Source organism: Petromyzon marinus, chromosome 60 (assembly GCF_048934315.1).
Source record: "Petromyzon marinus isolate PM22_M1 ecotype Great Lakes invasive population chromosome 60, UKy_Petmar_22M1.pri1.0, whole genome shotgun sequence".
In the NCBI taxonomy this organism is placed as follows: Eukaryota; Metazoa; Chordata; class Hyperoartia; order Petromyzontiformes; family Petromyzontidae; genus Petromyzon; species Petromyzon marinus.
In genome coordinates this window covers 8,841,285-8,900,635 of record NC_133726.1, presented here as the reverse complement: position 1 = coordinate 8,900,635, position 59,351 = coordinate 8,841,285, and the positions used below count along the sequence as shown (strand labels likewise).

General features: G+C 52.2%; 1 protein-coding gene across 3 annotated transcripts; it reads left to right on the top strand.

The window, feature by feature from the left end:
* The first annotated feature begins 2,002 nt into the window (after positions 1-2,002).
* Positions 2,003-59,104, top strand: ZZEF1 (zinc finger ZZ-type and EF-hand domain containing 1). Of its 3 annotated transcripts, none has more exons than XM_076053349.1 (53): positions 2,003-2,509; positions 4,895-5,039; positions 5,943-6,164; positions 6,549-6,741; positions 7,446-7,642; positions 8,124-8,334; positions 10,026-10,142; positions 10,796-10,974; positions 11,735-11,833; positions 12,983-13,074; positions 13,227-13,390; positions 16,998-17,106; positions 17,787-17,984; positions 19,465-19,559; positions 20,383-20,531; positions 20,680-20,852; positions 21,465-21,541; positions 22,822-22,933; positions 24,040-24,187; positions 25,139-25,266; positions 26,032-26,151; positions 26,346-26,494; positions 27,439-27,520; positions 30,158-30,356; positions 30,625-30,725; positions 31,534-31,756; positions 32,287-32,366; positions 33,064-33,295; positions 33,476-33,610; positions 34,251-34,350; positions 34,826-34,990; positions 35,413-35,535; positions 35,650-35,799; positions 35,960-36,089; positions 36,373-36,505; positions 37,355-37,520; positions 37,818-38,124; positions 38,736-39,004; positions 40,612-40,786; positions 41,148-41,286; positions 42,291-42,547; positions 43,355-43,486; positions 45,664-45,930; positions 46,210-46,310; positions 46,677-46,806; positions 47,443-47,582; positions 48,382-48,619; positions 49,397-49,540; positions 50,274-50,442; positions 51,192-51,287; positions 51,940-52,099; positions 52,659-52,848; positions 53,407-59,104. In XM_076053349.1, exons 1-53 carry the CDS (start codon positions 2,117-2,119, stop codon positions 53,512-53,514), a joined length of 8,511 nt encoding a protein of 2,836 aa, XP_075909464.1. In that variant the 5' UTR covers positions 2,003-2,116; the 3' UTR covers positions 53,515-59,104. The 3 variants fall into 3 exon arrangements, with proteins under 3 accessions (XP_075909464.1, XP_032832532.1, XP_075909463.1); XM_032976641.2 differs by having other exon boundaries at positions 2,004-2,509; positions 30,628-30,725; positions 32,284-32,366; XM_076053348.1 differs by having other exon boundaries at positions 2,004-2,509; positions 32,284-32,366.
* The last annotated feature ends 247 nt before the right edge of the window (positions 59,105-59,351 follow it).

The following is a 59,351-nucleotide window of genomic DNA, read 5'->3' as shown; positions in this document are numbered from 1 at the left end:
GCACGGTGGAAACACCGCTGTTCAAATGTGTTCGGAGTCGTGTTGGAAGATGGGTCGTAAATGACGTCTCTGTGTCGTAAATCGATCGTGGGCTTACAGGGACTGCTCTACTTAGGAATCAATAGTACATTTGTTCCTAAGTCCAACTTTACTCCTGCCAATTCCAAACACGTACACGAAACAGGGGAAATGGCTTTAAAGGTTGTGTAATCTCCCGTATGTGTAGATGGCACTGGTTCTTCATCTTCTGCAGATGTGGATGTCACCAATGCCATCTATTGCGCGGGCGGTTGAACTTACCACTCTCGGTCCGAACAGGCAACTGGACATACGGACAGGTTTGTTCGTATCTCTGAAAGTTCGTAAATCGAATGTTCGTAAGTAGAGGAGTCACTCTATATTGGCGTCATGAATGTACTGTACAGTATATGGTAAATCTGACAGTCATAAAACTGATGTAATGTTTCTCAAACTTTAAAATCAACATTTTTACTGACATTTAAAAATACCAAAAAATCAATGCTTAATTGAACGTGTTTCGCAAATATTCTTGGTTCTTAAAAACCAGGCTACAGTCTGCATTATAGACTGCCAGTACACTCACTCAGCTTAATAACCAGGCTACAGTCTACATTATAGACTGCCAGTACACTCACTCCGACTAAGAACCAGGCTACAGTCTACATTATAGACTATCAGTACACTCACTCCGACTAATAACCAGGCTACAGTCTACATTATAAACTGTCAGTACACTCACCCAGTTTAATAACCAGGCTACAGTCTATATTATAGACTGCCAGTACACTCACTCCGACTAAGAACCAGGCTACAGTCTACATTATAGACTGTCAATACACTCACTCCGACTAAGAACCAGGCTACAGTCTACATTATAGACTGCCAGTACACTAACTCAGCTTAATAACCAGGCTACAGTCTACATTATAGACTGCCAGTACACTCAGTCCGACTAAGAACCAGGCTACAGTCTACATTATAGACTGCCAGTACACTCACCCAGCTTAATAACCAGGCTACAGTCTACATTATAGACTGTCCATACACTCACTCCGACTAAGAACCAGGCTACATTTTGACTTAAAACTTTCGTGGCTGCAGGAATCCACACTCTTTGGTTCTTTCGGTAAAGTCACGTAGCATGAGAATAAAATAATAAAATAACACAATAAAATTCTCACGACGTTTCGGCCACAACGCAAGCGGCCGTCTTCAGGTGAAAGGTACAGAACTGTCGGGACAACCGCTTCAAATTGAAGCCGAAACGTCGTGAGAATTTTACTGTGTTATTTTATTCTCATTCTACGTGACTTTACCGAAAGAACCAACGAAGATGAACCGTCATCAGGCGGGATTGCTTGTGTTGCGATCGCAACGTCGTGATCTATTACAGTTTATAATAAAGGTTTAGAGGTGGGCGGGGCAGCTCATGTGAATGTGGGAGGAGGCTCCGACACCCGGCAGGAGGTCTACACCAATCAAAGCATTGCACCTCGCTCCACACACCCCACACTGCTGCTGACGGTGGAGGTGGACAATACAACCAGGCGACAGTCTACATTCGTGCTTTTTTATTACTTATTTATTTTTGTATTCACTTTATTTTTATTTTTCGATCTACGTGACTTTTACCGAAATAACCAAATAATCGATATTTAAAACGTTTTCAATACATGTTCAATTATCGACGTCATTAAATACCTTAATGCCCTTAAATACCGGAGACATCGAACATTAATTTTATGAACTAACAAAGGCAACAAATTATGCCACAGACTGCTTATCCTGCAACTCCCGTGCGCATGCGCGCGGCCCCCCCTACTCAACATGGCCGCCACGGCTTCACTGCCTTCTCATTGGCTGATCTCTCCTTACCCAATATGGCCACCACAGCTTCACCGCCGCCGCATTGGCTGACCGCAACCCCCACCCAACATGTCCACCGTGACGTCAGGCCCCACACCAAACAAGACCCCCCCACCCCGCCCATCCCCGTGGGTTGGTCGCCGCCCGTCCGCCTCTGTCACTAAAACACCGCGGCCGCCTTCGTCTCGCTCTGTCCCTCCTCTGTCTGCTCGCTCGTTCCCGTCCCATCATGGGCTCCTCGGAGAGCGCGCTTACCGCCCGCGCAGACAGCCGCCGTCCCCGCTGCCGCCGCAGCAGCCGCCGCTGCGTGTGGCAGCGCGGACCGGGGCAATGGGGCGACGCCGCGAAAGGTGAAGACGACGAGGCCGCCTCGCCCGCCGCTTTCCCGGCACTGGACACGAACTTGGCCCGCCGAGCTCTGCGGCTGAAGGACGCGAGCGGCCTGCGAGGCGGGCGGCCCGTGTCGCAGCAGCTGCTCTTCGCGATGGGCCGTGAGTACGGCGTCCGCAACTTGCTGGACGAGGCCCTGGGACGTGGCCGCGTTTCCCTGCCGCTCCGGGAGATCCTCGGCCGGTGCAGGAGCGTGGAGCTTGACCGAGTGCAGCTGAGGGACGTGGAAGAGGTGCGTGGTGAGAGAGTGGGAGCAAGAGGGAGAGAGAGAGAGACGCTTGCTATCACCGCCACGGTGTGCGTGGAGACGTTCATTCTCTCGCGTGGTCTGCCAGAGGAGTTTTGCGTGTTGCCTTATTCGCCGTGGCCCTTCCACTGTTTGCCCCTTGTTGACAAACGTGCCTTTTAGAGTGTGTGGCAGCTGTAAAGTTGCACGTGATAAGCCACTTTGTTGGGCTGTCATGTAACATTAAAATAGTTTAGTTTACCTCAAAATTCATCGTTCTTTCGGTAAAGTCACGTAGAAGGGAAATAAAGTAATACAAATTAAACATAATAAAATAATAATGCATTGAGGTTATTTAGATGTTTTTTGCCGCTATTATCTTTAGGCCACTTTAATGGGCTATCACTTATGACCAGGTCGCTTCTGAAAAACAAGTTGATACCTCGGTGGGCTTAGAGAGGGCACTCGCAGGGGCACTGAAGGGACACACGGGGTGGTGGGGAAAGGCCACTTGTCACTTAGGATGACCTTTCACCTCCTGAAGATCGAGGGATTGATTTGGGAGGCTTGTCACTTCCAGGGCACTAAGAGGACCAAGGGTGGGAGTGAGGGGACCTGGCAGGGGACTAAGCAAGCTAAGGGGGGCACCCCAGGGTGATGTGAGGGGGACACACGTGGATGAGAGGGATCGTGGCACCATTGATTTCAGAAGAATGCGATTCAGTTTCGCGAGCAAGCTGGCCCCCGGCACGTCGAACTAAACGTCAGCAGGCATCGTGCTGACCATCAACTTGCGGTACTAGATCAACAACAACAACTACACGTAAGCACGTCTGAGAGCTACACAGGAGCGCAACTGTGAATGCCTACGCAGCAGGCTCAAACAAATTGTCGGTGTCGTTTCCTTCGATGGTTATTTCAGTCGGCGCAAGTCAAACGAGTTCATTAAATGTTACCCAAGGCCCTCGGGTTGTGTGGGCGAGGAGGCTGTGACCTGCCGAGACCGGGGAAGCACGCCCTGCTGCCTGCCACCTTTGGCCATGCGCTTGGCGCATGCTGCAGATGTTTCGAATCGACCTGGAAATCCTTGCTCCAGACTCGGTCAGGTCGCGGGAACCCATCAGGATTTTTGAGCCTCGTTGGTATTGAGACGAGATTCGGGCACGTGCATGGTGATTTATCAGATATTTATTAATATGAAGTTAATATTTAAGAAAAGTTTTAACGAAAATTAGGTGGTGACTGTGTGGCCCCACTGGTCTGAGAAGCTGAGCCGGCTTTGCTGAGCAGCTGGATTTGAATCTGGGTTTACGCCACCCTTGACTACCAGGTTCTCAAGATGTTATCAGCCTGATCACCAATAACTCTTATGGAGACCCATAGTTGTGATTAAACTTGTTTCTCATTAGGTGTAAGGGGGGGGGGGGTAGGCATGGGAGAGGACAGTGCAATATGATAATGTAGCAAGAGAGCAACACCGCCATACAGCCCGAGGCAAAGCAACTGGGGCCCTGCATCAACAAAAACCACAACGACCCCAATGACCCCGAGTGCAGCACCAGTGACCCCGAGTGCAGCACCAGTGACCCCGAGGGCAGCACCAGTGACCCCGAGGGCAGCACCAGTGACCCCGAGGGCAGCACCAGTGACCCCGAGGGCAGCACCAGTGAGCCCTGAGGGCAGCACCAGTGAGCCCGAGGGCAGCACCAGTGAGCCCGAGGGCAGCACCAGTGACCCCGAGGGCAGCACCAGTGACCCCGAGGGCAGCACCAGTGACCCCGAGGGCAGCACCAGTGACCCCGAGGGCAGCACCAGTGACCCCGAGGGCAGCATGAGTGACCCCCAGGGCAGTCTTTGGGGCACTGGGGCCTCATTCACCAAGTAGTCCCAAGGCATCTTAATCTCATGAAGGGTTGGGGCCTAAATTTTGATTTAAAGCTTTCGTGACTGCAGGGATTCATATTCTTGGTTCTTTTGGTAAAGTCACGTAGAAGGGAAACAATAAAATAATACAAATATGAAACAATAAAATTCTCAAGACGTTTCGACTGCAACACAAGCAATCATCATCAGGTGCGAAAACCACAACCAGAACGTTTGAAAAAAGTGGGGTGTTATTTTTAACGTTAGCACCACGGAGAGCGATTTTACAGTTTGTTCAGATGGACGAGTCCATCTATGTTCGGAAAAGAGGAGGGGGGAGACGAAAAATAATGGATGCGGTCTGAAAGCCACCTTAAGCGTAACCACCAATGATTACCAGGCCATCCATGTGGGGAGAGGACACTTCACCAATGAGGCCCAGGTCTGTGTTAGAGAGGGGGGGTAGTTTCTGCGTCTTGGGTGTGAGCGCTGTGGGTATCGGAGCCATGTCTCTCTGTGCCCACGCAGGCGTTGAGCAGCTTTGACCTGGAGCTGGAGGGACGCGTGGACATACAGGCCCTGTACGGGGCCATGATGATGGCGTACGAGACGACGTCGCTGGGGGAGAAGGAGCGCGCCATTGCCATGCTGAGCCGCGCCAGCTTCTCCACCGGTGGGCGCTGCGGCCAGGGACGACGGCCGTTAAAGAGTTGTTGACAAGTCGATACTGTAATTGGTTTCGGACTCGAATATCGATTGCTAAGGCACCGGATGGATTATCAAATCAGAGTGCACAAGGAAGTAATGCACCGATAGGCACGCACAGTCTCTTACAGGGATGGATTTTTATAATTAGACATTTTCAGCATTGTAATCGTCAGCCATGATCAAACGACTTAGAGTCCTGCGAAAATCAAAATCCATCTCCCTTCTCTACAGGAGCATTTCTCATTGCTCCATCTGTGCTGTGGATGTCATCTTGGGCACGGACCATCGTTACTTTTAGGCATGGCACGTCCTGCCCTAGCACACTCACTTTTGATTACGCACGGATTCTGTAACACACCCCAACATGTGTTAGTCCTCGGAAGTGTTTTATTAGGATGACTGAAGCTGACGGGTGGCTGTCAGCACAAAGTATGTTTGCATATTATCCAAAAGTATGTCAACCCGCGTTTACAATTTTTTTAGACAACCTTTTGATCAATTTGTCCAGTTTTCTATTGGGTAAGCTCTAAATAGAAATATAATTTTTGTTTTACGAAAATTTTATTGATGTTGGATCATCTTTTAAGAGAATTCTCATGAGCCCGCCCGCAACGTGGTGGTGCAGTCCTTCCCGTACACATCTTCAGGATGGCAGACAGATGGACAGAGCGAATGCAATGACACTTTCAATCTTCTTTGGAATGCGTTAAAAACAAAGACCATTTGTTTGACGGTGGCGTGTTGTGGCGTGGCAAGGGTGTGTGACGTGCTCTGTCGCCGGCGCAGAGTGACACGGTGCGGGTTCGTCCGGCGCGGTGCGAGTGCATCTGACGTCGTGTGACGCCTGCCATTATTATGCCACCCTCAGGCCTAGTGGACGTGTACGGGAAGGACTGCACCACCACGTTCCGGGAGGAGCTGGTGGGGCGCATGGCGCAGGCCCTGTGGCAGCACCGTGTACCCGGCGACCACGTGGCTCCCCGTGGCCCTGGCTCGCAGTGGGCCCCGGCCACGGCCGCCGAGACGCTGTGGCTCGTGCGCTCCACGCTGGTGCAGGAGACCTTGGCGCAGGCCGAACTCGACCAGGCCGGTAGGAGACCGAGTTGTCGTGGCGGTGGCTAGGGTACCCGGGACACCGCCACTGAACTCCTGCCACACCGTACAACATGTGTAGGCGGTGTCAGCCACGCTATATGTGTACATGGCCCCAAGCCACATCACACTACTGATCGCCAACCGCACGGCACGTTTGGGTGAAATATTTTCTTACCACAACGACGGCCACGCCGCTGAACATTGGCCACACCACAGCGTTGGGGGACATTTGTCACACCACACTTACTGAAACACCCACCACATCACACTTTGAGGTGGCCCCAGCCAGAGCACCTTACTGTACAACTAAAGCTGCGACCACACTTTTAGACGAATCAAGACACACCTCTGCACACTCCCCACTGCGCGTGCCCTACAGAGGTCGATGCTTGGGCCAAGTTAATGGAAGGGGACGGTGATGATGCTTCCACCGCTGGCGCTGGGAGGAGGAGAAGGCTGCTGACCCAGTGCTTCAGCCGCCTGGAGGCATCGTGCAACAACTTGACACTGGAGAACCTCACGGATGGGACACTGCAGACCTTCTGGCAGACTGAGCATAGCTTATCCATCGGGTGCGTGATGGCGATGCTGGTTACGTATGTTTTAGTTTTTGCATTCCTGGTAAACCGCCTGAATGAAAAAACAGTTTGTCGCACGTACAGAACTGTTTCGAGCACCAAATGTGATGTGTTCACCTCGTTAACTGAGGAATAAAGGCGGCTGCCACCACCTCTGTCCATCCGGCAGCGTAAATGAGTCTCCCACAGTTGATCGGCAGATCGAGCGTGGTGGGGTAAAGTGTGGGTGCGCCCACCTCGTTTCAACACGTCCGGCCAGCGTGTGAGAGTGGGGAACTTGAACAAGCAATTGCAGGGCTGCACTTTAAACTTTACGGAGTCGACTTGAACAGCTAATTGTTTCAACTTAAGTAGCTTTAGTGTTCATTGTGTGTGTGTGTGGAGCAGTGGCATAGTGGTTAGCGTGCTGTGTTACCAACCCAGCTTACAGAGTTCCTTTCCCTGCCACGGCTGGTGATTTATCTAAACTGGTCCTGAGCCTCAAACTTAAATGAGTACCTGGTGCGATGTGCCAACGTCAGAATTGGGGAAACAAAGGCGGTGGGGCATGGGGGGGGGGAGGTGGCCACACCGTTTCCTCGTTCGCCATCCGGGCCTTCGTAGGTGCTCGCCAGCAGCACTTGCCCCACCAGTCTGTGTAGGCCAAGCGGGAGATCTTTGTCTCTCACCTTTTGTACCTGTACACAATCACTCGGCAGGATGTGGCCGTGGCCCGGTGTGGTGATCACGCGCCTGGCCCTCGGCGTGTTGGCAGGAGACGGCTCCAGCATACCGGCCAAAGTGGAGGTGCTGGCGGGAAGACCGGGGCGCCTGGAGCCCATCATCTCCACGCTCGTCCCCTTTGCCAGCACGGGCTACGTGGAGTTACTGCAGGGGAAGGAGATCAGCGCAGAGGGTGGGTTGCGTGCAGCGGTGGTGCAGGCGGGCGGGGGCGGTAGTGCAGAGCAAGAAGGGCGACGGGAGTGCGGGATGATTTTACGGTTGCGGAAGTGGGCGGGAGCACAGGGAGACTGGTTCAGTCGTGCAGAGCAGAGTGGAGGTGGTAGTGCAGAGCAGAAGAGTGGAGGTGGTAGTGCAGAGCAGAAGAGTGGTTGTAGTGGAGGGGGGAGTAGGAGAGAGGGGGAGGGAGTGCAAGGGAGAGGGGGAGGGAGTGCCGGGCACTTATTTTTTTGGCAGAATGTCAGCAGAGCAGTGTGACCTTTCATGGTAGAAATGAAGAAATGACCCAAGGAAGAGGATATCATGGAGCTACCTCTCCTCCCCCATGTCGCTTCCCCGTGTTTCCCCCCCCCCCCCCCCGTCTGCCACCCGTGTTTCTCCCCCATGTGTCCGCCCGTGTCTCTCCCCCTCCGTGCGTCTCCCCCTTGTCTCAGCAGTGGTGAAGCTGGAGATGGTGCAGAACTCATTCCCGGAGGGCCGCATGAGGGTTCGAGGGCTGCTGGTGGGGGGCCACGTAAGGGGCCCGGGCCCCCTCTCCACGGCCATCGAGGCTGTGACGGCACACTGTGTGGTCACGCTGGCCCTTCAGGCGTCGCAGAGCGCCGAACAGAGCGTCGACGCTGCCCACGCACTCGCCACACAGCTCAGGTGAAGGTGATGGGTGTGGTGGGTGTCACGTCTGTAGTTAAGGCACTCGGTACTGCCCATGTTCAGTCACTACTTTAAAGTCAGTGTGATGTCTTGAGCCTTTCTTACGTTCTCTCATCTACGTGTTGCCATTTTTTTGTGCCTCAGTGTAATTTGTACCTGAATTCTGTGTAAATATATTTATTTACCTCCGTTTAATATCTACTTTGCTAAATATTAATGGCTGCGGAAATAACTATTGATCAGTATGTACAAGGCAACACTGCCAAGGTTGCCATCAGCTCAGGCATTCTGGCTGCTAATTCCTTTGGCAGACACGAGCCTAGAAACCAAAGCAGAGAGCACGTGTGTGTGTGTGTGCATATACACACACACACACACGTGGTTAGCGCTACGCTGCACTACGAACCCGGCGTGCGTGCCGAGTTCGATTCTCGCTCATGGCCAACACCAGTGACGATTATCTGAACCGGTCCTGGGCCTCCCCTAGGTCGACTCAGCCTTAAATGAGTACCTGGTGCATTGTGTAAACATCGCCACTGGGGAGACAAAGGCGGCCGGGCGTGTTGTTGGCCACCCACCCCCTCGTGTGCCGTTGCTGGCCTTTATAGGTGCTCGCTAACACCACTTGCCCCAACAGTCTGTTCAGGCTATAGGGGGGACCTTTGTCTTTTTATGTGCACCTAGGGCACTTATTTCATGTGGACCGGGATCAGAACCGTGACATCGAGGTGTACAAGCAGGGGGTGGAAGAGCACTTTTTTGGCAAACTGAACTTAGTAATGAAAACAAGTTGTTTGGTGATGCTGCTGTTGCTGCATTGGCAGTGGGGCACAAACGCAGTTGACAAAAACGCTCAACGCATCTGTCAATAACACAGTTTGTGGCCTCAAAAGGAAAAATAAATATATGTACACAAAAACCTTGCTCATTGCAGGGGTTACGTTCTTGAGAATGGCTCAATCGGAAAATCTGCGATCTGCAATGTCAAAGGAATGTGGGGGAAATCATGGTTCATAATAGGAATACCGCCTCCTTAATTGGCGAGTCTGTGGGTCTCTTTGTAAGTCTGTGGGTCTCTAAGTATATGAGACTGTGCAAGTCATTGTATCTATGTGTAAGTCTATGAATCTCAGTGTAAGGTGATGGGTCTCTACGTACGTCTAATGGCATCTTGAGTCGGAGTTTATTTGAGTTTTAGTTTATTTAATTTGTTACATGGATGATGGTGCCGTTTATGCAGTTGTCCAGCTATTACGATGGAGATGCGTGGAGCGTGAGCACAGCAGCAGCAACAAAAACAAAATAGAATAGCGTCGACATTGCGGATAACGAGTACCGGGTCCTTTGTTGCACAACAAACATAATAAGCTGTTTTAACGGTCGTAAATGAAACACTCGTGAATGGGGAAAAAAAGCAGTGCTAGTGTAATGAGAGCAAGAGGCACCAGAAAAACAAGTTAGGTACAGGTGCATGCAAGCTCTGTGTGGGTTATTCAGGGACCAATAAAAGGAATAGTGACATTACATGTTTACTAAATAATAAGTCACAAACAAATGGATTATTATTTTTTTATATGAATAAAGGAGGCACTTCTCAGTGCTACTTTGGATAATTGCTGGATTTGTTTAAGAGGACGTTCAGGATGAAGGCAGCCCCAGCGATGGTTCACCTTGCGTGTGTCATGCAGCTCGGCGCTGCGGCAGCTGCCTCCGCTCGCGCTGCTGCCGGCCATGGACCTTGCGCCAAACGACGCCGTGGCTTCCGCTCTGCACCGACTGGGCGAGCTGCTCGGCACGTTGCACAGGTGACCCTGGTGCTGGTGGTGCCGGTCGTCGTGGCGGTGGGCGTGCTGCTGCTGCTGGTGATGATGATGATGTTGATGGTGGTGGTGATGTTTCTGCTGCTGCTGGTACTGATGGGGGGCTGGTCATTGTGGCGCTGGTTGTGCTGGTGATGGTAGTGATGCTGCTGATGGTGGTGATTGTTGTGCACAAACGTGGCAGAACCCTCGTGAGAGAGAGTCACGAGACTCGGTGAAGCTATCCTGGGTAAGCGCACGTAATATATATAATAAAATGGTGCTGCACATTCAGTTGCTGATTATGATGATGATGACGACGATGATGATGAGACTGCCCTTGCTGCCGCTGATGGCGACGCTGAATCTGCTTCTACTGCTGCTGCTGCTGTTGGTGATGAAGACGATGAGACCACTTGTACTGCTGCTCGTTCAGCTGCTGTTGATGACGATAAGACTGCCCTTGCTGATGATGATGACGATGACGATGATGAATCTGCTTCTGCTGCTGTTGCTCTTCTGCCGATGGCAATGATGAGGACAACAATGAACCTGCTTCGACTGCTGCCAGCGACGATGATGATGACGATGACGAGGGCATCGCCGCCGCTGGTGCTGCCGGCACCGCTGACTGGGGTTCCGCCGCGGTGTCCCCGCAGGCGCCGTCCCGACGGGGAGGTGAAGCTGGATGTGCTGGCGCTGGCGCTGGCGCGTGGCAACGTGGCCCATGCGCTGCAGGCACTGGCGCTTGTGGTGCAGAGCGAGCGCCAGGAGTACGACGCGGGGTGGGCGCTCACGGCGCTGCGCTCCTCGTTGGCCGGGCACGCCCGTCGCGTCTGTGGGTGCTTCACATCATCACCGTCATCGTCATCACCATTATCATCATCTTTGTGATTATCGTCATCGTGATCATTATCATCGTGATCATTGTCATCACCGTCGTCATCACCATCCTTATCACCAATATCTTCATGATCATTACCTACCACCATCAGCAGTCATCAGTATCACCGGCATTGTCATCATTTTCACAAGCATTTTGATTAACAACATCGTGGTCATTGTTGTCATTACCATCCTTATGACAGCATTGTTATCATCGTTATAATTATCACTGTGGCTGTTATACATTTTACAGCATTTTCAGGTTTCATTTGCCTGTGATGCCGTTTTGAAACACAACATTCTTAGTATTATTGTTATGTGTGTGCTGGTGAGTATATAGTATATTTGTGTGGTGTATGCTAGTCGTGTGACGATGGTTGTTGTTGTTTTAGTTGTTACAGGGGAGCGGCAGTGTTGTGATTAGCGCACTGCGCCGCAAACCCAGCAAACTAAGTTCGATTCCCGCTCATGGCCAACATCGGTTATCAATTATCCGTTCCTGAACCGGTCTTGTGCCTCCCCTAGATCGACTCAGCCTTAAATTAGTACCTGATTTGGTGTGTAAACATCGCCCGCTGGGGAGACAAAGGCGGCCGTACGTGGTGCTGGCCACACCTCCCCCTCATTGGCCGTACCCGACCGCCATCGGTGCCTGCTGACAGCCTGTTGAGGCTCTAGGGGTGAACTTTGTCTGTGTTTGTTGTGTGTTACAGGCAATCCCATGCCTCTACAGCTGCTTTGCTGGTCATTTGGGGACAGTGGCCCTATCTCGGACACCGACGACCTCCTCATCGGACCTCTGAACGTCGGAGGTGTCACACTGACGCACACAACGATCAATTATCAGAATCGTCTTTTGAGTTCTCACCTGCTTGACATAAATAAATGCGACTCGATCATCATCGTCATTATCATCATGATCATTGTCTGTAACAATACATGATTCATCATTGATTTTTTTTGCATTAGGCCAATTAATGATCTGGCCAAATTCTGCCGTTAAGAACCCTTCAACCCCTGACACTGCCTAATCAATTAAATTTCCACCTTGTGTACAAGCGTTTAAATGACGCGCCAATTATTATCGTTTTGGCACGCTCACTGGTGGAGTTGAAGCACGATTCTCACGACCAAATTTAGCAGCATTTAGATACATGACATTTAGTTTGAAACTATGTCAAACAGAATCCGGACGAGATCCAGGAAGTCAGAATAGCAAACCAGGAAGTTGGAATAACAGTGTCACCTGACCTGGCTTCTTGCATAAAAAAAAATTGGAACAAAATAAATTGACATCACCAGGACAGCCAATCCTATTTAAACTAGATCTTAACCTTTACACATTAATTCTGATTTATCTCGGCAAATGATACGTGGACATGAATCGTAATAGTGGCTGCTGAACGCCTACTATATGTGTAATAATACATTCACTGTGCAGCTCCAGAAGGTTTCGGGCGGCTGCAATTGTCCAATCTCCTCTCTGTGGGATCGTAACGACATTCAGCACCTGGGGCACACGATCATTATAACACTGACCTCTGGTGATGGTCATTCTGATGATGCTGCTGGTCCTGATGATGATGGCGATGATGTTGCTGGTCATGCTACTGCTGCTGGTGCTTCTGCTGGTACTGCTGCACCCCCCATTAACATGTTTGACTACGTACGGTGCGAAAAAAGTGCAGCACATATCCATGCTGCTGGTGCTACTGCTGCTGGTACTAATGATGATGCTTCTACTGCTCGCGATGATGTTGCGGATATGCTAGCGCTGTTTCTACTATTGCTGGTGATGTTTCTGTTGGTGCTGGTTCTGGAGGTCGAACTGTGATAATGATGCTGGTGATGTTTGATGCTCCCGACAATCCTGCTGCTGTGCTGCTGCTTGTGGTAATGACACAAGCAACAGCGGTGCTTCTGCTGGTGCTGACACCTCGTGTGCCGTCCTGCCTGTGCAGCGCTGCAGGCGGGCGAGCAGGACATGGCAGCCACGGTGCTGCTCGCCGCTCCTCAGGGCTTCAGGGCGCAGGCCGTGCGCCTGCACGTCCAGGTGAGAGCAGCGAATCATCATCCGCCGTGATCTATCAATTGCTGTACGAAGGCTTGGCACTGTGGTGTGACGCGTTGCGTGGTGTGTTGCGTGGCACGGCACCGTGTCCGGTGCGTTGTGGCGCGGTGTGGCGGTGCGCTGCTGTGCGTCAGATAACGGCCAACGATTACGGCTACCCGGGGCTGTGCCTGGTGTTTGCGCTCGACGGTGCGGACGGCCCCGACGGCCGCCCGCTCTCGGACGCGGAGCTGCTGCAGCGCTACTCGGAGTGCGACACGTGGAAGCCCGCCGCCGTGACGGACGCCCCCAGCAAGAGGTGCGACGCTGGGAATTGTGTGGCTTTTTTAGTATGGGTGTTGCTACCCACAATCCGCCTGTGTGGGTCGATTGTAGATTTGCTGCGTCGTGGCGATTCTTCGATGTATCTTTTGATGTAAAGTCCGTAAAAAAGCTCATCATCTATTTATTTACCCCCTACTACTTGTGTGCCCCGATAGCAGACATGAGCAAAGTACGGCCCCCGGGCCGTATACGGCCCGTTGGGCTTTTTAATCCGGCCTGCCGAACTTGTCCAAATATTATTAAATAAAATTTTACATTTCTCCTGTAATGCCCCCATTTCCCCATTAGATGGCGAACTTTGACCGGGAGTGTGGTGTATAGGGCTCGAAAGGGCACATGATCTCGCAATGCATTGTGGGCCGTCAGCGCCATTTTCAGGGTTTGTTTACATTGCTGAGTTAGATACGGTGCTCCCTTCACTTTTTCGCTTTGCCCTGTGAGCCCTTCTGTAAAATGAGCGGATCAAGGAAACGAAAAGTGAACAATGAGTGCCGAGTGTTTAACACGGAGTGGACAACAAAATACTTTTTCACTGAAGTCCAATCGAAGGGTGTATGCCTGATATGCCGAGAAACTGTCGCAGTTTTCAAGGAGTATAACATCAGCCGTCACTTTGCTACGATGCACGCTAACTACGCTAGCAAGCAGTCAACGCAAGAACGGGCGGCTACGGCTCGGAGGTTGGCGGCTAATTTACAGACTCGGCAACATTTTTTTCACTGAAAAAACTGCGATTCAAGAGTCAACTACCAGGCAAGTTTTTTGGTGGCAGTCGAAATACCAAAGGCTAGCAAGCCTTTCTCCGGAGGCGAGTTTGTAAAAGAATGCATGGTACAGACAGCAGACATCTTGTGTCAGGGTATCAAAAGCAAATTTGAAAAAGTCAGTTTATCACGCAGGACTGTGACTCGCCTTGTGGAACTGATTGATGAAAATATAGCCAGCCAATGAAACAAAAAGTCTGATTCCTTTGAGTTATATTCACTAGCACTGGATGAAAGTACGGACGTAAAAGACACTGCTCAGCTCCTCATTTTTATCCGAGGCATTGACGACAGTTTTGCGATAACAGAGGAGTTTTTGACCATGGAGTACCTGAAAGGAACAACGCGGGGAGAGGACTTGTATAACCAGGTGTCTGCTGTCATCAAAAGAATGAAGCTACCTTGGAGTAAACTTGTCAATGTCACAACGGATGGATCGGCAAATTTCACTGGAAAAAATGTTGGGCTGCTAAAAAGAATCCAGAATAAAGTGAAAGAGGAAAACCCTGACCAGGATCTTATTTTCCTTCACTGCATCATCCATCAAGAATCCCTGTGTAAGTCTGTAATGCAGCTTAATCATGTCGTGAATCCAGCCGTAAAACTTGTTAACTTTATACGAGCAAGAGGACTTCAGCACTGTCAGTTTATAACGTTCCTGGAGGAAACTGATGCGGATCATCAAGACTTGCTGTACCACTCTCGTGTCCGCTGGTTAAGTTTGGGGAAAGTGTTACAACGAGTGTGGGAGCTGAAAGAGGACATCATCGCATTTTTGGAGTTGATGGGGAAATCTGACGAATTCCCTGAGCTAAGCGACAAGAACTGGCTTAGTGACTTTGCTTTTGCTGTGGACATATTTTCACACATGAATGAGCTGAATGTGAAACTGCAGGGGAAAGATCATTTTGTTCACGACATGTACAAACATGTGAAAGCCTTCAAATCCAAGCTCACTTTGTTCTCCAGACAAATTGCGAACAAATATTTTGCTCATTTCCCCCACACATGCCATGCAGGAAGACGCACCGCGAAACGCAAAAAAATAATAAAGCGAATCACTTGAGGACCTGCACAGAGAATTTTGCCATAGGTTCTCTGATTTCGAAAACATTGAACAGTCACTTAAGCTGGTGTCCTGTCCCCTGTCACAAGACTCTGAAACAGCACCACAGGAGCTGCAGTTGGAACTGATGGATCTTCAGTCTGACTCCATCCTAAAGGAGAACTTCAACTCTGTTAAACTGAATGACTTTTATGCTTCACTTAACAAAGCCACGTTTCCAAACCTCCGGAGGACTGCACAGAAAATGCTGACTTTGTTTGGCTCGACTTATGTGTGTGAGTAGACATTCAGCGTCATGAACGCCAACAAAGCCCGTCACAGATCAAAGTTAACGGATCAGCACCTCAGATCTATCCTGAGAATTTCCACAACCAACCTAACTCCAGACTTGGATGCACTGGCAACAATGGGAGATCAACAACACTGTTCCCACTGAAACTGAAAGTGATGATGTGTTGCTGCAGCGAGGTTGGAGCCAAATCTCCGACACACAGCCTGCGTGGCTGCTCTAACCTGTTAATGTAGATAATAAAGAAGTTCAAGTGAGGTAATTCGTTTGGGTGCAGGCCTCAGATGTTTTCATGATGTTTGATCAGTCACGTTACGACATGTTTTTGTAGTGTTCATGTTCGTGCAATTTGTTCAATTGCCTTGCAAATAAATGCTTTGCTACCTGTTTAAAGGCCAGATCCTTTCATGTAATGATTTTTACATGTCATTTATATTAGTTCACACAAACACTCCATCCATCTGTTCCTGGCCCGGCCCCTCTGTCAAATTTTAGAACCCATTGTGGCCCGCCAGTCAAAAAATGTGCCCACCCCTGCCCTATAGTCATGCCACCTGTCTACGTTCCCCTAGCAGCTGCGTGTGGAGCCCTATATCCCTATCGTGTGAACACTGGTTGAGACAAAACGAAACTGCTTCGTAACCCCACGTGACCACTGCCATGAAGTGAATTTTCTCACCCGTCGAGCTGCCACGTGTAGTATTAATAATTTAGTACAGTTGGTGTTCATGCCATTCTTATATCGGACGACTCTCATGAAGGCAGCCGCTGTGTTTTCACAGACAAAAGCTGTAGTAAATTTTGATTTAAAGCTTTCGTGACTGCAGTGAGTCATATTCTTGGTTCTTTCGGTAAAGTCACGTTGAAGGGAAACAATAAAATAATAAAAAATATATAAAACAATAAAATTCTCACGACGGCAAGAAGCTTCTTGCCGTTGTTTTTTTCACACCTGATGATGACTGTGTTACAGTCGAAACGTCGTGAGAATTTTATTGTTTTATATATTTTATTATTTTATTGTTTCCCTTCAACGTGACTTTACCGAAAGAACCAAGAATATAAAAAGCTGTAGTAGTTTGCGGGGCGATTTTTTTAAATTTGGCAAATTTGGACCATGATGCCGGCACAACGGGCGACTTTCCGAACGACGTCACGGACATGATTAACGTCCACCAAGAAGCGGACGGCGTGTTGAAATTTTACAATTGGTGTGCCTGCAGTATTAACCAAGGCGGATTTCCAGTTCCGAATGGCGAACCTCTGCAACGAGCGGCAAGCACCTCCGTTAGTACGGTTGACTGCGTACGGTGCGAAAGAAGTTTAACATGCATACGTACTCGGAACGCGCCAATGCTGGGCCATGGAGGGTATGAGTACCTCAGGCTGGGAACCGCCAGTCCGCACGGCTACACGGGGGCGATCATTGTCTATTGGTGTGTGTGCGCGTGCCATGTTTCAGGGATCAAGGCGTGTGGCCGCACAGTGATTTGATTGGCTGGACCGTGGTGCGAGATTCTTTCACCGACTCTGACATATACGTGGAGCTGGAGATGACCCTACCCAAGAAGGTGCAATCATTGTCATCGTCATCGGCCGTGCTCAGCCCCACCGTTGGGTGAAGGCCTCCCCAAGCCTTGTCAGAATCTTAATCTAGCAGCTGCACACGAGCTGATTTCGTTGCTCCATCTCCGTAATGGACACCCTCTCGGGCCCCTTCCACCCCCACCCCCCTTTGGCTGCCACTCCCATGTTAGTCTCACCCCCACCGGTCATCATCCAGGCTATCCATCGCATGTTCTGCCAAAGCCTCGAATTAGGGCTCACATATAAGCCTCTGGGAGTTCTCACAAGGGTTAGTTCAAGCAAGCCTGCCTCTGCTGATAAGACACTGAATGTTAAAACTGGTCCAGAGTGTTTGCTGTTGAAAAAATGGACTCGGAAGGCCGTGCGGCCTATGGGTTGTGTAAGTAAAAAAAAAAACCTTAATCTATTACATGGATAGACAAATAAGGAGAGGAGGCGTGTATTGTCTGTGTAGTCATTGTGTAGGTCAGAGGTCACTCGAGCTCTCAGAGGTAGCTCTGTGGTATCCGCTTACGTGGACTTCTTCACAGAATCTTATAAATATGCGGCACCGCTGTGAGATTTCAGAACGGATTCTTCATCTTGCAATTCCACGTGAATAGCAGGAGCCATCCTTTGACCCTTATCCATGCTACCTACTCCCCCCTGCCCTCCCTTTCCACAGTTTATCCTCATCAAGTACCTGTGCCCGCACGGTGGCACGGGGATCAAAGTTCAGGGGTCACGGCTCCACGGCTCCCTGAGGTCGGAGAGTGAGTGCTGGCCGCTGGGACCGCCAGGCTGGGTGGACGGGAGGCCCCTACGGAGTGCTGAGCTTGTGGAGGCCACGCTGAGGTTCCTGCTGCTGGTTCAGGACGACCTGGTACCCGACGCAGGCTCCGTTCCCCGCGATATTTCCAAAAAGGGATTCTTTGTTTTGTGACGCGACGCCGATGCCACAAACAACTACTAGTTTTACGCAGTAATTGCACGTCGAACTCGGTCCTGAAAAATGCCACGTTAAGCGAAAACATTTTACCGATAAATAACGTTAAAAGTGGGGGGTTGCCTTCTGGGCCAGAATTTCACATGAGTGACTTTTTAAGAATATGCTACGTGTGTGTGAGAGAGAGATGGGGAAGAAAATAAATATATCACATAACGATTATTTTTATACATATATAAAAATGAGAAATGCAACAAAATGTCACTTGAGATGGTGGTGGTGGTTGCTTGTTGTGTTTCTGAGTGGATTCTAGATTTAAAGCTTTCGTGACTGCTAGGATCCATACTCTTTGGTTCTATTGGGTAAAGTCACGTAGGTGAATGATGAGGCTACGCCACCGCGTACTGTACCCACTCCGTGCGTAAACCCTGAATTCCTGTATCGCTCAGTCACACAGATCACCAAGTAGTTCGTTGTCGACCGCCCAGAAACCACGGTGTGTGTTACGTGTTATAACGGTGTGTGTTACGTGTTATAATGGCGTGTGTCACGCGTTATAACGGTGTGTGTTACTTGTTATAACGGTGTGTGTCACGTGTTATAATGGCGTGTGTCACGCGTTATAACGGCGTGTGTCACGCGTTATAACGGTGTGTGTTACGTGTTATAACGGCGTGTGTTACGTGTTATAACGGTGTGTGTTACGTGTTATAACGGCGTGTGCCTCGCGTTATAACGGTGTGTGTTACGTGTTATAACGGCGTGTGTCACGTGTTATAACGGCGTTTGTCACGCGTTATAATGGCGTGTGTCACGCGTTATAATGGCGTGTGTCACGCGTTATAACGGTGTGTGTCACGCGTTATAACGGTGTGTCACGCGTTATAACGGTGTGTCACGCGTTATAACGGTGTGTGTTACGTGTTATAACGGTGTGTCACGTGTTATAACGGTGTGTCACGTGTTATAACGGTGTGTGTCACGTGTTATAACGGCGTGTGTCACGCGTTATAACGGCGTGTGTCACGCGTTATAACGGTGTGTCACGCGTTATAACGGCGTGTGTCACGCGTTATAACGGCGCGTGTCTCGCGTTATAACGGCGCGTGTCACGCGTTATAACGGTGTGTGTCTCGCGTTATAGCGGGGCGTGTCACGCGTTATAACGGGGCATGCTCCGCGCCTTAACAGTGGTGCGTTTCATGTTCATAACACCACGTATTCCGTTTTATAATGGTGTGCGTTCCACGTGCAAAAAGTATTCCCGAATCGAAGAACCAAAAACTTTTGTATGAAAACACGTTAAGCGAGGACTTAATTTGGTTATCCTCTCCCCGCGTCTTTCATCCCTACGTCCTCCCTCCACGCGTCTCCCTGCCCGTGTCCTCCTTCTTCCACGTGTCTCGTCACTGTGCAGGGCGCCATTAGTGAGCGTGATCCCTGCCCCTTCCTGGACGTGTCTGACCTCACGATTGAGCCCTTCTGGCTGCTCTACAGCAAACTGCTGCCCAGGTGAGAACATTCACAGGTGATGTTCATCACAGGTGAGCTGTTATCAATGTCAGAAGCTGCGCAGCTGAGTTGATGCCACCGCCCAAGCCTCGAACTTTGGCCCACATTTACCATAGAAGGTCTCTCCCTGTAAACATTTGTCGAGTTTTAATATCACGCTTTAGAGATTTACATTGCACCCAAATGCACATAAAAGATGTGACTCTACCGGGAGCACGGTTACGCATCCACACAGTGCATGTGCGTAATACTGCTACTAACGATAAAACGTTTAAAAAATAATTAAGATCCTTTATCAACCTGTGTATTTAAGAACTATGGGTCGCTGCAAATTGCCTATCGCTCTCGAGCTGCAGACAAAGCAAAGCAAAGAGGAGAGCCGCACCATTCTGGCAAATCGCCCGATGAAGCTGGATGTAATTACCAGCGAAACGTTGTACAACTCAAATTTTAAATGACGTTGATTCTCTCTTCAACACACCGGTGGGCTAAAGAAGTGAATTATTTTGTCCTTTGTAAACGTGACACATTTTTAACTGTTTTGCCGTGTCGAGTGGTGGAGGGTTACGACACATTTATAAATAACGCGATCTAACCCAAAAACCTTTATTATGAAAGCAAAGCTCCTACGAATAGTGGCAGAAACATCCCATGCCTTCTGACACGGCTGCTTTGTTTTGGGGTGTTGTAAATGACTGAGATTTGGCTGTGGCTCTATTGGGTCCACGTGGGATTGTGCCACACTTGATGGTGCCACTTGCACCCCCCCTGTGTCTGTACCTATGTATGTTGCACTTCTTTTGCACCGTTCGTTTGCCCGTAGCCACTCTGCGGAGAGCACCGCAGCTCGCATTCTCCTCCTCCGCCTCCTGCGCTGCCTGGGGCCCGTCCTGGCTACCCACGATCTCATGGGGCCCGACAAAGAGGCGGCACGCGCCTGCCTTGCCGAGTTCTACCGGCACCTGTGCGACGGTGCGTCAGAGTTGAAGATCGATTCTCACAGCCGAGTATAGCAAGCGGTGGACACGACGGTGTTTTGCTTGCAACTGCGCCGAGCATCTTTGTCACGGAATCCAGGCGGTAAAACGTTAATTATCGTTGCGCCTGTTCCTCCGCATAGCTGTGGACAAGGCGGCGCTGCCGCCTGGGACGCCGCAGGAGGAACTGGCGAGTGAGGGGACACTGAAGGAGCTGGAGACTGCGGAGCGGCGCCAGGAGGAGGAGACGCTGAGCGGTGCCACCGCTGTTTTTTTCCCGGGGGAAGAAGCGCGAGAGAAGCTCTTCACGATGCTGGTGCACACCGAACCCGACCCGGACTCGCACCCTGACCCTTGGCTCTTATCCTGAAGCCCTCATTCATACCCTAACTCCTATTCTATACGCTCACCTTAACACTTAGCTCTTAACCCTATCTACACCCATAATGCCTAGCGCTTACAAGTATCCCAGACTCTAACCCGGGTGGTGACATGGCCTTGCGGTAGCATGTTGATCCCTTGTTGCAGAGGTTCACGGTTCGAAGCCAGCAGCCGCCCTGGTTATTACTGGGGGGTGTAATGACCGCAGTAGTAACGCTGTGCGCAGTCTGTTCCACGGCGGACGTTAAAGATCTCCTCGCGTCACCTGCAAAAGTCGACCTGTTGCGTTCCTGCGTTCGGGACAACATTTTTAGAAGAAAAAAAATCACATCGCAAGTAACTCAATTGAGAACTATGCATAGCAATCGTCTGGCACACAAATGTCCCAGCAGGCTACTCTTGCATATTGAGACTCATCCTGGTCTCTTGAGTTCTCACCTGGACAAACAAAACAGGCTTCAAACCTTGAGACCCTAACGCAGGCTCTCAACCCCTAAGCCGGACCCTCACCCAGAGCCTAACCCTCACGCTGCGTGTCGTTGTGCAGGGTGCCCCATCGCGGGACGAGGAGCGGCTGCCCAAGTCCGTGTCGCTCACCCTGCGCTCCCTCTGCAGTCGCTTCAGGTAGAGAGACGGAGATGGACCAGGGCAGTACACACGGTGGAGATGAGATGGCACGGATCGTCGAGATGAGACCCTACAGATAACAGACATCGCAAGACACAGCAAGGCAGAACGAACAAGACAGAATAAATGAGACAGGCAGACAGTGCAGGAGCAACAGAATATTTGTGATGAGACATTAGAAACAAAATACAGCGGTCCCTCGGTTAACGATATTAATTGGTTACACGAAAATCATTGTTAATTTTAATTATCATTAATCGAACATAGGAAATGCATATTAAAGGCTTAATTTGTTCCAAGACGATTGGAAGTTGACCATTTTCACCCTACAAACATAGTCTATAATCGTTAAACGTGCAATTTTAATAAATTAACGTTAAAACAACATTTTTTAAAGCATTAATATAAACATGGATAAATAATGAATAGAGCATTATAAGGTGCATAAATAGAGCATAAAATACAAATTATTACCTTAGGCTAAGAAGATGGTTGACTTAAGGGGTTGATGGAGAGGTTGAGGTGGGAGAAAATAACTTTTTGGAAGGAGAGTCTGCTTCTATTGAAACCTCTGGGGGTTTAAAAAAAAATGCCATTAAGTATTCAAGATTGCTTATGGAAAAAGCTACGCACATCGGTCATTGAAAAGGATTGTTGGTTCTCAAAACGCCAATAAAAGGGCGTCGCTGATTGGCTGAAGTCTGCTGCCGAGTCCTCTTAGGGAACGCTCCGATTGGCCAAAATTGGCGGCCGCGTGATGTTGTAAACATCGTTCAAATATAATATTGGTTCTTTCGGTAAAGTCACGTCGAAGGGAAACAATAAAATAATAAAAATATAAAACAATAAAATTCTCACGTTTTGACTGCAACACAAGCAATCATCAGGTGTGAATACACACCAGGTGTGAAAACACACCTGATGATGATTGCTTGTGTTGCAGTCGAAACGTCGTGAGAATTTTATTGTTTTATATTTTTATTATTTTATTGTTTCCCTTCTACGTGACTTTACCGAAAGAACCAAGAATATGAATCCCTGCAGTCACGAAAACTTTAAATAAAAATCGTTCAAATATGTATAGAAACAATGGGACCCTATGGGAGGTGGATCGGAAATTGAAATATCGTTAATCGATGGGATCGTAAACCGAGGGACTACCATAAAATGGAAGAGAATCGATGCTTGAGTTGAGTCGCGACCTCGAGTTGCGATGGGGGGAGGGGTGGGGAGGATCGCCGTGCACTGATCCGTTCTTCCCGTCTTGCGCGGAGCAGCAAGTTTCCTGAGTTGCTCTGCCCACTGCCTCCGCCGTCGGCGACGCAGCCCCAACGCTCGGAGCCGCTGCTGAGGGTCATCCACACGCTCCTCGACCTCGCGCAGACACAGGTGTGAGAGGTCACTGGCGAGGTTCGCGGGGGTCGTGAGGGCAAAGTCGAGAGGTCTGGGACTGACGACGCAATGGGGTGTACGGACTCGTGGGCTGATTGGTTGTGCAGCTCTCTCCGATATGTGTGCGGGTTGTTCCGCGTATTGTTCCGCACGACGTCCAACGTTTCACTCCACCCTCCACGTACCGAACAACACATCAACCCGAAAACACAACAGAGAGCTACACGGTGCAACTGAGAACCTACACAATAGAGCGATTGAGTCTGACTGACTGTCGGCCTGTTTGACTGACGATCTAACTGATTTACTATATGTCTGACAGACTTTCTGATTGACTGAATGCCTGGCTGACTAGCCGAGTAACTCACGCCAATATAATGATTGACTTATCCTCTTATAAAGTGACTGTTGAAGTGTTGAGTGACGGTCTGACTGGCTTTCCATCTGACTTGCTATTCGACTCACTGACTGAACGATTGACCGAGTATCGGACCAACTATCCGACTGCTCTATTCTTGGACCGACCATCTGTGGACCGTCTTATTGGCTGACGTAACTGTACGCTAGAACCGCGCTTCTTCTATTAAACACATCGCCGGGGTGGTAACGTCAGGGTCATGCAGTCGCCCCTTTGCCGCTTGATGAGGAGTTTCGTGATTCGAGCCCAGTGGGCTGCCCTGGTTAATACCACGGTGCGTACTACCCCTAAAATACTACGCGCAGTCTACTTTCACAGGATGATAAGGAGCCTGTGGCGTTACCGGAAAAAGAGTTGGCCATTGTGTGCCCGTGTCACAGTCCAGGTTTGCCAATTTAAAAATACACCCGTAAATGGGTTGGGGTTAATGACTCATTTGAGGTTATGCAAAGCAACATTGCTCTCTCCTCCCCCCCTTGCGGAAATCTACTGCAGACTACATCTGTGAAACAGAGCGCTTTTTTTGTGATAGCCTTGAACTCTGAGAAAAGCGTGACTACCAAATAATATGATTCAAAATCTCGTAAGCTAGATTAAACTCAATATCAACTTCGCCCCCTTTGCTGACCGACTCAAGCCCACTTGCTGGCCGGCGCTGTGCACATTTTGTTGTTGGGGCGTGTAGCAGGAGAGCGGGCGCCGCTGGCACGAACCGCCCGCCCTGCTGCAGCTGCTGGTGGAGGTGCAGCGCCAGCACATGAGCTGGTGCCACCTGGCGCTCAAGGGGGGCAAGCAAGGGGTGGCCGATGTGGCCCGGGCTGTGATGCTGGCGTGTGAGCATAGCCCATGCCCTGCTGGCACCACCGCCTATACACAACACCCTGACGCTGCTTGTGCCAACTATACACAACACCCTGACGCTGCTTGTGCCAACTATACACAACACCCTGACGCTGCTTGTGCCAACTATACACAACACCCTGACGCCGCTTGTGCCAACTATACACAACACCCTGATGCTGCTTGTGCCAACTATACACAACACCCTGACGCTGCTTGTGCCAACTATACACAACATCCTGACGCTGCTTGTGCCAACTATTCACAACACCCTGACGCTGCTGGTGCCAACTATACACAACACCCTGATGCTACTTGTGCCAACTATACACAACACCCTGACGCTGCTTGTGCTAACTATACACAACACCCTGACGCTGCTTGTGCCAACTATACACAACACCCTGACGCTGCTTGTGCTAACTATTCACAACACCCTGACGCTGCTTGTGCTAACTATTCACAACACCCTGACGCTGCTTGTGCTAACTATTCACAACACCCTGACGCTGCTTGTGCTAACTATTCACAACACTGAAGCTGCTCGTGCCATCTACACAGCACACTATTTGAACCGGTCTTGGGCCTCCCGTAGATAAACTCAGCCTCAAATGAGTACCTGGTGCGGTGTTTAAACATCACCACGAGGGAGACAAAGGCCGTTGTGCTGGCCACTCACCGGCTCATGTGCCGTGCCAGCCTTCGTAGGTGCTACTCGCTCGCAGCACTTTCCCCAAAAGTCTGTTGTGGCTATACGGGGGATCCTTTGTCTATGGGATTGGCATCACTGACAAGTGATATCTGAACTAATCCCAGGCCACACCATCCCGTCATGTGCCATTCTGGCCTTAATACGCGCTCGTGAACAGCACAGCACTGCACTGCACTTGTCCCAACAGCTTGAGTAAGCTAAGCGGGGGATCTTTTGTCTATGCTTGATGCAGACGTGAAGAGGCAGGTGGTGATGGCGGTCGCTTCCCTCACCGCCCTCGCTTCTTTGCCCTCGGACCGGTTCGCGGACTCCGTGAGCCACCTCCAGCACTCGTTTGTTGCCGTGGCAACCAGGCACCTGGTGAGCAAACACGATCGTCGTCATCATTATGATTGGCCACGGTGGCCTCCCAAAGCCGTCGGAGTGGCGGCGCTCCATTGGTTAGTGCACTGCACTTCGCGCTATGAACCTGGCGACATGAGTTTTATTCCCGGCCACGGCTAACATCGGTGGTGAGTGTCGTCTGATCCGGTCCTGTGCCCCCCCTCACCCTTCTCCAAAGACCCAATGCAGGCGATCCCTAGCCTTGAGCCTCCACGAAGCTTATGGACCACAACCCTAAACCGCATCCTCTGCACAACCCATGGCAGCGGCAGATGCAGATACTTGGTGCACAAATGGAAATTTGAACTCTCCGGCAGTGTGCGGTGACTCTGGTCACCAGAGCACACCATGGAATAGTTAACGACGACTCGGTGCCCAATTCACAAACACTGTGGAGGCATTCATCCAGCGGTGCACTCCGCTACTCCTGACCCATTTATCTGGCTCAACCACCTCAATGTAAAATCATTATCTGTTACTCTACACCAGACATATTTCTTTAGCTTTTTTTTGTATACGCTCGTAGAGAATGCAAGGCCCCAACCCGAACAGTAATGGACCTGCGCTGGATTGGCTCGGATGTGCCACTAGTGGAAAATTGGACAGGAGAGACCGGGTCAATTGAACGATCGGGCCAATTGAGTGAATGCCAGTCTACGACTCAAGTGATAGTGCGGTGGAAACGAGGTGGTCGCTGACCGGATTATTGCGGTGTTTTCAATTTCTGCCAAACTTTTGCAGCTCGCATTCCTGCTGGAGCTGGTGGATCTGGAATTTCCGTGCACGCTGCAGCAAGAGCTGATGCCGTTGGTCACCTGCCTGTTTGATCTGGCCAATCGGCACAAGGGATACTTCAAGGAGGTACTCCTATGAGCGCGGTTGGCTACATACGGTGCGAAAGAAGTTAAACATAGTACATGCATGGTGCTCCCTTGCCAGTTTAACTCTATCTCCTTGTCACCTTGTCTGTGTTCCCATATCACCGTGTCCCTGTGTCTACATGTCCCAATATCTTGGTGTGCCTGTGTCCCCATTTCCCATTGTCCGTGTCTCAGTGTGAGGAGCAGGATGCTGGTGGTGGTGGCGGTGAGTCGGTGGTGCTGGGCCGCTGGCTGGTGGAGTTCCCCACTAACGCCGCCACGTTCCTCTGCCCCGGCGCCCACTCCTTCACCATCGAGTTCGACAAACGCTCGCCCACGTACTGGTGCCAGACACATCGCAATACGACACAACCCCACGGCACAACACGGCAACACAGCAGTGGCACAACACTATAACATTGCCACATGGTAACACAACACGCAGCACGACACCGCAACACAGCAACGGCATAACACTAACATCACAACACGGCATAACACCACAACACAGCAACTGCACAACACTATAACATCACGACACGGCATAACTCTGCAACACTGCAACTGCACAACACTTAATATTACCACATGGCACCACAACACGGCACGACACCACAACACAGCAACAGTACAACACCATCACAAAACTTCAACATCACAGCGTGGCACAACGGCGCAAAACCACAACAGCACGACATGCCGCGGTGCGGCAACACCGCAACACCGACCCATCTGCCATCTTTACTTCGAGCGTCGTAACCTGCCTGAGCCGCCCCCTGTTCTCAACCATGGGAATGGCGTCATTAACTTTGAAAATAATGTTGCTGTTGCTGCTGCTGCGTTGGCGTTGATGCGCAAGCACTACAAAGAAAGAAACTGAACACTTTCGTCAATAACACTGCATCATGATGAAGGGCCATTGCCCAAAACGTTGCCGGTTACACATGTTTTTCTTTTAAGGCTGCACACACTGTTTTTGGTTAAATAATTTCGTTGTTTTGCATTAGCCTGCATGTGTTCCACATCATACTACATTAAAAAAAAGTTTACCTGGCTCATTGGTTGGAAAGGATGGCCGGGAAGGATAGCCGCATCCAAAGTACGTGTGCGCGTTCCTGGTACTAAATAATAATAATAAATACTTTTGTTAGGACAAACGCAGCATCGGGAAGGCGTTACGGAATCCCCAGCGTGATATTTGTCCTAGTTTGGCTCTGCCACGGCGCTCGGCCCGGCCGGGTCCGTGCGTAACTCGTCGCGACGCTCCGCCATCCGTGCCGTCACGCAGGAACAGTTGCATGGAGTTCATGGACGGCCACGGCGCGTACCTTCGCTTCTCCGACAATTACAACGAGGAGCAGCTGCTGATGGTGAGCAGAGCAAAGCCGCCATTTCTGGGAGGCTCAACCTGAACACACAACCAGAATAATGATGCCTGCACACTTTTCTTCCGTTCACTCTACGAGAGAGAGAGAGAGGGAGAACAACTCGGGAGGCATGGATGGGAACCCCAAACACGCGGTACAGGTGGCAGCAGCCAGGCGCGACCAACAATTGCCCCACTTATATATGGAACAGATGTTCTGCATCTCCTCCTGGCAAGCCCAGGGTATGGGCACCTCTCTGACGCCCACAGGAAGGGAATTTAACGGCATTTGCGTGATCCACCAACCCTCTCGTCCTCCACAGTGTTGGATTACAGGCCACGTGCATAGCCACCACTATGTTGGATTACAGGCCACGTGCATAGCCACCACAGTGTTGGATTACAGGCCACGTGCATAGCCACCACTGTGTTGGATTACAGGCCACGTGCATAGCCACCACTGTGTTGGATTAGAGGCCACGTGCATATCCATCACTGTGTTGGATTAGAGGCCACGTGCATAGCCACCACTGTGTTGGATTACAGGCCACGTGCATAGCCACCACTGTGTTGGATTACAGGCCACGTGCATAGCCACCACTGTGTTGGATTAGAGGCCACGTGCATAGCCACCACTGTGTTGGATTACAGGCCACGTGCATAGCCACCACAGTGTTGGATTACAGGCCACGTGCATAGCCACCACAGTGTTGGATTACAGGCCACGTGCATAGCCACCACTGTGTTGGATTACAGGCCGCGTGCATAGCCACCACTGTGTTGGATTAGAGGCCGCGTGCATAGCCACCACTGTGTTGGATTACAGGCCACGTGCATAGCCACCACTGTGTTGGATTACAGGCCACGTGCATAGCCACCACTGTGTTGGATTAGAGGCCACGTGCATAGCCACCACTGTCCATTTTGTGAGCCGGCTGCCCTTTATCTCTGTTCTTCTGTCTACCCTGCCCACTTTCATGCCCACTCAACCACTAGCACCGCCCACCCACACAGTGAGTGGCTTCCTCTCTGCTCCTGCCCCCTGCCCAAAGGCCTTGCCCACTCCACAGTCATATGTTTAATGCTGTGTATCAGTGTGTTTGCTGTTAGTAAGGCATTTGTTGAATGCTGTGTATCAGTGTGTTTGCTGTTAGTAAGGCATTTGTTGAATGCTGTGTATCAGTGTATTTGGTGTTAGTAAGGCATTTGTTTCATGCTGTGTATCAGTGTGTTTTGTGTTGGTGTAGAGGCGTTAACTACTCACTGTTCGGTAACCTGCATTGCCACTAGGTATCAAAGGGGCATTGCAGCGTTACCTCTGTGTACATAACGGTTGGGGTCAGACGAGGTGAAGTGGATCGTAGCCACAGTTTGATAAGAACCAATCAGACAGTTCCACGTGTGAGTGTGGGATTGGTTAGACTTGGCCACAAACGGGTATAAGAAGGGTGAGCGCGGAGAGCGCGGGGAGTTCTCTCCCTACACGAAGACCGAGGCCCGGGCTGAAGATAGCCAGGACCCTGGACCTGGCCTTCCAGCCCTTCTGAGGGCTAAGGCTCGGCGTACCCAGTGGTCAAGACCCACCGGGCCAGCGGTGGGTCAGATAGCCTCCCCTAGGTCCCAGCCGGAGGACTCTAGGATAGCGGTAGACGTGTAAGTAAGTCCCGCCAGGACAGGAGGCTGTACCTCCTTAGGTTAGCAAGAGATCTGTGTGTAGGTCACGCTAAGTCAGGAGGCTGTACCTCCTTAGGGTATCGGGTGAGGAGACCGTATACCCCTCTGTGTGTTAAGGACTGTGTAAGAGAAGTATTACAATAAACATAAGTGTGCCTCATAAGAAGTTTATTCGTCATTATAAACACTACATTAGTAAGGCATTTGTTGAATGCTGTGTATCGGTGCGTTTTGCGCCCGTAAATGTAACCAGGTGAGTCCCATTTGGAAGAGTTACCTGGGTCAGCGAAATGACGACAATAACATACAAAACCAAGTAGAGATATAAAGGAAATAGAAATTTGAGCAAGAACAATTCTATTCTGTTTATGATTTTTATATATAGTGCCCTTTCCAGGGAAAATCATAACACAAGCTGACGGTGGAGCAAAAGGGGAGCATCGGGTGGGGTGGAGTAGCTGTCAGGAATGTGACGGAATGGATGGAGGCACAGAGGCTGGGAATGGAGCTTCCGATGTTGCAGGGGTAGGGAAGGGAGAATAAGGTGGAGTGTGATGGTGAATGAGGGTGACAGATGGGTGCAACGTGGACGAGAGGCAGCGGGCAATGGAGCACATGCATGAAGTGCTAAGATAGATAGGTGCTTTGGCTGGGCATGGATGAGGGTAGGTGAAGGATGATAGGGGCAGAGGTCTGGTGGCCGGATAGATGAGCTGATTGAGGAGCACAGCAGAGGACTGGAGGAGAGATGTGGTTAGGTGCACATTCCCCACGTGTATTAAAAAAAAATAATCCTGCACGGTATCCATTCCGCGGCCCGTGCTCCACCCTAAAAATAGTTGATAGAAATGCTGCTTTTTGTGCATGGGTTATGAACCGTGGACCCTCAACCGTTTATGACCCTTCCCATGTGACCTCTAACTCCCCCCTCGCTGTGCCCCCCCTCCCCTCCGCGGCGACTTCCAAGGGGGTGACGATGAAGTGCGGGCCCACGCTGCTCTTTCAGCAGCACGGCAGCGAGATGTACTACCGCTTCACGGTGACGGCTCGTGGGGCACCGCACGACTACCCCGTGCCCTGGCTGCACGATCTGCACCTGCTGAGCCTGCGCCTGCTGGGCAGGCTGCACGGAGCGGAGGTCGCCACCACGGTGGAGAGGGCGCCAGGTTAGGGGCCACCGCGCCTGGGACCGACGGGGGTCGGGGTCGCACGCGGGGAACGGAATGTTCGCCGACCGCAGGGACGCAATGTCGATGGTCGCCGCTCGTATGGGCGTAGCATGGACGCTCACCGCTCGTGGATGCAGCATGGACGTTCGCCACTCGCATAGACGTAGCATCAACGCTCACCGTTCGCACGGACCTAGCTTGGACGCTCACCGCTCGCGCGGTCGCGACGTAGGCGCTCACCCTTGTGTTGTGCATTTTTCCCTAGCAGCTGCCGACGAGAGTGAGAAGCAGAAGCCGTGCATGCTGGGAGCTCTGGGCGCGACGTACTGGTCGGAGGCGCTGCACCTCGCGGGAGTGGAATACACGGTGATCCTCGCACCCAGGGAGTAGGGTTCAAGTCTGCGTCAGGGCTAAATTGCCTTTCTTATCGGGGGCAGTGGCGTGGCTTGGCAGTAGCGCTTTCCCCACTGGGAAAGCGCTCTGGTTAATTGTGCCGGTCCATTTGCCGTAAAATACTACGCGCCATCTGTTTGGCAGTGCCCGTGAAAGACTCTGCGATGTAATTTGTAAACGGTTGGCTGCTGTGTATGCCGGCACAATAGTCTAAATTTTTTGCCAAATTGGAAAAAAATCACCGAAATTGCGATTTACACGTGGCAACATAACCGCCTACTGTGAGGCACTTACCAGACGATATCTGTGAAACCCGACGGCACCTTCCATCACATTGCGCTCTTAAGAATCGCGCAAAAAACAAACGTAACACTTTTGTATTCATCGTTAAAGGGAAGACACAGCCCAGAGAGGGATTGTGATCGTTTAATCCATTAGCAATGGGTTGCTGCTATGGTAGAATGGTTATCACGCCGGACTTGGAACCAGGAGGTCGCCGGTTCGATTCAATCTCCCATCGCGGCGGTTGAAACAACGGTGCAAGTTTCTCAAGTTGCCCTCGCCGCCCAGAAGCATGAGTGGGTTCACCACACTTGGCCTTTGATCGGCAGGTCGCATGGGGTGGGGCAAAGTGTGGGTACGTCCACCTCTTCCTCCTAAAACTACACGGCAATAGATTTCTCTGGTTCCTGACTTTCAGAGACCCGTCATCGATTCTCAAAACTGTGTCCGGTTACCGATTAGCAACCCTCATCGTTACACCGCCCGGGTTTCACCGCAGGCCGCTCCGGCGGACAAGCAAGTTCACGAGCTGCTGCTGGCGCTGGCGTCGGCACGCGGCTCCAAGGCGGGGCTGGCGCTGCTTTCGGCATGCGAGGGGGGTGCCGCTCGCGGTGGCGCTGGTGGTGCTGGCGCCACCGACGCCATTGAGGTGGCCACGCGCGCCGTCTTCGCGGCGTTGCTGCATCACACGCGGCCGCTGTGGCAGCAGCTCGTACCGTACGGTGAGAGCAGCGGCAGGAGCGGCGTTGGGTAGGGTTGGAGGGAGGTGGAAGTCAATTTTTGCGTGGAGCTGTCCCCTATGCCAGTGTGAACTAGGAACGGCAGCTTTCTATTGGGCAGGGCTGGAATGATTCGCTTCATTGTGGCACTCGGTGGGAATGGTTTGAATCCGGGGCAATGAGAGCCAGCGGCCCCATATTTCGGACTTGTTTGATTCTGTCCTATATGAGTCCGAATGGATTCGAAATGCAAATAAATGATAAAAAATAGCCACTTTTGTATTTTATAAACGAATGTATGGAAGCTATTTTTTCTCATTTCACCACATTATTAAAACACATTTTTAGGGTGGGTCAAGGGGAAGGCTTGGGGTCTTAGGGGAGGGGCAGGCCCAAAATATCAAGCTCTTTATGTTGGGCCCAATATTTCTATAGCTGCCCACACGAGGCCGCGGCTCAGTGACTCGGGCCCGAATCGCGTTTCTCTGAGTTGACCGTTTACGCGGCGCGTCGCCTCCCTGTGGTTGCAGCAGCGGGTGAGGTGGCGCCGGCTGCGGATACCGAGGACCTGCGCTGGATTCACGCTCAAGCCCGCACCGTCCGGAACTGGCTGGTAAGGAGAGGAGGGTGCAGGAAGGAATAACAGAGGGGGGGGGAGGGGGTCGGAGGGAGGGAGAGAGGGGAGATGGTGGGGGAGTGCAGGAGGAGGGAGGGTTGGGAGTGAGGGACGGTGGGAGGGTAGCCTGGAGTTCAACCCAAGGGGTCAACATAGTGCAGGATCCCAGCATGCACTGCGTGTGGTGATGTAACTGTTGTCCCGGCTCCCAGCAGTGCATCGCACGTCATGACCAAGCCATTAAGCATATGTAACTATTTCCCCCCTTTGCAGGACAAATATTTATTACAGTTTTGTGCTGACGATTTTATTTAACGTATTTAACTCCTTTTTTTTGCTGCTGCTGCCAAAAAAAATGGGAGACCGTTAGGATGAAATCATGGTATTGGTGAAGAGTCATGGAAAGTTCCAGAAAGGATGGTTAAGGGAATAAAAGGAGGGATAGTAGGGGGTTCGGAGTGGCGCCTGAACGGAGCGATTCCCTGATGTATGATGCGTTGTGGTGCGGAAGACTTAACAAAGACGGAAGTTCAAGACTCATTTGGCCACACTGCCCTTTGCTGCCCACGAAATATTATGGCCGAGTAAAAATACACTTCACGACGCCACCAATGACAACCCATATCTTTAACGTGTCAGCAATGTATGCATGATGTATGCATGTTGTTCTTTGTTGCATGGACGGCGGTGTCAGCTGGCACAGAGGCAGGATAGCGTTGGGGAGCTTGCGGAGGAGGGTGGCAAGGAGGAGGGTGGCAAGGAGGAGGGTGGCAAGGAGGAGGATGGCAAGGAGGAGGGTGGCAAGGAGGAGGGTGGCAAGGAGGAGGGTGGCAAGGAGGAGGGTGGCAAGGAGGAGGGTGGCAAGGAGGAGGGTGGCAAGGAGGAGGGTGGCAAGGAGGAGGGTGGACAGAAGATGGACTCCTTGGGTGAGTGGAACAGTCCGACTGCTTCAAAGTTTTCTCACTCGTGTGGTCTCTGCCTTTTTTTGTGTCGCAGAAAAAACCACGCACAATTTACAATGTGCAATTAATGACAAGAACTTGTTGAAAAGTGAATTGGTTCATTGTTATTGTTTAATTACTTATTTTTTGCTGACACTTTTGCAGCCGAGATGTCCATCCGCAAATGCCTCTTCCTTCTGAAACTGCCGCCCGTGAACTTCGACCCCAGCTGCGATTTTATTTCGGGCGTCCGTAATACCGCCCCAGACTCGTGCGAGGACCCGGCCTCGGGCAGTGCAGGTGAGCGAGGGGCTTTGTGTGGGTAAGGGACGGCGTTTTGGGTAGCGGAGATAAGTTCATGATTTTTGAGTGACATTTGTTTTAGATTTTTAAGAACAATTTTCATTCTTTTTTGCATTTACAGATAATTTCCACGATGTACCAATCTAAAATGTCTCCGCGTTTAACCATGGTGAAGTCGCCCGATGCCACATGGGGGGTGCTTGTTCCGTAGCTGAAAACCCACGCACACATACAACGTACAACGTACAACGTTAGCCGGTGTTAGCCAAACATCCCAGTGCTGAAAAATTACCTGCACATCACTCAATTGGGATCACAGGCAGCAGCACCAGCAGCATCGCTCTCCTTCTGCCAAAACTTGGCAGGACCCTTCTCTTACAAGACTCTGAGGTTCTCCTGGGTAAACAAGCGTAATAATAATGATAAATATAATAATGATGATGTTTGCTCTTGTAATAGACATATGCAATTACAATAGAACAAGAAACATGCTCCGTTCTGGCCACTGTGACCGCTCGGGCCTTGGCGGGACCGTGCCGGCCGCACCGTGGCAGCCAGGCCACTGCCGCTGCCGGGGTTTCACCAGCCGGCACCGGCGGCCTCCCAACCTCACACCCCTCTCCCCAAACTTCACCAGGCGCTGCCCGCGTCCGCCCTCCCGTCCGTGAGGAGAGACTCTACCCCTGGGTTGGTGACATCCTGGCCTTCGTCAAGGACAAGAAGGCGACCCCGGACGGGTGAGGGCAGGGGTGGGCACAGGAGGGAGAGTGTGGCCGAGGGGCGGTAGGTAGGCGGGTAAGAGGGTGGTCACAAGCGTGATGCATCTCGTCAGTCACCTCGGTGAATCCATAACACTTAGGTCTGTCCCGTAAGCTCCTACCAGCGGACCCTTCCACACTTGACGTGACGGCCTCAAAGTGCACCTGGCCCGGCACACAAGACCTGCGGTGACGCCACCACCACTTAGTGAATGGTGGCTGTTGGTGTCGCTGTGTGCATGCGCGAGTGAGAGTGTGTCTGTCTGTGAGTGAGTGTCACTGGTGCTCGCTAACAGCACTTGCCCCAACAGTCTGTTAAGGCTACACGGGGGGGTTTTCTCTTTGTCTTGTCGGTGAGCATCGGCTGCTGCAGGACGAATAGGTTCCATGCCGGCACTTTCTACATTGACGTTCCACCACCGGTCGTGCTGCGTGTGTGCGTGCGTGCGTGCAGCGTGCTGCAGGCGGTGACGCAGCAGGCAGCCTTGGCGCACAAACGGGCGGCGTCCCTGGCGCGCGTCAATGCCAGCCTGCGTTCGGCTCTCTACGATCTCGAGATGGTGGCGCCGGCGCTCGCCTTCCTTCAGGGCCTGCTCGCTCACCAGCTCGCGCTGCCTCGGTACAACTCCGGCTCCTTTGAGCCGTTTGGCTGCCTCGTCCCCCTCAGAATCCGTCCCACGGTTCATATCTCATCTCCCCCCCTCCCTCCCTCCCTCCCCTTCTCGCAGGGATTTAAACGTCAGTGGCACCGACTGCCTCAGTGACGTCCCTGGCCGGGACCCCGGGAACCTCACAGCTCCCTATTTCTTTCCCACCTTTGTTTACCCCCCCCATCCCAATTCGACCTGAACTCTTAATCTTTCTTTAACTTAGTGCCGCCCTCATAAATTGCTGACCCCTTCTCAGACAAACCGATTGTGGTAGCGGTAGAGTTGTGGTTGGGTTTATGGTTGTATGTTGTGGATGTCTTGAAGGTTGTGGCTAAGTTGTGGTCGCGGTGGGGTTGTATCGCCGTGATGATAGTTGTGTGTCATGGTATAGGTACCCACTTGAGGGGGTGAGGACGTGTGGGCCGGAGCTGGCGGCTGCCATGCAGGAGCGGTACCGCGAGCTGCTCGGCACCCTCGCGCAAACGCTGCGACTGCCATCGCTGCACGCCGACAGGTCAGCCACTGTGGCCGGCGCACGCCCGCCCACCGATTCGTCCGCCCCACGCGCGTCGCCGCGGTGACCCTGGCTGCATCTTCGCGGTGACGCTTGGATGTCTGCTCCCTGCAGCTCGCGCGTGGCGCTGGCTACGGCCGCCCTGCACCTGCTGTGCCTCGACTGGGAGCCCAGCGAGGCCTCGCTGCTCATGGAGGCCGAACTCCCCGAGATCCTCGTCGGCATCGCCCTAGGGACCACCGCTACCGTCCTCTCGCTGCCGTGGTAACGTGGGACCGTGGGGGATGACCTGGGGAAACGCCGAGGAATCACGAGTGTCACGGCCGCTCTGTAAACCTTGGGACTCGTTTAAGCACCACACACCACGTGAACCTGCGCCTCCCACTAACGCTCGCTCACAACCACCCCACCGCCCCCCACCTAGCGAGTCGGCAGATGCAGCGGAGGAGCTGGCTGCCTGGGAGAAGGAGCAGCGCTGGCTCCAGGAGTTCTCGTCTGACAGCGCCGATTGGCTCCGCCAACTCCACGATGCCAAGCCGGACAAGTGCAAGAAGGTGAGGGGGGGGGGGGAGAAGCTCGGCCCAGCCGTTAGGGGTTGGGGGTAGAGCCAGAGGGGGAACCAAGGGGTATGGATAGTGTTAGTGTTGGGGTACAGCTAGCATTATGTATATAGTTAGGGGGTAGGGTTAGTGCTGGGGGTACAGCTCGGGTTATGGGTAGAGCTAGAGGTGTTCAGGTGGTAAGCATTAGGGGTAGATCTATAAACGTGTATAAGAGTCCTTGTGTGTGTGTGCCCGCGTGTGTGTGTGTGTGCGTGCGCGTGCGTGCGTGCTGTAGACGTTTCTGGTGAAGTACGGGGAGCGGCTGCACCGCGAGACCCTCTGCAGCGCGTGCCGTTCCCTGCCGCTGCACGGTTGCTTCCGCTGCCTGCAGTGCACCGACTGCACCCTGTGCACCGACTGCTTCGTCGGTGAGCCGCGACTCGGCTGTTGTAAACCCGTGGGAGAAAAAGTAAAAATGTCACGCGACAAACGCTGGAACGCAGTGGCGGAGCGCGCCGTGGAACAGAGGTCACTTTCGCTGGACAAATGGCTCAATTGCAAAGCTGCCAGCTACAAACGGCGCTGTCGAATAATTTGTCATAGATAAAGAATGTAATACGTTTCTTGCATTGAGCGAGGGTTATTGTTTTAAAAGCTTGGGCAAAGAGACGACGACGACGATGATGGTGATGATGGGAGGAGGGAATTGAAAAGTGGAGCAGTGCGGGGAACGAAGCACAAAATTCAGTGTTGTGACCTGCAGTGTGGTGAGCGAGTGGGTGGGTGGGTGGTGGGTCAGTGAGTGGCTCGGTAAGTATTGTGGCCTGCAGTGGTGGTGGTTGAGCAAGTGTAGATGAGCTGAAGCGATCGGTGTGGTGGACCCAAGTCTGCACACTTAAAGAAGAGTTCTCTCAGAGGTAGCTCCATGATATCCGTTTCTGCGGGCCGTTCTCTCAAACGAGGGGCCTGTAGCGCTCTGCGAGAGCTGCCAATGGAATATTCATCTCGTGATGTGACGCCAATTGCGCAGATGGGATGCGAATCAGGAAAGATTAAAACACGGAGAGAAATCATCTGATTTATTCGAAACGAAATGTTTCCCTACAAGTTGAGTAACTTATGCCGTTTTCCAAAACGGAATTATCTTTCTGTAATTGCCACAACTATCGCCGTCTGTGAGCATGTACCCACGTTTAACAGTGGTGCTGCGCGCGTACACATACACGTGTGTGCACGTACCCACACTTGGCGGTGGTGCCGTGCGTGTCCTCACGCAGGCGGGGTGAAGCCCAGCGGCCACGACTCGTCCCACGAGCTGCTGCGCCTGGAGGCGGCGTGCGCGTCGTGCAGGGGCCTCCTCCTGCGCAGCCGCGTCTCCTGCTTCTCCTGCCCCGACCTCCTGCTCTGCCTGGGCTGCCAGACCCACAGCAATTTCCCTCCTGGGTAACGGCAGTAGCGCACCTCATGACACATCCCCCCCCCCCCCACTCCGCGGTGTAAGATGCGTGCGCGAATGGTCTCAGCCAGGCCTCCAAATAAAAACTGACTCGGGGGGGGGGGGGGGGTGGGGGAGGGTGGGGGGAAAGAAAAAAACACGTTAACTCTGGTAGATGAGATGGAGTCGAAATGGAGTGCGTGTCGACCGCGTCCAAACGTTAAACCGCTGAGGCAGCATCCGTACGTTTGTGGGAAATGGTTCAAGACAGACGGAGCATAACCGCTCGCTCCCCTTGCCCGCAGGCACACGGCGCAGCACGCGGTGGACACGGAGCCCTCCGCGGTGTTCCTTACGAGCGACGAGTCGGGCTGGCCCTACCTGCAGACGCTCGCCTGGCATGCGCTGTCCGTGCTCGCGCTCAGGGGCACTCCCAGCGGCTTCGCCTCCCGGCTCCCCGCGCCCTCCGCCCGCTGTGCTCAGCTCCTCATCCAGCGCTTGCGCAGCACGGGCGAGGAGGAGCAGGGTGACGAGGCGGCGGCACTCGTGCGCCAGAGCCGGCAGCAGAGGATTCTGGGACTCCTGGCAGCCATGTTGCCACCACCCATGGAGGTAACGGTTGACCGGCGGTGACGCCGCGGGCCCGTCTGAGACTGCGCCGATTTTTGCAGTGCCGATGTCCTGCTGGTGTCGGTGCCGGTGTCGGAGAAATCTGTGTTCCCCCGTGGCTAATCTGTTCCCCCCTGGAAGACTCGCATTCCTAAGTAGGTGTCCGCGGTTGCCCTTTACATCTGTCCGATGTGTTTTCGGGTTGTAGTGTGTTGTAGATAAATAGCTATGTTACCAATTAACCACGCTTCTTTTCCCACATCACAACTTAAAGTGAGCCGAGAGTCTTTGCAGAAGTTCATTTAAACCAATTATTTCCTGCGTGTAACTGACAATCACGGGCGTTAGGAGTGATAAAAACTGTCAGAAGCCGTATTGCAGGCTTATGTCGCATGAACTGCAGTTAAAGGATTTAAGTAATCTTTATTCATTCTGTAAGTACAGCAAAGTGCAAAACCAATATGATAAAATGTAGAATGGAAAGTTTGGGCTTACTGATATCGCGATAACCGTCATAATAAATCGGTATCGTATCGTAAATAATGATATGGCATCGCTACTACAATTAAGCCTGCCCCCCCTCCCCACCCAACACTTCCTCGCCTGACTCCCAGCCGCTCCCCGAGGCGCTATCTCCGCTGGTGCCGCTGCTGCTCGACGCGGTTTCCCCCAGGAGCGGCTGGCGCTCGGGGCCCGGGGTTCCCCACATGGCGCTGGCGCTGCTGGGACGCACGCTGCCCTTCGTGGCGCCGGCGCAGGCCGACTCTGCCATGGCGGTGAGGGCGGCGGCGGCGATGACGACGGCGCGGTCGGGTGCGCCGCCACCGGACGGATGGGCGGCCCTCGCTCACCTCATCGGCCTGGGGGCCACCGTCACCAACGGGTGGGTGGGACGGTGGGTGGGTCGGTGGGTGGGTGGGTGGGACGGTGGGTGGGTGGGACGGTGGGTGGGTGGGTGGGACGGTGGGTGGGTCGTGGGTGGGTGGGGCGCCCGCGGCTACGAGGCGTCGCCGTCTCTTGAGCTGCAAAGAAAATTGAGAGCTAATGGTCGTGGGCACGTTTGGTATTCGTGTCATTCTTGTGGCGCAAGGCCATCTCTAGCGACAGTGCCGTGTGTCACGGACGCAGTCTGCTGTAGTTTAGCAGTAGGGAGGGGACTTGTTGCTATGCGTTTCCAAATTGAGTTTTTTTTGGGTACATTTTCAAGTTTTGTAAAATTTGGTCCGTGATGGCGGCACACGATGGGCCTACTCTTTCATAACGACGTCACAGGATCTTAATCTCCTCTGTGAAGCAAATGGCTGCGCATATATTAATAATAATGACGTAACATGTCAGGTTTTACAGACAAGTCAACTCAGAAGCGCGGAGCTAAGCTCAGAATGGCTCAACAGCCTGACCAAACAGATAGAGGCCTTTAGATGTTTCTTGAAAGTCTGAGTGCATTTGATGTTGTGGATGTGCAAAGGGATAGAGTTCCACACCGAGGGGGCGATAGCAGAGAACCGACATGACCTTAGTGTCCAAAGCAGATTTTGATTGGCACTGCTGCGTAGGGTTATACACACCGGAGAATTAACTAGGGTGGCCTGGCGAATTCGACCCGTGAACCTGCTGGCCCATGTTGCCGCCATGCTTCACCACGTTGGTCATTGCAGGATGATGAAGGGAGGGGGAGAGATCCAGCACCGGCTCCGATGACAATCGCCCCTGATGTTAGCCGTGGTGGGGAATCGAGCTCCCTTCGCCGGGTATCTAGCAGCAGCGCGCTAACCGCTCCGGTGGCGATCGCTAAAATGTTAAAAACGGAGAGGGGTTGAGACCATCGATTCGCTGCGCTTGAGAACAAGGTTTACTCACAATCGGTCTAAAACCCAGAGTTTGAACCAGGATCAAAGGGGTACCGGGTCGGCGCTCTAACTTCTTGAGCCACCTGGCAGGCGGCTCTATAAATGCCTAACGCTTCTGCCATACTCTGGGAAGCTTCCACAGTGGTGTAACGGTCAGCAGCGCACCAGACTTCCAAAGCCAGAGGTCGCCAGGTCGATTGCATCTCCCGGCGCGGCAGTTGAAACAACGGTGCAAGTTCCTTAAAATCCGTCCCAATTCCTCTGTCCACCCAGCAGTGGGTTCGCCGCAGGGAGTCGCTTGTGCCCGTCGCGTGTGGTGGGGTAAAGCGTGGGTACTCCCAATTCTTCCTGGACGCCTGGGAAGGGCCAGCACCAGAGCTCCCTCCTCGTGCAAAACGTTCCACCAGCAGATTCAAACGAAACGTCGAATTGTTCTTCATCTGGTGTGATCTAAAAAACTAAAACGCTTGTATACAAGGCAATTTAATTTTTAAATATTGCGTGGTGCGAGAGTCTTACGATGCAAACTTGGCCCAGATCGCTACGTGGCATAGCCCAAACAATATGTTATGAAGCAATTGCCGACCGCAGCGGTATCTTTACCTCCCCGACTCCACCTGTGCGTGGTTGATGCCTGCAGGACTGGCCGGCTGGACTGGGCTAGCGCCATCACCGCTATTCTGCACGCGCTCGCAGCGCAGCCCCGCTGGAGCCCAGCGCTCTGCTCGTTCTGCAGCGACCGTCTCTCGTGCCTGCCCAGCGACCTCTCCTGGGACAACATCAGCTACCTGCTCTTAACGGCCATCCCGAGCGAGGTGACGTCACGGGGCTAGGGTGGCGACGTCACGGGGCTAGGGAGGGCTAGGGAGGGCTAGGGAGGTAAAGTCACGGGGTGAGGGAGGCGACGTCACGGGGCTAGCGAGGTGACGTCGCTTAGATGTGAACGTCTTTACAACCAATTGTGAGCAGTTGAGACGACACGCGATCTGCCCCTGCCCCTTGACCCCATTTACTGACCCTGTCACCCCGTGTGCTTACCTTGTGACCTCGCATGCTGACTTTGCGAACACACCTGCCGACAACCTTAACGCCGTGATCCTTTATCCCGGACCCGGTGACCCTGCTCGCTGACCTCTTGACCCCCCCACCCCCACGTGCGCTGACCCCGTGACCCAGCTGCGCGTGCTGGGTTTGGGCATGCTAGCCCAGCGGGAGGACGCGAGCGGCCATCGGCAGGACGTCGTCGCGGTCAGGCGTTTCACGGAGAAGCGGGAGAGCGTCGTGGTGGATTGTCGCACGCGCCTCTTCTGCAAGGGTGAGAGAGAGAGAGCGCACGCCACCGCTACCACCCACGCCGCTCATTCTCACTTCCTGGATCTCGTTCTGAATATATGCTTGTGCAGTTGCGATCAAAACGTCGCTTTTCAAATCGATCAAGTTCGGTGGGCGAGATGAAACTGACAATTGGCGCATCGTTAAAACGGTTGCACGCAAAGGTGACTCGTTTAATTTGCTTTGGCCGTGTCGGGTGGTGGGAGCGGTCTCAGTGACACGGATGTGGTCAGATCATCATGTGGCCTGACCCAAAAGTTAATTATGAATCGTGATATTTTGCATCCGAAAACCTACGTGTTAAATTAATATTCACATACTAAATAAAGCCTATGGTCAGATACAGGTAGGTGATACAATGCAGTGTGGTGGGGATGAGTTTTGGATAAATAAAATTGTATTTCGTATTTTTAAGAATAATTTAGAATCCTTGTATTTTGGGATCATTTGCATGATGTAACATTTTGACTCATCTTCGTACTCACAAAAGAGGGTTGTCAATGGGTTTAGGGATAGGGGATCAATTTAGGATTTGGTTTGGGGTAAAGGTTGGGGTTTGGGTTAAGGATACGGTTAGAGTTATGGTAAGGGTTGGTTGGTGATAGGGTTGGGGTTAGTGAATTGGATATGGATCATCTTCAGGGGATATGCATCTGGATAGGGTCAGAGTTATGGATAGGGTCAGGGATGATACAGTTATGGTTTTGGATAGGGATGTGGAGAGGCTTGGTGACAGGGTTATGAAGAGAGGGTTTGGGTTAGGTTTTTCTTCTTCCGTATGGCACGTTGCAGAGATAATCAACTGATCTTTGGGGGTTGGGGTTTAGGATTGGGTTATGGTTTCGGTTAGGGCCCTGGATAGAGATACGGATCGGCTTGGGTACCGGACTTGGCGATAATGGTGAGGGTCGGCGAGGATTTGCCCGTGGCTTCTCACCGTGTTTCTCCTCTACCCCGTGGTCTTGTTGCCGCCACCGGCGCCGTCAGTGGACGACGACTCACTGAAGCTGGCGCCGCTGGGACGGGCCCCGCTGGACGTGGTGATGGCGGCGCCGGGCGTCAGCGAGCACACCGAGCGGCTCCTCCTCTTCACCGGCATCGCCGGCCTCCTGCTGCAGCGGGCCGACAAGCCGCCCTCTTTGCCGCCGCAAAAGATTGTGGGAGCGACGGAGGGGGTGGCGCTGAGCTACAACGAGTCCCTGGTGCTGGCCCTGAGCCTCAAGGCAATCCTGCACCTGCTGCAGGTCGGTAGCCATGAAGCACCAGCAGGGTTCGTATAAAGAGGCGGCGATGGTGCAGCCCTATAATTCCCTGCTCGTGCCACTGCTGACAGAAAGGCCTCCGCTGGAAGGGGCTCTAGAGGGTATTTAGAGTTCTCTTGCTAAGCTGACATAACATGTTTGAAGAGGTGGACGTATACCCAACCACAAGAGACCTGCCGATCAGCTGTGGTGTAACCAAATTGTACTGCGGGGTAGACGCTGATTTAAGAGACTTGCTCCATTGTTGCAGCTGTTGCGTCGGGATGATGGAACCGAACCGGCGACCACTGGAGATGGGCGATGGGGGAAGGGTATTGGGAGAGATGGGTGATGGGTGATGGGCAGAGGGGGATGTGTGGTGGGTGGTGGTGTGAGATGGTCAAGCAACGGCACCCGAGTGTGTCCCGTGACCTCCTGCCAGCGAGCCTTCGACACTTCACGTGGCCTCAAAGTGCACCTAGCCTGGCACAAGCTTCATGATGATGTCACAGCCACTTGGTGGCGCATGGTGGCCGTTGTTGTTGATGGTTGATGGGGGAGGGCGGCGGGCAATGGGTAGAGGGGTGATGGAGGATATGGGGACCGAAAGACAAAACTGCTGTACTGCACACACACACACACGTCCTGTACACCACCACACACACACCTTACACACACGTGTCCTGTACACCACACACACCCTACACACACACACACGTGTCCTGTACACCACCACACACATACCCTACACACCAGTATACACATCTATAAATACATTACATGCATTTTGCGGTGCCTCTGCCGTCTCAGAGCTCACAGGACGGTGATGCGCAGGGCGAGGCACTGGCCGCCATCTTCCGATCCAGCCTCCTGCCGCAGCTGGGGCCGCTGGCGCTGAGGGGCACGGGGTTGAGCACTGCCTGGCTCCTGCCCGAGCTCCAGGTGAGGCCACACCCGGTGAGGGTGGTGAGGGTGGTGAGGGTGGTGAGGGTGGTGAGCGTGGCGAGCGCGGTGAGGGTGGCACGAGGCCGGTATACAGCGAGGGAAAAAAGTATTTGATCCCCTGCTGATTTTGTACGTTTGCCCACTGACAAAGAAATGCTCAGTCTATAATTTTAATAGTAGGTTTATTTGAACAGTGAGAGAAAGAATAACAACAAAATCCAGAAAAACGCATGTCAAAAAATGTTATAAATTGAATTGCATTTTAATGAGGGAAATAAGTATTTGACCCCCTCTCAATCAGAAAGATGTCTGGCTCCCAGGTGTCTTTTATACAGGTAACGAGCTGAGATTAGGAGCACACTCTTAAAGGGAGTGCTTCTAATCTTAACTTGTTCCCTGTATAAAAGACACTTGTCCACAGAAGCAATCAATCAATCAGATTCCAACCTCTCCACCATGGCCAAGACCATATAGCTCTCCAAGGATGTCAGGGACAATATTGTAGACCTACACAAGGGTGGAATGGGCTACAAGACCATTGCCAAACAGCTTAGTGGGAAGGTGACAACAGTTGGTGCGATTATTCGCAAATGGAAGAAACACAAAAGAACTGTCAATCTCCCTCGGCCTGTTTCTTGTAGTTGGCCACCAGGTTTGCACACATCTCAGGAGGGATTTTGTCCCACTCCTCTTTGCAGATCTTCTCCAAGTCATTGAGGTTTCGAGGCTGACATTTGGCAACTCGAACCTTCAGCTCCCTCCACAGATTTTCTATGGGATTAAGGTCTGGAGACTGGCTAGGCCACTCCAGGACCTTAATGTGCTTCTTCTTGAGCCACTCCTTTGTTGCCTTGGCCATGTGTTTTGGGTCATTGTCATGCTGGAATACCCCACGACGACCCATTTTCAATGCCCTGGATGAGGGAATGAGGTTCTCACCCAAGATTTGACAGTACATGGCCCCGTCCATCGTCCCTTTGCGGTGAAGTTTTCCTGTCCCCTTAGCAGAAAAACACCCCCAAAGCATAATGTTTCCACCTCCATATTTGACGGTGGGGATGGTGTTCTTGGGGTCATAGGTAGCATTCTGCCTCCTCCAAACATGGCGAGTTGAGTTGAAAGCAAAGAGCTCCATTTTGGTCTCATCTGACCACAACACTTTCACCTAGTTGTCCTCTGAATCATTCAGATGTTCATTGGCAAACTTCAGACGGGCATGTATATGTGCTTTCTTGAGCAGGGGGACCTTGCGGGCGCTGCAGGATTTCAGTCCTTCACGGCGTAGTGTGTTACCAATTGTTTTCTCGGTGACTATGGTCCCAGCTGCCTTGAGATCATTGACAAGATCCTCCTGTGTAGTTCTGGGCTGATTCCTCACCATTCTCATGATCATTGCAACTCCACGAGGTGAGATCTTGCATAAAGCCCCAGGCCGAGGGAGATTGACAGTTATTTTATGTTTCTTCCATTTGCGAATAATCGCACCAACTGTTGTCACCTTCTCACCAAGCTGCTTGGCAATGGTCTTGTAGCCCATTCCAGCCTTGTGTAGGTCTTCAATCTTGTCCCTGACATCTTTGGAGAGCTCTTTGGTCTTGGTCATGGTGGAGAGTTTGGAATCTGATTGATTGATTGCTTCTGTGGACAGGTGTCTTTTATACAGGTAACAAGCTGTATAAAAGACACCTGGGAGCCAGAAATCGTTCTGATTGAGAGGGGGTCAAATACTTATTTCCCTAATTGAAATGCTAATCAATTTATAACATTTTTGACATGCGTTTTTCTGGATTTCTTGTTGTTATTCTGTCTCTCACTGTTCAAATAAACCTACTATTAAAATTATAGACTGAGCATTTCTTTGTCAGTGGGCAAACGTACAAAATCAGCAGGGGATCAAATACTTTTTTCCCTCACTGTACGGGTGGTCAGGATGGCGGAGAGAGTGATTGGCGTGGTGAGGCTCGTAAGGGTGATACGGATGGTGGGAAGGGTAGTGAACCTGGTAAGGGTTGTGAGGATGCTGGTGGTTAGAATGACGAGGGTGGTGGTGGTGATTATTGCGGCTTGGCAGCTGGTGCTGGTAGTGCTGGCTTTGCTGGTACTGTTGTTACTGGTGCTGCTGCTGGTGGTGCGTCGTTAATGGGGAGTGTCCCTCTCGCTGTTGTCTACCCCAGATGCTATCCCTGATGCAGTACCTCGGAGAAGGAGACCCCAGTGAAGGGGACCTCAGTGAAGGGGGGGACCCCAGTGTAGGGGACCCTGGGAATTCTACAGTGACCCCCTCGGCCAAGCCTGCGGAGGAGCAGGATCCCAAGGGAAGACCAGAGGAAGATGGGGTGGATGAAGACGATGAGGAGGAGGAGGAAGAGGTGGACAGTGCTGGTGCAAGTCCTGTAGACCCCCTGGAGGACCTGCCGGAGCCCACCAAGGTCTTACTCAAGGTGTGGTGGGGACGCTTGGAGACACGGTGCCTTCGGCGCATTCGGCGTCGCTAGCCTGTGACGATGGTCTTAGCCATCATCAGTTACCATCATGAATCATCATCATCCTTTGCATCATTATTGATCTCATCACAGTCATCTATGCGCCTGTGTTTTCATATTTGTCAGCATCATATCTTCATCTTCAACCTGTGTCTGTTATCATATGCGTTATCTTTGTCATAATTGTCATCAACATCAAAGTCATCCTCTCTCTCTCTCTCCCCGTGTCGCCTGCAGCTGTGCCGGGATTCTCTGGGCGCAGAGCCGCATGACCTGCGAGCGCTGTGGGAGCGCCACTCCAGCCTGCTCCACTCGTTCGCACTCGAGCTGCACAAACAGTGAGCTCATCCTCCTCCACTCAAACTCCCTCCCTCCCTCTCCCCCACCTGCCCCGCCTGCCCCCGCCTGCCTGCCTCCCTGCCTCCCTGTCACCACGCGGTAGTGGAGCGGTTCAATTTCCGCTCATGGCCAACACCAGTGATGATTATCTGAACCGGTTTTAAGTCATCTCAGCCTCATGACGAGTATCTGGTGCAGTGTGTAAACATCGCCACTGGGGAGACAAAGGTGCCGAGGCATGGTGCTGGCCACCACCTCCCCACGTGCTGTGTCGGCCTTCATAGGTGCTCGCTGAACAGCACTTGCACCAAAAGTCTGTTCAAGGCTACACGGGGGATCTTTGCCTTTGTCGCCACGCGGTTCAGGTTGGGGGGCTCCTCGCTGATGGGGGGGGAGGAGGAGGGCGTGGCGCGGGGGGCGCCTGCCGATGCCTCGGCCTCCCAGGTGCCCTGGGAAACCCACGTGGATCGCGGCGTCGTGGTGCTGCCCACCAAGGTGAGCACCGCCAGGGGTTGGGGGGGGGGGGTCCCTGACAGCAGCGAGCCGCTGTGGCCGCGCAGGAATGCTGCCAATCGGTGCACATTACCCATTGTGACACGTGGGGAGGCCTCCTTCCAGCAGTGGCTTAGACGGAGGCCCGCAATGTTGTTTGGGTCGCCAGGAGTCGGGGACGGTACAGCATATTGCAGACTGATCTCCATCTGTTCCTTCTGTCACGGGATAGAGCGTTGCCCGCTTGCACGCTCATCATTCACTTCCTGAAATCATCTTAATACAGAGAGGACGGCAGAGCTTGGGCAATTGTTGGAAGCGCCGGCTCACCGCCTGGCTGCTGCCTTCCAGCTCGGCATCTGTGGTTCCACAGCGATTTTGCAATTGAGGTTTGCATGAACGACGCTGCTGTATAAAAAAAATAAACATTACACTAAACGTTGTTGTTTTGACGACGATGATGATCATGACAATGACCGATGGTGGTGATGTCGACAATGACACCGATGATGATGGATGTGATGAAACTTAACGATGATTCCGATTCCGATGCTGTCGACGATGACGCTGCTGACGATGCCGAGTGATGATTATCCGAGCAGCTAATCCTGCGTGTGCGGTACACTGCGCGCGGTGTAGCCGGTGCCGGGGGTATGCCGCCGGGCGGTGCCCTACAGCGCCGTGGCGGCCGTGTCGGTCGCGGTGTGCAGCGAGGAGCCGGTGCTCACCGCGACGGCGGCCAAGATCGTCCGCCAGCGCAGCGCCCAGCTCCTGCAGCAGTGAGTGCCGCATCGACATCACTCCACTCTACCCATCTCGCTACTCTCCACTCTCCTGTACTCTGCACTATCGTCCACTCTCCACCAGCCTGTACTCGAGCAGCTCCTGCAGCAGTGAGTGTCGCACCTATATCTCTGTACACTATTGTCCACTCTCCTGTACTCTGCACAATCCTCTACTCTTCACCATCCTCTCCCCTATCAGCTCCTGTAGCAGTGTCGCACCTATATCTACATTACTCTTCTCAGCTCTGTACCCTGATCTCCACTTTACCCAAGTGTACCGGATCCTGCACAAGTGAGCGGATGGGGCACCCAGATCTGAATCACCCTACATCACTCTACTCTAGATCACTCTAATCTACATTACTCTACTATCCACTTGCCTACTCTACCATGCCCTGCAGCAGTGAGTGGGTGGGGGGGAAATCCCAGGTTTACATTAACTGTACTCCATCCTTTATTATTCACTCCACCACTATTCACTCCTCATATCGCCTCCCTTCCTGTCTCCTCTCCTGTCCACTCCTCCACAGGAACCTCTAATCTGGACAACTTTCCTCTCTCCGAAACACTCCTCTCACCGAAACACTCCTCTCTCTGAAACACTCCTCTCTCCGAAACACTCCTCTCACCGAAACACTCCTCTCTCCGAAACAATCCTCTCTCCGAAACACTCCTCTCTCCGAAACACTCCTCTCTACTCCTCTCCTCTGTCGTTGTTTATCCAATTGTTATTGTTGATCCCATTGTCATCGTTGTTGTTGTTGACCGGGCCTCCCTGTGTCCCCACACTCAGGGCCCTGCAACCACGGAAGGGGGCGACGTCGGGCTCCACCGCGGGGTCCTCCCGCTCGCAGATCACTCACGCCTTCGCCACCCTGTGCGCACGTCACATGATCTCCCACCTGCTTTCCCACTGGTCGGCCTTCGGGGTCCGAGCCGTTCACGAAGCGCTGGGATTGGCCGAGCCGAGTCACATGGCCTACCTGCTCGATATACTCCTGAAGCAAGATGGCCCGGAGAAGCTTCAGAAGGTGAGGCGGTTGTTGCGGCGAAGTCGCCCGGCGTCGTCGGCCCCCTGTATACAATGTCAGCTTAACCTGAAGGTGGTCCAGGGGTCGGAGCACGGAGCCGGCGCCACGGAGATCCTGGGTTCGAATCCGGGTGTTGGTCAGATAAATCCGTCGCTTAAACTGGGGCGGTGACAAGGCCCAGCGGTAGCCCGTTCGCCGCTTGTTTGCGGAGGTTCACGGTTTCAAATCCGGCAGGCCGCCCTGGTTATTACTGCGGTGCGCGCTAATCGTACTGACACTACGCGCCGTCTGCTTCAAAGTGGACGGTAAAGATGGCAAGAGTAGCCCATTGTGTGCTGGCGTCAGGGTCCAAATTTTCCAAATTCGACAATTACACTGCAAATTACTCAATTTGGATCATACACAGCAGCAATCATCGCCCCCTACTGGAAGAGTAGTGCCCCAAGTCACTTTTGCATACGAGACTCATCCTCATCTCCAGAGTTCTGAACTGTTAAACAAAATAAACTCGATTAACTTAACTAAAAAAGTCTTATCCTAGTCACCAATGACTTACACATATCTATAGCCTTACATAGACACAGAGATTCGCACATAGGCCTATTTACTCACATAATGATCCAGAAGTGGTGATGACGGTTGTGGTCGTGGTGATGATGGTAGTGATGATGACGACGATGATGGTGGTTGCGGTGGTGCTGCTGTTGATGGGAGATGGTGATGTAAGTGCCAGTCGTGGCGACGATGATGATAATGATGACGATGGTGGGGGTGTAGATACTGGAGGAGGTGGTGCCGCACTGCGACCCTCCCCTGCTGGAGGCCCTGGCGCTTACTGCCGCTCGCTTCCTGGCGGAGCCCGTGGTGGTGAAGCGCACGCGGGAATCGCCGCACCCTTACCCGAACGGGTACAAGCGCGAGGTGCGTCACCCGCTCACCCGCTCGGCCTCTCACCACCCGCTCGCACGCCCACTCACTCATTCACCCGCTCGCCCAGCCACACATTCACCTGCTCACCGACCCATCCACCGAATGACACACCTGTCCACCTGTGGAACCATTCGACATGGTCGCTGATCGACTGTGGTGTGCTGCTGGAGAGACGCAGGCAGTGGCCGGATTGGCGAGATTTAAGAAACTTGCTCCATAGGTTGAACTGCCGTGCCGGGAGGTTGAACCGGCGACCTGTAATCCTGTAATCCAGCACTGTGGAGGCAGCGAGAGTTGATGGATCACCACAGATTTGTGAAACTCTCTCACCTACCCATGGGCGTCGGTCACCAATTGGCTTGCCAGGGTACGATCGCAATCCAGCAAGCGGATTAATTTCCACCTGTATTCCATCTGTACAGGGATTTAGTGTTACACCCCCCCCCCCTTTGCACACGTGGGTTTTCTCCAGGTACTCGGCTTTCTGCCACATGCACAAACAACTCATCCATGGAGTTGGCCAAACATCCCAATGTTGGGACCGCAGAGCTTGGGAAATTGTTGGCGCCACTTCCAGCTTGTCCGATTCAGAGGCGCCGGGAAACCCATCGCTCTCTCCAACAGGGACCGAAAACTGTGCACGATACAAATCCTAAATAAAAAAAAATTAAATGCAACAGAAGCTGCCCGCTGCTGCTTCTGCGGCTTTTTCCTTCTCTCGCAGGAGAGTCTCTACTTCCCGGGGGCAGCGTTCCTGTCGGTGTGCCTGCACCCGTGCTGCAGCACTGGCTCCACCAACGACCAGCTCATAGTCTCCACCGTGCCGACCCACGACCTTCACCGCCACGAACGCTGCGGCCCCGCAGACTACTGGCAGCCCTTCAGCATCGCCGGTGAGGCCCGTGCGAGTGTGGGGTGGGCGGTGCCTAGTAAGTGGGGTGGGCGGTGCTAGTGGGTGGGGTGGGCGGTGCCATTGTCAGGTGGGCGGTGCTAGTGGGTGGGATGAGCAGTGCTAATAGATGGAGTGGGTGGTGCCGTTGTGGGTTGACGATGGCGGTGCCAGTCGGTGTGTGTATGTATATTTAACTTCTTTCGCACCATACGTAGCCAACCGTGCTAATCGGAGGTGCGGGGGAAAGACAACAAACTAAACACAAAAATAACTTTTGAAGAAATTAGTTTTCAATCTAGATTTAAAGTAAGGTAGGTGGGGTGTGGGTGAGGCCGAATGGGGTGGGGGGAGTCAGTGTGGGGGGGTGGGGCACACAATGATGGGTGTCCACCTCTGCTCCATCAGATGTGCCAATAATGGGTGTGTGTGAGCGAGGAGTGGGGGTGCAGTAGTTAGCGCATAACACCTGGCTAACAGAGTTCGATTCCCACTCGTGGTTTAACATAACTGGTCATTATCCGAGCTGGTCCTGGACCTTCCCGAGGTCTACTGGGACTTATGCGAGTCATTGGTGTGGCGTGTCAACATCGGCAGTGGCGAGGCGAGGGGCGGCCGGGCGTGGTGCTGGCCACACCCCAGCCCCTCGTGCGCCGTAACAGCTTTAACAGGGAGCGCGCCAACAGCACGTGCCCCCGTCAACATGTGTAAGTTCACACGGGTGGGATCCTGATCCTCGTGCTTTCCCTACAGGGGACATGCTGTGCTACAAGTTCACAGGCAGCCGGCAGCAGGACTGGGGCTATCAGTTCACGGTGGTGGCCAAGTCCTACGGACTTTTCTACGCAGGTACTGCTGCCTTGAGACCGGCGTCCATTTCAGAAATGTTTACGGCGAGCAAGTGCGTCTGTGTGAACCGGTCGAGAAGTTAAGAGACGCAGATGATGAATCTCATTTTGCAAAAGTGACCCCGGGTCACCAGAGTGGCAAAAGCATTTGCGTGTAGAGACAATGAAGTAAATTGAAATCGGTGCTAAAAACAATCGCGTGTTACACACGACATTGACGGGCATGCAGGAATATAAATCAGTATCAGATAGAATACATTTCGTGCAACATCACAATAAATTATTCCATTAATAGGACCACGCATGTAAAAGTTAGAGCTATTTCAAATTAACCCTGTCAGCCTTCTGCATTCCTCATTCCCACCTCTGTGGCATCGCTATCGATTATTAAACGTCTTCCAAACTTCTTCCGCCATTTCAACCTAGTGTTTTTAATACGTTGTGCAGAACATCCCGTGGAGCCAGTTACCCAGCTAGTTTCAGTGGCAAGGGGCCACAGCCACTAACAACAGAGTTATCGTTGGGGTGGAGAGGAGCCCAGCCAGCAGCCAGCCAGGCAACTCGAGGCATCGATTATTTTTCATCGTAGTACGGCATGGGGTGCTGCGTGTCCCACGTGCGCCGGGACATTGATGTCTGTCACGCCGCTGCAGGCTTCGCCATCCTGCGAGCGGTGGTGCCGCTGGTGCCCCGAGTGGCCGGCGAGCTGTGGGCCTGGGTGGCGGCCGCGGCGTGCGGCAACACGGGCGAGCAGCGGCTGCAGGCCGTGCACCTCCTGCAGGTGCTGCTGGAGGTGCTGCAGCACGAGCGAGGGTAAGAGGGGGACTAAAAGTTCCACAGGGGCCCGGATAGACCAACAGCGATGGCAGCAGCAGAACCAATATCACCATCCCCACCACCACTACCGTCGGTGTGTCGAGAATCGTCACGACCGCCGCCACCACCTCCATCGCTACGACCGCTTCCATCAAGATGACCGATATTGCTGCTATCATAACGACCATCAACACCTCCACCGTCAGTGTGTCTTGTCATCAAGGCTGACATCACTTCCACCTACGTAACCACCACCATCAACCACAGCAGCAGAACCCACAATCCTACTACCTCCATCACTACCACCTCCATCACTACCACCTCCATCACTACCACTACCACCGTGACTACCACCATCAAGTACAGCAGCACCGTCAGGTTGCCTAGCATCGACCGCCATGACCACCGCTGTAACGACCACCACCACGACCACCACCACGATCACGACCACGATCCCAGACGAGGACAATTCCTCTAATCGCTGGGAGGGAGGGCGGATCGCTGGCAGTGACAACCGCTCCACTCACGCCCGCGTCCTCTCCCCGTGCCCACCCAGGACCTGCCACCTGCAGCACCTGCGCCCGCTCTGGTGCTTGCTGTTGGAGCTGGAGGAGCACGGCACGGGGGACGGCGCCGGTTGGGAGCACCGGGAGCAGGAGGGGAATGTGCCGCTGAGACGCAGGCTGCTCCCCCAGCTGCAGAGGGCGCTCACGGATCTGTTCTACACGGCGGAGAGATGCGCCCTGGTACCACTGCCCGTCACGTGACCCCCCCACCCCACATCGCACGCATAATGCTCTCGGCCTTGTCTCGACCACCAACTCAAAAGAGCCGAACGTGTGTGCCTTTATTATTGTTTAAAGAGCACCAACACTAAAATAAATAGAAAATATGGCCATCCCAAATCATCGGGACAGCTGTGGAATGGAGATTTCCTCTTTCGGGGACCCGTCAATGTTTCACAGGCTGAGAGCGTTGAACATGCAATGTGGTGCTCACAAGGCGCACGCACGCAAAGCGTACGGATGGGAGTCTCGCGCCTGCCTGCCGCTTGGGAGCGGCGAGCAGCGGCAGCAGCAGCATACCGTTGTGTGTTATTAAAACTTTCCAGCCCGCTCGTTGGATTGTCCCGTTTTTAATGGGGTTTGTTATCTTTTACCAAAAAACTTAAACGACTCTTCACCTTCATTCAATAGTGTTGCCTTTTAGAATGAAGGCAAAGAGCCATTTAAGTTGTTTTTGGGGCCTCGTCATTGAAACGGAGGACGCTGTATTTGAGCGACGACCACCCGTGCTTCTGGCAGGAGCAAGGCCTCGAGGAGGAGTACCTGCGCAGCGTCTGTGCGGAGGATTCTGCCAAACCCGGCGACGTCGCGACCACGACCTCCGCCACAACCGCCGTGGCATCGTGAAGAGGCATCGTGCTGCGTGCACCGCCCCCCCCCCCCCACGTCTCACAGGCCCCCCCCCCCCCCGTGAGTCACCTGCACTCCTTTCGTTTCTGCTCAGCGGACCTCAGCGATGCTTACATGCACTCACCTGTGTAATCATTCGTGCTCGCCAGTGACTTGTTGTTCCTGCATTCACATGCCTGTAACTTACCTCCACGGTCATAATCTCACTACCAGCAATCACCTCCACTCACCTGTAACTTGCCTACACTCGCATGAACTCGGCTTTACTCACCTGTGACTCACCTGTAATCGCATGCAATTGCCAGTGCTCGCCAGTGCTCACCTGCACTCACCTGCACTCACTTGCCACTCACTCGTGACTCACATGCGCTCACCAGCAGTTAACATCCCTCACTCGTCACTCCTCTCTACTCGACTCCACTTTCCAGTACAAAGCTGCACCTTGGCTTATCTGAGATATAACCATAGACCTCACCTGTCCCCTCACCGCTGAGCACAACCTTCATTTGATTCTAGTATCAAGGTTAACAAGCACCGATCCCTGATTCCTAACCATATTTCTAATCATAACTCTATCCCAAATCTTTATCCTGATTTTAAGCCTATTCCTATGCTTAACTCTATCCCTAATCTTCACCCTACGCGTTTTTTGCAACGCATCCTCCAGGTTAAGTTCTGGGGGTGCAAGAGAGCCAGCCACTCTTATTTGGTATTTCACAACTTCCGAGGGCAATTGTCATTTATTTCGTCCTCATCGCTCGGCTAGTTACCGTCACATTTCCACGGATGACGATTCCGCACCCAGTGAGTGCTCGCAGGCCCAACAATAAAAACGAGCCCTGTGTGTGCGTTTGTGTGTATGTTGGACTTCTTTCACACCGCCGTACGTAGCCAACCGTGCTAATCGGAGGCGCGGCAGGGGGGAAGTGCAACCAACTGAACACAAAAAGCAGTTTTAAAGAAATGAGAAATGTGCATCGTTCGGTTCGAGCACGATACCCGCCAACCCCAAACACCCGCGCCCCGAGGTGTACGATGCTGGTCCTGCATCTCCCAGGTAGTCGCGCGGACAGTCAAGGAGCTCCCCCAGCTTGACATTGCCCGCAAAGTCCAACAACGCATCCCCGAATGCGTGCGATGCACCGTTGTCGAGCTTCCATTGCAACGTTACAAACAACTCATTTGCACGTTATGTTTTCCAATACGAAAATAAACTAAATTTGTTATCTTACGAGGTAAGGGTCCACTGAGCTATGCAGCTCTTTTTCAGAAGCGACTTGGCTATCACAAATGATAGCTCAACGAAGTGGCTCATCACGTGGGCATTTATAGCGGCCAAATACTACTCTAAAACGCGTGTTTCTAAATATGCAGGGAAAAATCGGAGGAGCTGGAGAAAAATCCACGTGATCACGGGGAGCGAACATGCAAAATCCAAATATACAGGTGTCAGGGTTACGATCGAACCCACGAACTCCTGCCTACCAGGTAGGGTAGTTAACTTCTTGCCACTGCGACAGGGGGCGACACTTGGGCAACTCTTTTTCGGATAATGTCAGAGGACATTTAAAGTCCCCTCTGAAGCAGATGGTGTATTTCTTATCTTTACTATGCCCGCAGCATGATCCAGGGCACCCACGCTGGTGAGGAGATGTTAGTTATCTCGCTCGTCTGGCACGTAGGAGTTCACGGGTTCAATCCCCAACCTGGCGATGCCTGTTGTATTTTTGGCGTCTGCGTGTTCTCGCTTACCGTGCTGGTTGCGTGGATTGTTCTCCGGGTTCCTCAGGTCCTGCACCCTCTACTCCACGTTTAGAAACATGCTTTGCCATTATTTGGCTGATGCTATAAATTCACCGAAGTGACGATATAAGCCACTTGGATGAGCTGTCACGTGTTGCTAGGCGGCCTCTGAAAAGGAGCGGTAAAGCTCTGTGGCCTTTGGTATGAATAAAATAGTGAGCTATGCCACTTTTAACGCGTTGCTGTAATTTAGTACGATAGTGTACCCGTAATCAAGTGCATTTAATCTGTTGGGTGTGCGCATCTCCACCACCGACTGACGCAATAAACCCCTGTACAGATGCTTCAGCTCTGGGTGATGGGATCAAGCGCCAGATGTTCAGCCCTCATTTTCTGTTTCCTCGCAAAACTAATCAATGCCATGAACTTTGCTGTATTCTGGCCGTGGAAAGGACTCGTGTGCAAGAGACTAATGTCCGTTACCCCCGAGCGGAGCCCTTGGGAACAGAGTGCTGCTTAAAAAATCAAAATTTCTCCCCTAGCCCTGCCGCTAATCCTGTCGTTCACCCCACACGTAGCCTTATGACCGCCTAATCCAGTCCATGCTCTCAACCTTGTGCCTAATGTTAACCCGATATATTCATATTTACTTCACCTCATGCTATTCCTAAGCTTAACTTTAACCCTACCCCAATACGTAATTTTAACCCCAAACCCTACGCTTAACTATTGCTAATCTAAAAACCTAATGCTCATTTGACCCAAACACAACAACATGTCTATTCCAAACTCCATCCCCATCACGATCTCTTCTTGTATATTGGCCTGACGCATGCGCTTAAATGTGCGTGACTGTGGGGGAGTGCGGTTGCGTAGTGATTAGCACACTGCACCACGAAACCCAGTAACCCAAGTTCAGTTCCCCACTCACGGTGCTGGATAACTGAATAAAATAGTGAGCTATGCCACTTTTAACGCGTTGCTGTAATTTAGTACGATAGTGTACCCGTAATCAAGTGCATTTAATCTGTTGGGTGTGCGCATCTCCACCACCGACTGACGCAATAAACCCCTGTACAGATGCTTCAGCTCTGGGTGATGGGATCAAGCGCCAGATGTTCAGCCCTCATTTTCTGTTTCCTCGCAAAACTAATCAATGCCATGAACTTTGCTGTATTCTGGCCGTGGAAAGGACTCGTGTGCAAGAGACTAATGTCCGTTACCCCCGAGCGGAGCCCTTGGGAACAGAGTGCTGCTTAAAAAATCAAAATTTCTCCCCTAGCCCTGCCGCTAATCCTGTCGTTCACCCCACACGTAGCCTTATGACCGCCTAATCCAGTCCATGCTCTCAACCTTGTGCCTAATGTTAACCCGATATATTCATATTTACTTCACCTCATGCTATTCCTAAGCTTAACTTTAACCCTACCCCAATACGTAATTTTAACCCCAAACCCTACGCTTAACTATTGCTAATCTAAAAACCTAATGCTCATTTGACCCAAACACAACAACATGTCTATTCCAAACTCCATCCCCATCACGATCTCTTCTTGTATATTGGCCTGACGCATGCGCTTAAATGTGCGTGACTGTGGGGGAGTGCGGTTGCGTAGTGATTAGCACACTGCACCACGAAACCCAGTAACCCAAGTTCAGTTCCCCACTCACGGTGCTGGATAACTGAAGCGGCCCCGGGCCCTCCGCTAGGTCGACTCAGCCTTAAATGGGTGCCTGGTGCGGTGTGTAGAAGAGGCCCTCTTAACGACGGTAATTGGTTTCCACGAAACCGGTCGTTAAGCGATTCGGTCACAAAGCGAGGATAGGAAATGCAACGTCAAAGGCTTAATTCGTTCCGATAGCATCGAAGTTACCCTTCTTCACCCCAAAAAACATACTTTATAATATTTGAACAATTGATATAAATACATAAAGATACTAACGACGTTATAAACACAATATTAAAATAAACATGGTTAATCAATGCATTCATTAATATTTACTGCACCTTAAACAGCCCATCGTTAACGGGGGAGTGTTCCGTAAGCGAACACGTTGGGCTCTGGGGAGGCCCGTCTTCGTGACTTATGAACATCAACGCTGGGAAGACGAACGTGATGGCAAACGCCCCAACAGTGTGTGTGTGTAGGCTGCCTGTCGGAATCTCTCTTTTACGTAGATGTGTGCAAATGAGTGTGTGGGCTATACAGGGGTTTATTGTCTTTTTTTTGTATGTTTGAGTGTATGACAGAGAGGTGTGTGTGACTATGATTCCGATTCTGTGTGGGGAGCGATAGTGTAGCGGTTGGCGCGCCGCACTACGAATCCGACGACCCGAGTTTGATCCCCGCGCACGGCCAATACCAGTGACGATTATATATCTGAACGGGTCTTGGGCCTCCCCTAGGTCGACTCAGCCTCAAATGAGTACCTGGTGCGGTGTGTAAACTTCGCCACTAGGGAGACAAAGGCGGCCGGGCGTGGTGCTGGCCACCAACCCCCTTCGTATAACGTGCTGGCCTTAATAGGTGCTCGCTAACGGCACTTGCCCCAAACGTCTGTTCAGGCTATACGGGGGATCTTTGTCTTGTCTGTGCGTGCCTTGCCACTGACCTCTCGCCTCGCCAGCCCACACAGCGGATATGGGTCCTTGTTGCACCAGAGAGTCCTGTCTCCTGGTGCGGGTCCTTGTTGTTACCAGAGAGTTCTCTCTCCTGGTGCGGGTCCTTGTACCAGAGAGTTGTCTCTCCTGGTGCGGGTCCTTGTACCAGAGAGTTCTCTCTCCTGGTGCGGGTCCTTGTTGTACCAGAGAGCTCGCTCTCCGCCTGTAGGAGGGAGGTTAAGCTCGAATGCACCGTGTGCTGATGCAGCAGCAGCAGTTGACTCTATCTGCACTTGCTTGAAGATTCCATTTTTGACGATGATTATTGTTTTGTTTTTCGAATAGTTGCTCAGCACGGGGCCCAAAAAAACAGCCAAAACGTCAAGCGGCCATCAACAAACAGTACTAGTATCGAAGTTGTGACAATAGAAAAGACTCTGTGATGATCTGTTTTAATTTAGCAACATTATTTGAAGAGCTTGCTGCAAAGGACGAGGATGGGAGGAGGGATTGGCTGACCCCGGCAGATAAACCAACATTACCGGCTCCTTGGTTTGATTCGGTAAAGTCACGTAGATAAAATAAAACAAAATAAAAGAAAACAATTAAATCACGACGTTTCGGAGGCAACACAAGCTGCCTTTGAATTTTTGTACAGCCATTTCCTTTTCTCAGTGGTTGTATATCAAACTTTAACTACCTTATAATTGAACAACCGTTTGCCGCCGCCTTCAAAAAAATGGAGCTGTACACATGAAGCAGGTCTCTTCCTCCCCCCGACCCCCCACGCAGCATAACAAAATGTGGGTTTTACCCACTCCCGTGCAGTGCCAAGTGGCTGTTACCCGCAGCAGTCTATCAAAAGGCTGCTTAACCCAGCCCTCCCACCCAGCCACGCCCCCTTACTGACTCCTCCCCCCTCCCTTAACCTGTATATAATCCCGGTCGTCTCTGAACTGTGCTCCTGTCACAGATATTCTGCCTTGACTATTCCACCTGAAGAAGGAAGCTTGTGTTGCCTCCGAAACGTCGTGATTTAATTGTTTTATTTTATTTTATCTACGTGACTTTACCGAATACAACCAAAGAGTATGAATCCTTGCAGTCACGAAAGCTTCAAATCTAGAATTACCGGCTCCCGCAATGCCTTTTAGTCGCAATTCCATTGGCGACAAATGTTGGTAAAAATGGTACAGACAGCGATGACAAATTGCATGATGTAATAAAAGACTCGCAACTATGCATCTGTGTGCGGCGTATCCGTGTGTGTGTGGAGGGATTCATGCGGGACTTGAACCTAAGGCCGCACTGTGGTGGTCGTGGAGATGAGACTGTTAAGGACGGGGTCGACTGTGTAACAAAGGCATGATCTAAAGCAGTGGTTCTTCTTAACCTGGGGTTCACGCACCCCCTGGGAGTGCGATATCTCCTTTCTGGGTCTGTGCGAGACATGGCCATATATTTTTTAAAGGTAAATCATCAACATAAA

What these genes read in the sequence shown, in the direction of transcription:
- ZZEF1 (XM_076053348.1), top strand. Translation starts at nt 2,117, where the DNA reads ATGGGCTCCTCGGAGAGCGCGCTTACCGCCCGCGCAGACAGCCGCCGT. An exon ending in ACAAGGGATACTTCAAGGAG is followed by an intron (nt 26,152 to 26,345) that starts GTACTCCTATGA and finishes TCCGTGTCTCAG; the next exon opens with TGTGAGGAGCAGGATGCTGG. An exon ending in CGAACGGGTACAAGCGCGAG is followed by an intron (nt 49,541 to 50,273) that starts GTGCGTCACCCG and finishes CTTCTCTCGCAG; the next exon opens with GAGAGTCTCTACTTCCCGGG.